Genomic DNA, 53,856 nt, shown 5'->3' on the forward strand with positions numbered 1-53,856 from the left:
TTGTACATTTGAACATATTTGGTAAATTGTAAACAGCTGTAAAAAGGTGCGGTGTGTTACCAAATACACCTGTCAGCTAACTTGCCAATCAGAAAGGAGGAAGACATGTTTGCAATGGGGAAATCCGGCTGTCCCCACCTTAACCCAGTTATCCAACTTAGCATCATTAACCCTGGGACAATTAAGTTTTTGTGAGGTCCCCGTGTGCTTCAGCGTGAAGTCTGCAACATCACTTAATCAAGCTTTTTGCCAAAACCATTCAAGCTGATTCCAATCAAGACTTGAGAGCTAACCTCCCCTCTACAGGGGATGGAGGAACCACTTAGACACCCTCAAAGAAACAATAGGAAACAACTCGATATCATTCAAGAATGTGAGACATTCTATAAGACAACTGGTTTTATAGAAGAAGAAACACAAAAGATCAAGCAAAATTGATGTCATAAAAAAGTGTCAGGGGCTGACTGTAATAAGCTTCAGAAAAACATAAAAGACAACCAAATGCTTGATTGGATTCAGGTTCTGGAAAATATCCAGGTTTTAGACATTATTGGGATAATTGGGGAAATTTGAAAATTGACTGGTATTTGATGATATTAAGCAGTTTTTACACTTGTTCAATGTAATATTGGTATGATGAATATGAAGGAAGACATTTTTAAATTTGAAGAAATGTTTAGGAGTGACCACTGTGAACAGTTTGACATGTATTCTACTATCTTATGGATTTTAAAAATTAATTTAAAAAATTTTATGATCGAAATATTTGACACCTATACTTATTACTTTGCTAGGGCTGCCGGAACAAAATACCACAAATGGAGTGGTTTAAAAGTGGAAATTTATTTTCTTACAGTTCAGGGGACTAGAAGTCTGAGATGAAGATATTGGCAAGGCTGGTTTCTTCTGGTCTCTTGCTGACTTTCAGATGGCTCTTTTCTCTCGGTGTCTTCACATAGTCTCTTCTCTGTGCCTGTGCTCTAATCTTCTCTTTTTATAAGGACACCAGTCCTATTGGATTAGAGCCCGCCCATGCTAATAACTTTATTTTAACTTAAGATCTCTTTAAAGGCTCATTCTCTATATGCAGTCACATTCTGAGGTTCTGGGGGCCAGGGCTTCAACATGAGTTTTGAGGGACACAATTCAACCCATAAAATCCATAGAATGCATATGATATATGAAAGTTATGAAGCATAATAGTAAAACTAATACCCATTAATCCACCATTGAACATAAGAAGTACAAAAGGACCAGTTACCTACATCTTTATGCCCATCCCATTCCCCTAAACACTCCCAAAGTAACCACTATCTGAAGTCTATTTTTTAAAAATTTATTCCCTGTCACTATGCCTTTAAAAAGGCTCAGGCTCTTCATCCTGTAGACCAGGAATAGTGTTGTGAGGGCCTTTCCTAAGTGCCCCCTTCTTTTATCTATTTCCATCTTCATACGGCAGAGTGATTTTTATTTGTAATATTTATTTATTTGTTTACTTTTAAAGTCCTCACCTGAGGATATGTTTTTATTGGTGTTAGAGAGAGAGGAAAGGAGAGAAAGAAGCATCGATGTTGGAGAGAAACACCAGTAAGTTACCTCCTAGAGGCTCCTGGATGGGGGACTGAACCCACCTTTAGGTAAGTGCCCTGGCCTGGAATTGATCCCACAACCTTTTGGTGCATGTACAGGACAGTGCTCCAACCAACTGAGCCACCTGGGTGGGTGAGTGATTTTTAAAAGCATATGTCAGTCTGGCTGCTGTGGCTCAGTGGATTGAGTGCTGGCCTACAAACCAAAAAGGTTGCCCACTTGTTCGATTCCCAGTGAGGACACATGCCTGGGTTGTGGGCCAGGTCCCCAGCTGAGGGCGTGTGAGAGGCAACCTGTCGATGTATCTCTTGCACATCAATGTTTCTCTCCCTCTCTTTCTTCCTCCCTCCCCTCTCTGAAAATAAATAAATAAAATCTTTAAAAAAATAAAAGCATAAATCAGATCATTATCTTGTTTTGTACTTTTTCCTTAAAAACCCTGGAAAGGCTTCCCATTCCATGAGAATACATCTCTACAAGAGCTGGTGTGGTTACCCTGTTTCACTTCCTTCGCTCCAGCAACACTGACCCGCCATGGTCCCTTCAACTTCTCTCTTGTTCTCACCTCCGGGTCTTGGCCATCTTCTTCATTTTGCTTGGGATGCTGTTCTGAGACCTTTGCATGGCTGTCCTCTTCTCATCATTCATGCGCCTGCTGAAATGTCACATGCTCCTCAAGGCCTTTCCTGACCATTCTGTCTGAAGTACATATCTCCCCATTCCTTCAATTCCATTATCCTCTTCTCTTCTCAGAGCTTATCACTGTAAGTACCCCCTCAGTGTGTAAGCTGCACCAGAGCACGGCCTTCGTCTTTGTCGCCCCTGTACATGGAGTAACGCTGGACACCAGTGCTTGCCTTATGTTATTAAACTGTTCCTGACCTAGGGGGTATTGTGATAAAACAAAAACAGTGTATTTTGAAGTGGGCCTCACACACACAGGCTAATTTATTAAGTTCTGTCCTCTGATAACCCTTTTAAGCTCAGCTTCTTCATAGCCCAACTATTTCACGAACAGGTATCTGTTTGATGTCTACTAGGTGTCCTCTCTGTGCTGGGTGTTGGGGTAGAGCTGTGAGCAAGACAGTTCCTGCATTTGCGGAGCTCACATATTAATGCGGTGAATAAATGAATGAACCAATCACCTGTGACTGAATACATCTAATATAAAAATGGATTTCAAAATATTGGAATAGAGAAGGGTGAAAACAAGGAGTCATGTCTCCTCCTTTTCAAGAATGCTCAACCCTTTATGTATTGTAATTGCCCCCTTTTTGGACATTACTGGGAGGCAACTCTTCGTCTACTGGAAATGAAGGCATTGAAGTCTGATCGGAAGGGGTTGCTGGGGGAGGAGGGCAAAGGGGGAAAAACTGGGACAACTGTAATAGCATAAACAATAAACAAATTTTAAACAAGAAGTCCGATCAGAAGAGTTTGCTAAGCCGGGGAGCTTGGAGAGCCCCACTGAATAAAACTAGAACCTTAAACAGTTCTAGTTTTTCTGCTGTTCCTATATGAAGCATGGGCCCAGGGGCAGGGGCCTGGCCCTCTTGTAGCCAGGACACTAGACTTGGAGCTTAACATTCACGGCGTCAGTCCCAGTTTTAGCCCTTACTATAAGCTGGATGAACAATGATGACTGAGAACTGAATCTTGTTAATAAGGCAGCCGTTAAATTATGACACAATGGCACACAGTGGGACATTATACAAACATTTTAACAAACAGGGTAGCTCTCCATACAGTGACATAGAAAGATATCCACATTGTATTATGAGGCAAAAGTAAAAATATCTCTTAACTGCATATGCATATACATACAGAAATCAGCAGGTAGGAGGGGGCGTGCTGGGCAGAAGGGAATAAAGGGGTGAAAATGGGACAACTGTAATAGCATAATCAATAAAATATATTAAAAAATAAAAAAGAAATCACTTGGAGGACAATAAACTAAACTTAGCAGTGGGCTTCCCGGGTGTGGAACTTGAGACACTTTCCCTTTGCAAGTTATCTGCGGATTTCTCTCTGGTTCTTTAGATTGGTGCAAGATCTAAGCAATTGAAGATATGCTATTCACAACTGGCAAAACACATACATCACTCATTACCCGGCTCCCTTATAGATGTTTCCCAGCGTTCAAGCCTGGTTTAGGTTAGTATTGAGTTGTAAATGAACTTGGCTAAGCCGCGGAGCTTGGAGAGCCACACTGAATAGTTAAGGAAAAGGTTCTCGGAACAGCCTTAGGTGCAACAATGAAAAGCAAACCAGAGGCTGTTAAGAGACCTGTAATCTACTCCCCATCTGCTTCAAGGAGGGAAAAGGGCAAAACGATGGTATGAAGTGATTTCTAAGATACTGATTCCTCAGATTAAAGGCTTGTTTCCTAAAAACCCACATATTAATTTCTTAAGGATCACAATATTAATATATTTAATCAGTATATTTAATATATCTAAGAAGAGAAGTATAAGGTGCCTTCAACTTCCCCACTTCATTCCCCCACAATGGATTTCACTGGCCTCCAGTGGATGATAGATGGCGTCCAGTTCTCTGTCAAATTCAGTCATATCTTGACTTCCCTAATGATTGACAGGGAACTTGAGTGAAAGCTAGCTGGCTGACACTTAGGCCAAAGTAGATCTTTCTACAGATGGAGCTGGGATCCATCTTGATCCAACAGTCAGTTTGGAAAAATGCAATTAGTGTAAATATGGAAGTCTACTGGGAGATAAAGCTTGAACTTATCAAAGTTGTTCTTTGATCTTTCAACTAATAAATCATCTTATGTGTCCAATAATGGAATGCCATCTCTCTAGATAATTGCCTTGCTTTCACATGACTTTTTCAGATCCCTAGCACATTCTTCTGTTACAGAGTCAAATGCACGGGCCCTAAATTCAAGGACAACTAGATCAGACACTTTTGCCCTGCTAAAACAATGTGGAAGAGCAGGGACAATCGCCTACACACAAACCCCCCCACAGCCCCTCCCCTTTAAGGCAACCACTGCTATTTGGTCACCCTCAACTGCATTCTTTTCCCCATTCTTTCCCCCTCACACGGATCACACCAAACACATACAGAGAACCTATTTTATGTTTAACATTATATTCTTAGTATTTTTCCCACATAACTAAGTTCTTCCAAAACAGTATTTCTTCTAAGAATATAGGCAATGCATTTTCTCTATAGGAAATTTGAAAAATGAGAAGCAAAAGGTCCCCATATTCATACCACCATACATGCATTTCCTTAAAAAGAATTCGATTCAAAGCATGTATACTTTATGGTTTTCCCTCATGTTATATTATGAACACTTTCCATGATTAAATATTCTGCCTAATTATCCATGACACCTGGCTTATCATTTACTTAACCATTTTTGTGATCTTGGACATTTAGGTTATTTCTCTTATTAATAATGCTGTGAAAAGCATCATTACTTGGGAATCTTTGCTTAGATTTCTGAAGCCAAACTACCTAGTCAAAGGCTATGAATACTTTGGGAGCTCTTCACATCGCCAGAGGACTTCCCAGAAAGGCAGACCTGTACCCCATCCGTGTAAATGGCAGTTCCAAATCCTCACAAGCATTCTTTCTTCTTTTTTTTTTCTCTTTTTTTTGGCATTTAAGCACATTTATTGTTCCAAGGGCCTGGTTTGAATGCAAAGTGAGGATGAGTGGGTTCTAAGTAACAACAGAACAGCAGTGGCATTTACACATTAACTCCCAAAGACCCTCTGTTTTAAAGCAAAGTGAGGAAGGGATGTGGTCCCAGGCTAACAAAGGGACAGTAGACCCTTTTGGCGCACTAACAGTCCCAAGTACCCTCTGTGGTAATGTGAGAGAGCTGTGTGCAGAGGATCCAGGTTGACAAGAGACACTGGGGACCACAATTTTGCACATAATCGATTTGTGATAAGGGCTTTAAGTAATCATCGCTTTCATATGTAAAGTTACTGCTTCATTCCCAATACAATGGTCACTACTAACCAATTAAAATTGTGCACATTATCTGTCCTAGTGCATTGTTCCTGAGGACTAAAGGTCCCCTGCTGGATGTCTAAGGGAGTGGCTGTGGCCAGTTCACAGACATGGACAAAAGCAATTATGGATGTGTTCAATTCAACAGAAAGGTCCTTGAATGTTGGGCCCACATTATAGCTACCAAAAGGGATACAGTGGACCTTTCAAATGAACAGTACTCTGGACAACTATAACTGTGAGTTCACTGTCCAAGAGCTAGTTTCTTGATCACTCCTTAGCAATACCCTAGCTGGTGTGACAGGGTGGGATTCCATTTTTTATTGCACAGGAGTATGAACATATGCAATTATGCATACCAACTCTTTAAGAGAAGGTACAATGTTACCGGGGTAGGCTTATCCTAGACTAATGGGTGGGGGCACTCTGAGCAATGAGGATTTTACATATTCTCAAAGTCTGTAAGTGATGAGAAGAGCATGGGTGGGTCTTACCTGTTAGGCAGGACCATGAATGATCACAAGATTTCTAAAAATTTTGTTAATTTGATAAGTTAAAAAAAACATTATATCTGATTACTACTGGGGGTGAACTTTTTTTTAAAAAAAGATTTTATTTTTAAGAGAGGGGAAAGGAGGGAGAAAGAGGAGGGAAGCATCAGTGTGTGGTTGCCTCTCAGGCACCCCTAACTGGGAACCTGGCCCACAACCCAGGCATGTGCCCAGACTGGGAATCAAACTGGCGACCCTTTGCTTCACAGGCTGGCCCTCAATCCACTGAGCCATAGCAGCCAGAGCTGGGGGTGAACTTCTTACTATTAAAATTACTTGCATTTTCATTTGTGAAAATTATTAGCCCCGAGTCTGTTACATCTTACCTGGGTCTTCTATTTCTTAAATAAGATTCTATACCTCTATGTCAGTTTTTGACTGTGACACACCATTGTACGTTATTTTAGTGTACCACCTAATTTATTTTTTGACATACATTAGCAGGGAGGCTAACACTGCTCTCATTGGTTACTTGGAATCTTAAAATGACTTTTCAAGCACTAGGACGAACAATATCTTGAATATACTACATGCTTCAAAATCATTTGGTAGTCATTGTAGCCTCCTGTTATACTTACTCATAGAAGAGAAGCACGTCCTTCCTAAACTCTGGCTTTTCCACACAAGACACGTAACACTGACAGTTTCCGGGCTCAGGCTGGTATTTCTCAGGCTGTGGGGAACTGGAACCTAGAGAGCAGCGGAGCCTACAGATTCGAGTTCCAGCCACTGGACCCGAGGCTGCCCTCTCCGTTTCAGCTCCCTGGCTCGGGGACCAGTCTCCGAGGTCTTCCTCACTTGTCACGTTCTGCACCTACACCTCTGGGAACCCATGGGCACCCCTGGGCCACCTCCTTTCTAACCAAGCAGAGCTATCTAGAGACTTTGTTCTTTCACGTAGGGGTGGAGTAAATCTACTAGAAGACACTTCTACTCCTTCACAGCAGTGAGAACATCCTGTATGAACCTCTGCCCTGCTGTGTCACCCCGGGCAAGCTGTTTAACTCAAGGAGCCTGTCCACTCACTCAGCCGGGGAAAAATAAGGTTCATGTAAGTAGAAAGCCTATGTTAAATTATCCCCCTCCCTCTTTACCATTTTGGACTTTTTTCTACTTGTTTGCTGTTACCTTTTTTTATTCACACTGAAGATCTCACGTTTATTACTGAACCAGTCAACTAGTGCAGAAACATAGCAAAGAGAAAAATGGTTTCTTCTGTAAAACACATCCACCTGTCCAGAGTGGTGGTATTGCCAGCTTGCTGTGCGAAGAGGCTAGCGCCGGTGACACAGCACAAGCGTGTGCACCATCTCACGTGTCATTCCTCACAGGTCACGGGTTCTGCTCCAGGGTGTCTCCCCTCGGAGCTGTGCCTGACTTTATTACAGTTTCCATCCAAACCCACTGGGGAGTCGGGGCGGTCCCCATTTTTTTCATGGTGAGACATCACTTGATCCTGAACGTCTGGTGGGAAGACACGGTGCATGAAAGACTCAACTGCACACACCACAATGGCAGAGCAGGGGAGAAAGAACGGGTTTTTTTTTTTTTTAAAGATTTTACTTATTTAGTTTTACAGATGGGAAGGGATGGAGAAAGAGAGAAACATCCATGTGTGGTTGCCTCTCACGTGGCCCCCACTGGGGACCTGGCCTGCAACCCAGGCATGTGCCCTAACTGGGAATTGAACCTGTGACCCTTTGGTTTGCAGCCGTGCTCAATCCACTGAGCTACGCCAGCCAGGGCAAGAGCAGAGCCTTTTATCCTGAGCGTTTTAGAGTAAAAATGATACTGAAGTCTGAAGAGTAAATTTACTATAACAAATTAGCCAATTTCCCCCACCTCCTTTGAGGATATGTACTGTGAGAGGAAATTCAGAGCTAACCATGAAGGCAGCTTAAGGTCAAACTGGGCTACATGAAGAGAATCTTCAAAGTGGCCAGAGAAAAGGAGTTACCTACAAAGGAGTTCCCATAGGACTGTCAGCTGATTTCTCAAAAGAAACCCTGCAGGCAAGAAGAGGCTGCAAAGAAGTATTCCAAGTCCTGAAAAGCAAGGACCTATATCCAAGATTGCTCTATCCAGCAAAGCTATCATTTAGAATGGAAGGACAGATAAAGTGCTTCCCAGATAAGGTCAAGTTAAAATAGTTCATCATCACCCAGCCCTTATAATTATTTCATATAATTATGAAATGTTAAAGGGACTTATCTAAGAAAAAGATAAAAAATATGAACAGTAAAATGACAACAAACTCACAACTATCAACAACCAAACCTAAAAACCAAAAACAAACTAAGCAACTAGGACAGAAACAGAATCACAGAAATGGAGATCACATGGAGGGTTATCAGCAGGGAGGAGGAGGAGAGAGAGTGGGGAAAGTTACAGAGAATAAGAAGCATACGTGGTAGGTACAAAATAGACAGGGGGAGGTTCTGAATGGTATAAGAAATGGAGAAGCCAAAGAACTTATACGTACAACCCATGGACATGAACTATGGTGGGGGAATGAGGGTGGGAGGGGGTGTGCAGGGCAGAGGGAGATAAAGGGGGTAAAATGGGACAACTGTAATAGCATAAAATATATTTTTAAAAAATCAGATGCCTATAGATAGATGAAGATGAACTATAGTGTATCTACTATAATCCATAATTGTTTTGTAGTTAAAAGGGGGGAGGGGACAAACGAAAGCACTCCAGGATTTTAAAGGAACATTACCATGTAAACGTAAGATCTTTATCTGTGTCCCTTACAACAAAATTAAACGGGTATGAACATTAGGTAAGATTCTTACCAATCTCCAACATTAAGGTTTGCCAGTTCTACCTGAGTACACTAGAAACACATTGAAATCAAGAAAGGAGAATGCCAGGCACACATTTTTTCAAGTATACAATTTGTTTTTATTTACAATACCCTATAAAAATGTAAATTTAGAAACTTTAATTTTTATTAATTAGAACCAAACAAAAAAGATAAAGCACAGAGAGGAAAAAATAATCAAGTGTTCACTTGATCGGCTGTGAAGTGGAAAGGCAGGAAAGGCGCCTAGTGAAAACAGTCAGTGGACAGTGTCGGAGGGAAGCTAGGTGACGGCACTGCGGAACAGCTGGTGGGCCTAGGGCTGCACAGGGGAAGAAACAGAGATGGAGACAAGGACGGCTGGTGCAACGGAGGCTTTTACTGTTGTACGGTACCTGTATGTGCAAAATGTGTATTCTCTTTCAACATCATCACCTGTCTCCCCCACTACACTCGGAAAGGTGAGAACAGCAAGAAGTGTATGAGGACACTCCTGTAAAACCAATTCAGACTTAACTGTCTTGAGGGCTGTAATCACTAGGGATCAAAACTCCTTATCCTGGTTGACTGCTGAGTGGGAACGGGACAAGTGAGAAGAGTCATGGCAGGCTGTTCCTGCTAGGATTCATTCCCAGGCCCCTGGGTGCCTGGGACGGGACTCGGGTGATGAACTAGCAAGAAGAGCAGTTCTGCCCACGACGTGGAGGAGAATGGAGAGCAAAGCAAGCCTGACTTAGCGTCCATGGTTTCATGGGGAAGTTTCTACCCATGACACCGAATAAACACGGGCAAGAGAGAAGGGAGAGCATGGCTTACTGAAGTCGTCTCAGGAAGACAAAAGGTACACTGTGGCAGCAGGCTCTACAGTAGAATCACCTTGGGCAATCTTCCACGCACCTGAAGGGGCAGACTCAAGTGCACTGTAGCTGTAGCAGGAAAGAGGCTTAACCGTGTGCTGTTTCCATTCAGGTGGACAGAAACAAAGGAAATTCCGGTGGGGAGGAGAAAAAGGACTTCTCAGTCTAGAGCTGGGCATCAGCCAATTAAGAGTTCTGATTTTATTAAATATGCTGCATATCCTGTATTTATATTAAAACAAGGAGAACCCACCAAGTTAATTACAAGATGGACTAGAAACAAGATAAAAAATACATTAGCTGGTTTGTGTTTAGAGGAGGGATGTGTCAACTAAATATTTCTCCATCTAAAACTCATTCTTTAAGGATCCTCTGGAGACCACATAAACGTGTGTGCAAGCATATATGTATATATATATATTAATTTCTACTTAATTGGCTCTCATATTAATATGGGGCAATGAAAAAGACTTCAATAGGATGAGGGATGGGATCCTTTGGCAGGCTACATTCTACTCTGAACTGGAGTAGTGGTGGTGGGATAAAGGGAGAGATTATATTTGTGTCTCTAGGGCAAAGAAAATGCAAAACTGGGAAGAATTGAGTAAAAGTAGGACATGCAGAATTGTAATGGAGAAGGTAAGAAGAAACCAGCAGAAGTTATCACCCAGCCAAGTGTCCCAGAGCGGGGGGACACCTGGCACTTAGAGACAGCCCCTGTGAACAGGAATCGGTCCCACAAGACGCTCTGGGCGATAAGCTACCTCCCCTCCCTCATTACAAACACTCCATTGGTGATGGCAGCAGTGCAGGCGACAGCCAAAAGGAGGTCCAGGACACACTCGCAGATCTTTTACCGTATCCCCTGAACTAGCCTACAGGTAATAGAGAAAGAAAAGAGACTTGTTTGTATAAATGAATTAAAACAGAAGGCAATGTTTTGCATTAAAATAATATCCTTGTAAAAATTCTCATAAGAAAACACCTAAGTGCCCTCTACCCTTGTCATTCAGTCAACTATGAGGTGCTGCTGCACCCAGTACAGTGTTTTACATCGAGTAGATAGTATATTTGACAGAAGTCTGTAATCTCTTCCACCAAATTCAGACTTATGCCACCCGCCCCACCCCCGCCCGACCTCCTCCCCCAACGTCTGAAGTGCCCTCGTCAGTGAAATGTGGAACTCTCCCGCTGCCAACTTACTGCAGTTTTGTCTCCAGCAGGTTCAGCTTCTGTCTGTCAACATAGCGAGAAAAGAGGGATACTAGGTTTGTGGGGATAGAGATTGGCTTGGCCAGGGCTGCTTGGGGAATCCGCAGAAGTTCTCGGGTCGCCATGAACATCACCTCCGTCCTAACGGGGAAAACCAGTAATAACAGTGTAAGAAAAGTGAGAGGATTACCAAAAAGAATGAGATGATTACCTACAAGAACTTAGAAGAAGAGATACAGCCCAGACTGACCACTGGTTGTTTTCTGCTGATCCTGTAGCAGGGTCTGAACTCTGCAGGTCTTCCCCACGGCTCAGGGCGACGAGGAGCAGTGACAGGCCAAACTGCAAGAGGAGAGAGGGAAGTAAGTCCCACACTGCATCTCACCGCCGCCGCCCCAGGGAGGGGAACCGGCACAAACCGAAGTGCCCCGCCGCTGTGCTTTCCTATGGAGCCGGGCAAAGGCCAGACGACCATGAGCAGAGATGCTGTGCCCTTCTCTACTTGCACAGCAGCAAAAACCATGACCGATGGAAATAAAAGTCTCAGTGTCCCATGGTTCTCTCTGCTCCCCTCTACCCCGCCCCCCGGGATAAAGGGGCAATTATTTCTTGCCATGGATAATGTGGGACGTAGCTTTTCTCCCATTTACAAGAGCAGAAATGATTTTAAAAGAAAAGTCAAGTGAAGACAAACTTTGACATAGAAAACTAAAGTTCATGGAAAAAATAAAAAACATTAGAATGAATTAAAAAGGTGCTAAAACCCACAGGAAAATGCACAAAGAAAAGTAACCGGAATGATCAGAATACAGAGAGAAGATTTCCTTAAAAAAGGACACACCTATCTGGAAATACAAAGGCTTAGATATGATGTTAATAAGAGTCTAAAAAATAAAAGAGGGAAAGATAAACAGATATATTCACCATATCTAGGATTATTAAAATTCAGCAGCATGCTTCAGAGACTGAAATAATAAAGGTATTTTTTATTTAGGGGTAGTAAGAGCAGAACACATACAGTCTAAAGCGGCACAGAATGAAAACACAGAAGGACCAGAAGTGCTGGGTTACTGTCTCAACCACAGTTACAATGGATCGTGACAAGAAGGTGGGGGATCTGGGGATTCCATGTCACCTTTCTGAGTCCCCCTCACAGAGGACCACCCTGCCTTTCCCCAAAAGTTCCTTTCATGTCCGAAAACAACGCTGGGCTATATAATTTCATCTGCCCTCCCAACTTCTACTGCCTTTATCAAAATTGTACCAGGAAACCCAATTACACGGAGGGCACATAGCTGATCACTCCGGAACCGCGACCTGAAGTCCCCCGAGGCACTGCCGCCCTCTGCCTTTGGAGTCACGCTTTCACAGGTTTCTGGGTGCAAGGAAGAGCCTACTTTTTCACTTCACTGTACCATCTGGCCCTTAACACGTGCCATCTATGGGCACGGCAGTGACCTGTTCACAGCTGTCTCTCATCTAAGTGACAGGGACACGCTCAGGGAGACGCCATCACCTCCACTTCACACAGCAGGAACTGGCTGAGCACAGTGAGATCATCTGCCTGGGGTCACAAACCGAGCAAGTGGCAGGCAAGGAATGAAAACTTGCTCTAAAAGCTCACGTTCTTTCACCTGTATTACGCTTCCCCTGTGAGTCTCTGATCTTTACCTTGATGGGAGTGCACTAATGAGACGGGGTGTTCTCTTCACGGTCTCAGGACCGAGACTGCTGCTACCCCACCTGATGTGCCTCCCCCCTCCCACGGCACTCTGGGTTTATTTGTGACAACAACGGTGTGAATCAAACATGTTTTCCAGGCCTCCCTGCAGTCAGGGGTGGCATGTGACTAAGACTGGCCTTTCAGATTACGTACTTGTTGGTTAAAACTCCTGGGAAGGGTCCAAATAAGGAAGGCAGACAGCTGATCCACACGTTTTAGCCCTCCACACGCACCCCTCCTCCTGATGCCAAGTGGCACCTTGAATTCTACCACCACCACGGACCCCGAGAGGTCCCGAGTACGGCGGCCACCGCTGAACTGAGGGTGGCAGAGAAGGCAAACCGAAGGAGTCGCACCCCCAATGGTGCTGTGGGGCCATCGTACCACATTCACTGACACGAGATACACACGATTCTACTTTGTTGAAACCACTGTTATTTCTAGCCTCTGTTACTAGGAGCTTAATGTAACTCCTGACTGAAGGAAACCTTTTTAATAAGTTGCCACGGCCATAGTAGCCATTACTGTACTTCAGAAGCCCTGTAAAGTTCAAGAACAAAAAAGGCAAGACCACCTTGTTCTGGAGAACAGCTGTGAGGTGAGGATTAGAGGGTGCTGGTGCGGCTGCACTTTGAGGTAGGTTCATTAGCTGTTGCAGAAGGCTGGTGACAGTCACTGACGGAAGATGGTAGAGGAGGAGAGAGAAGGGACTCAACAAGCACGGCAGCACCTACAGAAAATAAATAAAAGCATCAGCCACTAGTACCTGTTGTTTCAGCCACCCTCCACCTGAGGGCGTGGGTGGAAGGATGCTCAGCGGCCCGCGGAGAGCTAACGAAAAAGGGCTGACAAGTCTAGCAGGTGCTACTGGAGTCTCAGCAATGGAGTCTAAGGTTATCTCCTGAGTACTTTTTCAACTCGATGTGCAAGGCAACATCATGGCTTGTGTGAACCAAAGGTATAAAAATCACTTCTCAATTACACAAGATGCATGATAAAACATCAGTATTTTAGTTTATCCCACAAACATTTAAATGCCTACAATGTAGCAGGCACTTAGGCCAAAAACAAAGTTAAAAGGGCAGACAGACCCTCAGAATCTAAAATATAGGGGGAAGATGAGTAAATAGGCAATTTCAGTATCTGTTGAGAAATACTCTAAGGTAGGTAAATTATGAGTGTTACAGAATTACTGAGAAGTACTGTTCACACTTAATTCTATCATGGTTTATCTTTATAAAATCTCAAATGAGAAAATACAGAAACGATTCACCAATCGTATAGATGAGTGATCAGAAATTCAGTGTTCACTGTTACAAAGCTAGACAGAATCCAAGGGTGATGGATTCTAGCCTGCTAGCCAATCATTCCTTTTGGCCATAGGCCCAGACTGGAAAGTTAAAACACAGAACTACCAACATAACTAGGTTACAACACATGGAAAGAAATCAAAAGTGCTTCTAGCACTCGTTGTCCATGGCATAAAAAAATGATGGCTGGTTTTACTTTAAATAGTAGCCAAGGATGGAGAGTGGACTATGTTTTGTGATTTACTACTCTAAATAAACAAAGCGTTAAAAATTAAAGTGTTATTGAATATACACAAAAGTATAAACAGCATAATGAAATCCATGTACTCACCACCCAACTTCAACAACTGAATTAACATTTTGCTAATCTTATAAATCTGTTCCACCTGTCTTTCATTTCATCTATAATTACTTGAGTTTGTAACTCTAACAAAATCTCTCAAGAAATCTCACGATCATCACATCTAACAAAATGTAATTCCTCAATTATCATCTAGTATCTACTCCCAGCTCAAATTTCCCCAAATGTCTAAAAAATGTCTTTCAGCAGCTGGTTTATTCTAATCACAGTTCAAGTCAGATGCACACACTCACTGCACTTGGTTGGTTAAGGCTTTTAAAATCTGTTAACAGGTCCTTTGTCACTAGCCATCACCTTTTCCCATATCATTTATTTGTTGAAGAAACTGGGTCATCTGTGTCAGTTTGGATCTGACTAATTGCACTGCCGGGGTATCATTTCACAGATTCCTCTACTCCTTTTCCCCCCCATAAAAGCTGGTAAGTTAAATTAGAGGTTTGATTAGATTCAAGTTCAACGGGGGCTGGTGGAGGGGTGGTCGAGCTGCTGTGCTTTCTACTGCATCACTTCGATGCACATAGCATCTGGCTGTCCCCTTCTTAGCAGAGTTGATGGTGACCAGTGGGTTCAGGTGTTGTTAGCCTGCTCCAAACCCCTGTAACATTCCCCATCCACCTTTCACTTCGTGCTTTTAGCAACAATAATGATGGCTGTCTGGACTGACTGCTTTTTCCATTGGGGGTTGTAAAATGATTTCCTAATCTTATATTTTTGCATTCAGCAGCTGAAATTCTTCTATAAAACACTTTCTATTATCAACTCCGTGGTCACTACATTTGGTTGTAATGGAAAGGCAGAATGAATGCTCGTATCTTTTCCTTATCAGTTTTCAGATAATGATGGGCTAGCAACCTCTGAGGGTGATTAACATGCTTTTTGATATCATTATAAACTCATGAAATATATCTCCCAATCCACTGCTGTAATTTTTCTTTAAGATGCAAACACTTTCACCTTTAACCAAAAGGAGCCCCTTCAAGTTGGTTTGTGCATCTCTTACACAGGACCCTAGTAATCTTTTAGCTCCCTTGCTTTCTGGCATAAGATATTCCAGGATTATCTTGCACATTTTATAAGCCTCAGTCCTGAAATCAGCTATTATTTCAAGGAAATGGTATGTAGCAATGTGGTTTACTATGCATTAATGAATATACCCATCATTGTACCCATGTGTAATGTGCAGCCTTATTTCCCCCAAAAAACTTTGGGAAGAGAGTACGCATTATACATGGCAGAATGTGGTATTTAACCATGTTTTCCTCACTAGCAGGTCAGCTCCACTGAAGCAGGCATCTTTGGATTCCTAGCTCCCAGCACCTAGAACTAGATGCTCTGTTTCTAGAACCAAAAATCAGTGCCTGGTACTTAGAAGCGTTCAGTGAACATCTGCTGAATGAAAAAGCTCTCCCGAACTTGTTTCCATTGATGAGTTCCTCGGAGATGATGAGTGCCTGTCTCCTTGCCCACAACAACTTACATGCTGTAAGGCAGCTGTTACTTTTAGTTTTGTTTTCTACTTTCTAGGGTAAACCTCAGATCCTTAACCTTCAACCCATTTCCTCCGATCCATTTTTCATTCTTGAAATCTTAGCATGGATGGAACTGAAGAATATTATGCTAAGTGAAATAAAACAGGCAGTGAAAGACAAATATCATATGATCTCACCTGTAAGTGGAACCTAATCAACAAAATAAATGAGCAAAAAGAACCAGAGACATTGAAATAAAGAGCAAACGGACAGTTACCAGAGGGAAGGGATAATGGGGGAAAGAAGGGGGACATGCAGAAAGGGCCCACGGACAAGGACAATGGGGAGGGGACTGTCTTTGGGAGTGAGGGTTGAACAGGGCAGGGGAGAGCAACAGGAGGGAAAATGGGGACAACTGTAACTGAATAATTAAGAAAAAGCATAAGAAATAAAAGTAAATCATTTCCAAAGAAAAAAAGGTACTTGTTTCATCTCATCTCACTTCACTTTGCTGATGAAACCTAAACTTGGCATTCACTTCCTCTGCAGATGCTAAAATTTCAAGAAGGTATGTTTTCCACTCATTTCTGAAGAAATAATTCTCAACTCCTCAATGTTATACCACTGATAACATACGTTCCCTGGGGACTATTCCCAGACAGTTATTGCTCAACTTGTAGTCTACAGGTTCACTGTCATAAATTCTATCTGAGTCTCACAGTTAGTATACTAGTCCTTTGTGCAACCCTTACCAACCTCTCTGAACTTCTAACACTGCTCTAAATTGTCTAATCCTTCAAGTGTTAGGACAGGAATAAGCAGAGAACGATTCCCACCAAGAGTTAACTTGTAATAAGAGTTAACTTGTGAACTCAATAATCATGTTTCAATTTCCAGTCTAGTTTAGATCGTGATAAAAACCACTGAAAACACTGGTCTGACTCCTGTGGGCAGGATGCCATTCAACTCAGTCTACAGGTGAGTTAAGCTAATGGCAACAACCCAGTGAGTGATACTTTATAGCCAGCAAAGTACCAAGACTTTAAGTTTGTAAACTTCTTACAAAAAAAAGATTTACTTATTTTTAGAAAGATGGGAAGGGAGAGAGAAAGAGAGGGAAAGAAATATCAGTGTGTGGCTGCCTCTCATGTGCCCTGCACTGGGCACCTAGCCCACAACCCAGGCATGTGCCCTGACTGGGAATCAAACCAGCAACCTTTTGGTTCATAGGCCAGCACTCAATCCACTGAGCCACACTAACCAGGGTAGTTGGCAAACTTTAGTGAGCATCATATTCAGCTGGGGACCCGGTTATACAGGAGCCCTGACCTTTCCTCTATAAATTCTGATTCAGCATATTTGAGGTACAGCTAAATTATTTGCTTTCCAAGTAATTCAGATATAGATGACAGCTTTACAACTATGTTAAATGAGATAGAATCACTGCTTTCCTCAAGTTTAGAAACACAGTCTGTTGGATAAAACATAGGATTAAAAATATAAGCCTGGAGTAAAGTTTTCCTTTAAATAATCAAGTCACACTGCCAAAGATTGGATAAAACAACAGAAAAAGAATGGAGAGCAAAAGAAATCTGGGCCCTAGAAACATTATTAACTATGAAGACTCAAAGAAAAGATGTCCCTCCTGCCCGCATGTGATCACCTCATCTTGTGCATCCTTCTTGATAAGGAAAGGGAGGTTCCTGGCCGTCGTCATAAGAATGTCAGCTGCTTGCTCTGTGGAGAGGAAAGGGAGAATGCGGGCAACCATTCTCTTCCCTTTTCGGATACACATGATCTGTACAAAGTGGTCATCACTTGGCCTGCAGGGGAAAAGAATGCTAACGTAGGTCAGCAAGAACAATATAAAAAATCTTTCCACCCTCATATGTTACTAAGTGAAAATACTGCATTCATTTTCACTCTATAATTACCTGTACTACAGAACAGTGAGAATTACTTCTCCAAACCTCAACCAAACAATATAGCAATTTTTCTAGTTTCCCAAATTTAGAACATCATTTCAAAAACTATATGTCAGAAATATGTGGTCAAACTATTAACTTTTAACTATGCAAATATCATAGTTAATACAGCAAAATCTGAAAAATACCTAAGCAAAAAGAATAAAAATAAATTCATAACCTCAAAGTTAGTGTTAACATTTTGAGGAATTTTTTGTGTATTATATAAATATTTAATCTCTCATAAAAATATGGGTCCCTAGATTTCATGTGGCTTTGTTGCTTCACTTTTCCCAACAACTTCTTATGAGCACTCTTCCACGTTAATAAATACACTTCAACTATATACTTTTCAGTGGCTGCGTAACATTCCAATCTATGGACAAACCCACATTTATTCAATCAGTTCCCTGTCAGCCCACCTCCACAAAAGAAGGCACTTACACTTTTTTAATAAGATTTTATTTATTTATTTTTAGAGAGGAGAAGGGAGGAAGAATGAGAGGGACAGAAACACCAATGTGTGGTTGCCTCTCCAGTACCCCCTAACTAGGGACCTGGCCCACAACCCAGGCATGTGCCCTGACTGGGAATTGAACTAGTGACCCTGTGGTTTGCAGGCTGGCACTCAATCCACTGAGCCACACCAGCCAGGGCAAAAGGTGATTATTCTTATGTTCTGTTTTGTTTATGTCCTGTCTGAGTCTTCTTGCGTTCACTAAATAAATATCGGGCATTTACAGAACATTTACCATTAGCAAGATTCTGTTCCAGATTCTGGGTGGAAAAGAAATGACAGAGATACAAAAAAAAAAAAAAAAAAAAAAAAAAAGGAGCTTAGTCTCCACTGAAAGACTGACTGGTTTCTACGGTGTATGAGTATTCTATGGAAAGCCCAAGAAAGTTTAAATGTTTTTATTTTTCAGCTTAGTGGAAAAGAAAACACATAAAGATTACAGGGTTGATTTGAAAGGAGGAAGTAAAACTGTCATTGTTTGCAGATGCCACGATAGAGAGACCACAGGGTTTTACACAGAAAACCCTATAGTCCCCACAAAAAAAATACTCAGTAAGTGAATTCAGCAAAGTAGCAGGATACAAAGTCAATATTCAGAACCTGATGGCATTCTTGTACACCAACAATGCATTATAAGAAAAAGAAACTAAGAAAAAAAACCCATTTACAAATAATTGAGAGCATATACTGTGTTCACAGATTAGAAGAATTAACATCATTAAAATGTCTATACTACCCAAAACAATCTATAGATTTAATGTAATTCCTATTAAAATATGAATGGCATATTTCACAGATATTAAACAAATACTCCAAAAATTTATATGGAATCCAGAAAGACCCCAAACAGCCTCAGCAATCCTGAGAAAGAAGAACAAAGTAGGAGGGATCACAATATCTGGCACTATGGCTATACTATAAGGCCACTGTATTTAAGACAGTCTGGTACTAGCATAAGAACTGACATATAGATCAATGAAACAGAATAGAGAACACAGAAAAAAACCCATGTCTCTATGGTCAATTAATATTTGAAAAAGGGGCACGAGCATACAATGAAGTAAAAACAGTCTCTTCAACGAATGGTGTTAGAAGCACTGGACTGGTGGTACATATGGAAAAAAAAAAAAAAAAAGAAACTAGACCAACTTACACCATACACCAGAATAAACTCAAAATGGATAAAGGACTTATAAGTCATGGTATCATTAAAGTCCTAGTGGAAAACAGTAAAATTTCAGACATCCCACGTAGCAATATTTTTGCTGATATATTTCCTAGGGAAAGGGAAATAAAGGAAAAAAATAGACAAACAAATGGGACTATACCAAATTAAAAAACTTCTGCATGGCTAAAGAAACCATAAAAGGAATCAACTGTATGGAGGACATATTTGCTAATGACACATTGGGCAAGGGTTTGATCTTCAAAATATATGAAGAACTCATATGACTCAACACCAAGAAGACAAACAACCCAATTAAAAAATGGGCAAAGACCTGGGATGGGGGTAAAAGGCAGAAAACTGTACTTGAACAACAATTAAAATTTACTTGAACAACAATTAAAATTAAAAAACAAAACAAAACAAAAAAAAGGGCAAAGAACCCAGACACTTCTCCAAGGAGGACATACAGAGGGCCTAGAGACATATGAAAAGATGCTCAACATCAGTAGCCATCAGAGAGATGCAAAATTAAAACCACAATGAGATACCACCTCACACTGGTCAAAATGGCTATCATCCATAAATCAACAAACAACGAGTGTCAGCAAGGATGTGGAGAAAAGGGGACCCTAGTGCACTGATGGTGGGAATACAGACTGGTGCAGCCCCTGTGGAAAATAGTATGGAATTTCCACAGAAGACTAAAAATGGAACTGCCTTATGACCCAGTGATTCTACTGCTGGGATTATGCCCTAAGAATCCTGAAATATCAATTTAAAAGAACTTATGCACCCCTATGTTCATAGCAGCACAATTTACAATAGCCAAATGCTGGAAATAGCCCATGTGCCATCAGTAGATGAATGGATTAAAAAACTGTGATACATTTACACAATAGCATACTTAGTACACAGCAGAAAGAAAGAAGGAGCTCCTACCTTTTGCGACAGGATGGATAGAACTGGAAACTATTATGCTAAGTGAAATAAGCCAGTTGGCAAAAGACAAATACCACATGACCTCACTTATAACTGGAATCTAAAGAACAAAATAAACTAACAAAAATAGAACAAGAGACATGGAAACATGGAACAGACTGATAGCTGTAGGAGGGATGGAGGGAGGAGGGGAATGGTGGAAGGGGAAGAGACTAGTCAAAGAAAATGTATGAATGGCGCATGGACATGGACAGTGGAGAGGGAATCTACTGTGGGCTACAGGGGTGTGGGGGGGATGTTGAAAAGGGTAAAAGGGAAAGAATTGGGACAACTGTAATTGAGTAAATAAAAAAGATTATAGGGCTAAACATACTAGTAAGTATAAATCAGGTATAATTTGTAAGCTCAAAATCAGAAACGATAATATTCCTGATTGTCTCTCTAGCACCCAGCAGTCCCTAGTAGATACTAGAGTATTTTCCTGGCTGGGAAAGATTCAAAATGTTTTATTTAAAGCAGATTTGAGTTAGGCCAAAAGGACAGACTTGGAGCTTACTGAGATGGTAGGGAGGGAAATCTAAAGGTAGAAATGTATAAAGTTCAGTTTAGCAGAGTAAGGAGTCCGGCTAGTCTCATGTTTTCCTCAAAGTGTATAATTCTTACCTCTCTTGTCCAGGTAATTTCCCCCTTAAGTTGTCATACATGCTACAAATTTTGTGCTTTCTTTCTTCTGTCAGGGCAGGTCGCTCTTCTTCCAGACTTAGGAGGTAACGCCGTTCATAATCCTCCACATCAAGGAGTAAGCTGTAGGTCTAAGTCAGGACCAGAGTGTTAGATAAACCATCCCACAGTTCAGGACTATCTGATAAAGACCTAGGAATAAAACCTCAATGTAATAACATTGAGAGAACAAAGGTACTCTTTTAAATCCAGAAAAACACAGTGAGATAACTAAAAAAAAAAAAAAAAAAAAAATCAAAAACTGATCTTCATCCCTCCTTGACCTCTAATCCAGAATGTAATGATACTGAAATGATTACTTTTCTAAATGATCACTTTCTAAAATTTCCAGCAGCAACAACAGCACTGTAATAAAAACTGTCTGTAGCACTGCTCCAAGTTATGTCTTACATGAATAAAAATGGTAATAATTTTACTACTGGGTGACAGGCACTGTTCTAAGAACTTCGCATGTATGTACTCGTTCACCACAGCCCAGTGAAAAACAGACTGTGATCATCTCCATTTTTACAGATAAACTGAGGACAGCACAGAAATTTTAACATTTCCTCAAATTTTAACAACTTTCCTCAAGTCACAGATTCAGAAGTAAAAAAGGCCTGATTTGCAACCTGTTTCTACAGTCTGTGCTCTTAACCACTATGCTCTGTGGCCTTGCAACACGGTATTTACACTTCACCAACTAAGTGCTGGTAACTACCTTGTTTTCCTTAGCAGCCAGCACAGTGCCTCCCACCCAGGGAGTATCCAATAAATATATGCGAACTGATGAACTCATTAAAATAATTAATACATGGACAATGTCATTTTTATCCCCTTTACCTTAGAAAGGTGACCTACCCCTAGCACTCAGCGGTGACCTGAACAAGTCTGGACAAAACCCCAGTACTTCTGGGGCCTTCGCGGCAGAGCTCCTCCCACGAGGCCACAGTGAGGTACACTCCATTCCTTTTTAGTGTGCTTTGTACACAACAGGCGCTCAACAAGAATATATCCACTAATTAAAGTTATGGAACACTAACTCCTAACTTTCCCACTTGTGTATACATTTGACAGTTCTTTAATTGAAACTAACTATAGCCAATAAATTCTAACACTTACTTTCTCAATTATGACAAGGGTTTTTCGTCTCTTGTCCCGAACCTGTTTTTCTTTTGTTTCCTAAAAAAAGACAAGACTATTCAATGTGGACTCTTTAAGACTATTGAAAGTAAATTTCTAAGTATGCACATGTAAGTTCCACTTGTGAAAATACTTTGAGATGACAATCTTGGTTTTTTGAAAGTTAGTAATCTAAAAACAACACTGATGTGAACAAAGGTCACAAGTTGACTGAATCAATCTACATACAAACCATTAAACTTAGATAGGATTCACAGATAGAACTGATCCTTAGAATTCATAGACAGGCAAAGGTAATTTTAGAATGCAGCAGATACGAAGGTATCATAGAAAAATCAAAAACACACAGAAAATGACAACTTAAAAACTGGAGAAAACAGCTGGTGTTGGTCGTAGCCAGTTGCCCAGCGGAAAGATTCCTGCTCCCTTGGATGCTGCCTGGCTGCCTTAGAGACGTGTCAGAATCTGAAGAAAACCAGAATGCCACGACAGGCCTAGCCAGAAGCTCCAGGTTCAGTTAGACTGTGAACAACTCCACCGTGCCTGATTCCATTCCACCACAATGACCCCAAAAGAACTGATGACCCGGAATTTCTCAAACACAGAATTCTGCTGACACTTACATCATCCTCACTCCGAGATGTCACAACAGCATCAATCATTTTCCGGGGATTATTCACACTAGAGACGGTAAGCTTTCCCAAAGAGCCCTCAAACTGCACTGCAAGGACAAAACATTCCAACAAGTAAGAACTCAGCAATGCAGGCAGGCGCTTTCCAAGATCTTTGTATTCTCTATTCTTTACTCATAATCTAATTTACTACAAAAATCCATTTATCATCTAAAGCAATCTCTTATAAAATCTATCCTTTCCCCTTTTTTGTTGCAATAATAATCAAATTAAAATCTGAAGTGTTCCTCCTGTATCTATTTTAGGGACATTAGAAATTAAAACAGATACTAAAAAGTTATAAACTCTCAAGCAGAAAAGAATCTAAGAGGTCATCTACCAAACCATTTATTCCACACTTGAATAAAGGCTGATATCTGTATTTATTAAGGACAATGGTACTTTATAAATCAGTTCTAAACATCTGTATCCAATCGCCTGTATAATTATTTATATTTTAACACAGCAGCAGCTGCCTAATGTCTCTTATTATGGGCCTACGGATAAGGGCCTCACCTGGCTTGTAAGCGTGCTCCAGTTTGGCCACCTGAGGGGTAATGAGCTTGGTGCGCTCCTTTTTAGGGCCATCGCCTTGCAATTCTTCAGCAGCTGACAATTTCTCCAGTTTTTCAAAGTAATTCTGCCATGTGAGAAGATAATTTCAGTTGCAACACAGGCACAGAATATGGCAGCTCTTTACCGATAAATAATTACACTAGTGGCTGTAGTAACTTGCTGTCTGTAAATGTACTACTAATCCCTAATTTTCATTAGAGCTACTATAAATTTCCTTTATCAAAAAAGTCCCAGCCTTCAAAAGCTAATTATCAATGGGAATATCTTTAAAGTTATACCACCAATATTCTTAATTGAAAGAACCAGATTATTGATGCCAAAGGGATTTGGAAACATTGGTCTGAAGGCCTCTGTGTGAAGGATAAAAAGCATGGATGCAAACCGTTTAGTGAACAGTGTGAGAGGCTGTCCAGCTGGGAAAGTGGACAGAATCTGCTTAGTCACTTTTACCCACTTGAAGACTACTACTTCAAAAGAAAATACTATCAATATTCAACTCCACCAGCGTTTACATGAGTGCCCTCACCAGAGGAAGGGACTAAACTGTTATCCGCAGAACTAGCACAGAGTGTTTACCTGGTAATAAAAATCATCCAGGTAGGGATCAGTGCTTTGCAGCTGCATCATCTGGATTTTAGAGACCCAATCCTTTTCTCGCTGCAGCATGAGATTGGCGTAGGGATCCTTCCGGAGATGATCCTGGTGGCTGTTCCGGTGACTCCCTCGGTCTCCTGCACCATTGAGATTCCGATGCTGACTGAAACACAAACAGGGGCCACATCTCCTTCAAGTGGGTACATTAACTATGCCTTACAATTACACAGGAGTAAACCAGGCCAATTAAAAAAAGATGCCTCTTTGCTTTTGTTAAAATTAGAGAAGTAAAAAAGAGCTGAATCTTGACAGAATTTGAGAGGAAAGAGTTATGCAACACACAATTAAGGAAATAAAACTAAGATGTGACTTTCTTCCTTACCACATGCTAAGTCCTCTCACCTACGGATTTCGTGCACGCCCTACAGTAACCTATGAGCTGCTAGGGTTATTCTCTCTGCTTAACACAACCAACCAAGGCCAACAGGCATCAAGTAATTTGCTCAATTACCTGAACCTGGTCAGAGTTAGGGCTCTGAACGCAGGCCAATTTGATTCCTAGTCTACATACTTTTAAACAACTTGTTGAAAATCATGAAACACTTCAAATGTAGAGAAAAGCCCAGCAAATACTATAATTAATTCATTAACCTTGCACCTCGACATAATGAAAAAATCTGTTTTGTCAAACTGGCCTCAGATCTTTATGAGTAATGTAAAGTGTCACATTTGAGGCTGAGGGCCCTCTTGTACTTCTCTGGACAGATCCTGGTTTTCAGCTTCCTTTTCTTCCTGGATGACTGACTTTGGTATGAATCCTCCATGAAGTGTTTTTATACGTTGATTACTTGTATGTCCATCTTTAAATTTTATCCAATATTATTCTGTGTGTCTTTCAATTTTACTGAAATGGTCTCCTCGTTTCTTACCCAGTTATGTACTAGGAAGTGAAACTGTTGAGATGTGGTGTATTCACATTTTCAACCTTATTATTTATTGCCAAATTCTCTCTTAAGAGGCTGTACATTCCACTCTTGCCAACAGCGACAGTGATGAGATACTTCAAGTTTTGGCTATCTAGGGATGTAAAACAGTTATCTAATTTTCATCTCCATTTTTCTGATTACAAGTAAGCTTGAAAATCTTCATTTTTATGAGGGAATGCACATTTGTGTATGAGGTCTTTTGTTATAGAGAACAGTTATCATGAGATTTACGCTCTTAACAAAATATGAATGATTATAACATAAGCTCCACTGAAGCAGGATTGTATATGTCCTGTTCTTTCAATCCCCAAAACCTACCATAGTGCCTGGCATACAGCTGGGGGCCACATGTATAAATACGTGTTTATATTTGTTTTATGAGGATTAAATAATTGTGCTAAGATGCAAGAGTGACTGTTGGCTTTACAGAAGACCCAAATGTAAGGCTAGCCAAGATTACTCAAGATTACTGAAAAGCTGAGACAGCAGACAAAAGGTAATTAAGAGTATGGTAAGAACTTGGTAAGCAGTGAATATAAAATGTTGGGGGGGAAAAGATCTGAACTGCATTTCTGATGTACAATCAACAGAATTATAGTAACTTGGAAATTAGCTGACAAAATCTTGTCATTTACATCCTATGTATCAAAATCATAAAACGACAGCTTATATGTTCTGACTTTACCAGTAAAATTATTATTAATTAAACTTACTAAAAAAGTAAATGAAATTAGTAGCACTTGTTACACTGTCAAAATGGAAAGCTGAAGCAAGAGACTGCAAAGGGGGGAGGTGAGCACTCACTTTCTGGTCTGCTGCTGTCTCTGGTGCAGAAGTCGGCGGTGCTGTGGATGAAGGTGAGTGGTGTCCGGTCTAAACATCGGGGCCTGAGGTCTAGGAACAAAGGGACAAGGTTTTTAATTCTGCTGTCCTGAAGATCTGAAATTTTTCAGAGTGTTGTCAGCACAAGATAACTTCACGTGGGTTCACTCAAGGGAATGCAAACGTCCACTCTAAGGAGGCCTTCTAGAGGGAAAAGACAGCCATGTGTTCTGACATCTTCCACAAAGGCCGGTTCTCAGCTCCTGAGCAGACGATCACAAATCTGACCAAACTGACAGTAAAGCGGTATATTTTTTGTCTTTTTGCTACTGTTAAACAGAAGTCCCTAAGTAGATTTAATGTACTTAGTTACAACCATTTGGGAATGACTCTGCAAGTGTGTGTGACGGTGCATTTCATGTGCCAACCTGGCTGGGCCGTGGGGCCCTGCTGCTCGGTCACACATCAGTCTAGATGTTGCTGTGAAGGTGTTTTGCAGAGGGGACTGTTAACCTTCCCAACTGGCTGACTTTAAGAAAAGGGATATAATGTGGGTGGGCCTCACTCAACTCTGAGAGAAAAAACCAATTTTGCCTCTACACTGAAACATGCAAGTCCTGCCCGGGGTTTCCCGCCTGCCAGCCCACCACATCAACTTCAGACTCAGGACTCAAATTTCAACATATAAATTAGTAGCACCTTGTTACACTGTCAAAATTAAAAACTGAATTAAACCACAAAGGAAGATGAGTACTTACTCATCTATATGATATCATCATGTACACATGTTCATTTATATGTAATAGATGATTTAATATATAATTTAGTTACAGATACATATAGAAGACATGCACAATAGAAGGTAAGTATGTACAGGGTGTGGCAAAAGTAGGTTTACAGTTGTGAATATGTGAAACAGCTTATTCTTGTATTACTACTATTAGTTATTGTACTATTTTCCATATGAACAACTGTAAGCCTACCTTTGCCCAACCCTGCATACGCACATATGGCACCTATTGGTTCTGTTTCTCTGGGGAACCCTTAGCATATGGTGAGTCCTGTTAGGTAATACACATTGTGTGTGTGTGTGTGTGTGTGTGTGTGTGTGTGCGCGAGCGCGTATTCGGAAAAATGAACATAAAGTAAAGCAAGTGACTTGGGGAAAATGTGATTCATGAGAAAGCCTGCAGACTGTCAAATATTTCTGTGTCTGGCAACCTGAGGATCCAGTAACATCTTAAAATTTATCACCTGCACAAATCAAGACACTTCCATATTGTAACATTAAACATCGACAAGAGACAGCCAACAATGAATAAACAAACAGCAGCGTTTGTCATGTATACCGTAAGTTTTGCAGGTGAGGTCCTGGGCCAGGCGGATGCTGCTGTGGAGGAGGAGGTGTGGCGGGGGGTGGAGCACTAAAGAAGGCACGGAAGCCTGGTGCTGGGGGGAGCATCTGCCCAACTCGCCCTTGCAGCAGCTTGGGATTCATGGCAGCAAGTGGACTACCAACAAATCCAGGCACCCGTGCAAACTGGCTGGGAGACATCCGTCCAGGCTGTAGCTACAGAGGGACAAAATCTTAGGTTTAGTTAATCAGCAAGCTCCCTTGCTTTTATCCACAGAAAAGTCAAAATATTATTTCCATTGGTAACTTTGTTTGAAAAGGTAATATTAACAAAAAGAGGCAGTAGTGATTGATTAAAGAGTAAAAAAGGTATCATCCCGCACACTTTAGGAAAGTAAGACAGTTCTTGATGGGTTGGGCTATTCAAGGCTTACCTGTGCTCCTCCAAGCAGCTGTGCTCTCTGGAGGGGGCTGAGAACAGGAGGAACAGCAGGAGGGAAAGGGTGACCCAGTAGGGAAGAGTTCTAGGGGAAAAAAAAAAAGAAAAAAGAAAAAAGATTATACTATGAAATAAATCAGTATAATAAGATAACTCAATAGAAATGCAGAACAAAGTTGGATATAAAAACTCTTAAATTGTACAGTCAAGTTGTCCATTGAAGAAATATAAAAGAATTATGAAATTATGAAGAAATTACAAAGTACTATGATAATGTAACAAGAAAAAGAAAGCAGTAGAATGAGGGACAGAGATAGCAGGAAGCCAGATGATCATGCAACTTTAGATTTTTAAAGATAAGAAAAAAACTGAGATGAGAAACAACTGAACATAATGAAACATGTCTTCTGATCTAGGGACCAAAAGATACAGAAATTCAAGGAGAGAGATAGGAAAAAATATGTACAACTCAGGAGAAATCTATACACTTGTATAGTGATTATACAAGTAGTGATCAGGATGCATTTTCATTTGGTTGCAAAGTGACCTACCGGGACATTGCAGAGCTGGTTTGGAGACATCCTCTCACCATAGGGAGCAGGATACCGCGGTGGCATCGGGGGTCGAACATGGACAGGCTTCGGACACAGAATCTATCGGGACAAACATATAAACAACTACACTCAATGAAGTCAGTTTTTCCTCCACCTACACTCCCTCCCCTCTAGTACTGGTAGACACACAGAACTCAATGCAAAGCCCTACTTCTAGGCAAATTGCTATGGCTATGGGTTCACATATAGAACCTTCGGTCACTTCCTCTCACAAGTATCAAGCAACAGTGCCACTTTTAACTGAGGGAGATTTAGCTAATTCTCCAGTTATCCCCACCCTTCCATGCTATCTGAGGGAGGTACCAGCAGATATTTGAACTTGCAAATTCTCTCCAAGAGGATGTATTTTGGTAGCAGTGAGGGAGAAGGAATGATAAGAAAGCTGGAGGATTAACTAAGTCCTATTCTGAAGCCCCTGTGATATGGCCGCCATGCTCAGCTCTTTTGTGATACATTGTGACTCCACCATTTCATAGGATCCTGAGCCTAACTAGGCCATACCAACACCACCCTCCCCCCATACCTTCCAAATTGGCCTTCCTTTTCAGCTGCTCGTTTCAGGTGGAGGAAAGTCTATGGAACAGGACTGCACAGGCTCTAGGGAAAGCAGGGATATCTTAAAGGTAAAAAGGGATGTGGACAATGCTGCGTTGTTCCCACTCCCCCCAGCTTTCAGTTACCTCTCTGCTAATGTTTTGGGCAGCCAGCAAAACCCTTTAAGAAGGATATATACACTAAATGTGGTTAACTACCCTTTTACTCCCCCATTTATAAAGCAGGAGCAACAGGAGCAGCACCAGCAAAGGGCATTAGGGAATGTGTCTCTTATTGGTACTAACTTCTCCTCCAACTGGCTATTTTTCTTTCTAATCTAATGCCTACCCAACACTTCCACCCTCCTCCCAGTACAACCAATTTCCCAAATAATTTTGCCCAGATTCCCAATATCCTGGGCTGAGTGCCTGTTAATGAAAGGTACCTGTTGGTTGAAGCCGGTTACAGCCATCTGCTTAGGTGGGGTGCCTATGGGGACGGCTCTAACAGGAGGGCTCCCAATGATAGGTGAAGTTGACCGCCTTGGTAATGCCCGCTCGGAAAGGTCCCGATCATCTTCTGGGCCCTGTGGGGGCCTCTGAGGCAAGGCATATTCTAATACAGACACTGTAGGCATTTCCTAATTAAGGAAGCAGTAAAAAATATTAGCTAACTTGAAATGTTTTAAAAATCTCTACACATGCCAAAAATATCTTGAGAAATCATTTTAAAAATTTTAATTTAACTTTATTTCATATCCAGTAAAATTCACCCTCTTTGGTGTCCGGTTGCCTGAGCTTTAATAAATGCAGTCATGAATCTACCAGCACAATCAAGACACAGAACAGTTTTATCACTCCTCAGGCTTCCTGTGTACTGTGACTTTGTAGTCAACCCCTCCCACCACTCCCAAACACTGGCAAACACGGGTCTGTTCTCCAGCCTTACAGATCTGCCTAGAAATAACTTTTTAAGTAACATAAATTGTAAGCTGACAAATGTGAGTAACACGGGCTCCACTCAAAGTAAAGCGCAGTCAGGTGAGCACCGCCCCAGAGGCTGAGGCAGGGCGCAATCCAGTGGTGCGACTGGGAGTGCGGGGTGAGGTAATTAACATAAAACTGGCCAACCATATCCAACTGCCTATGTCTCTGCACGGAAAGGATGACAACAGAAGCCCAACTTGCAGTTTTCACGTATTAGGAATTTTATATAAGGAGAAAATGTTTAATACCTGAGCAAGCAGTGGCCCTCGAATTCGCCTCAGAACTTCAGATCCATCCCAGATGCTGGAATTGAGACTTCCTGGTTGGGGCTAACAAAAAAGGAAAACACGCTAAGTCTGGAATACGAGGGGCTCTCTGTGTGACACACCTGCTTTTGGTGAACACGGCTCCCGAGGAGCCTCAACTGCTTGAGAACAAGAAGTGATGGTGTTCCAGAGTATAAACTATTCCCCACCTTCATTGCTAGAATTGATATCAGGAATTATATTAACAATTTACTACAGCACATGTAATTTTCTCATTACAGTAGATGAAATAAAATGGCAAAGCCAGTATTTCACTTAATCTGCTACAGTGCTCAAACCAGAGGAACGGACTCACTTGCAAAGCGGGCCTGGTCTGCACTGCCCTCATGATGGCTGGGTCTTCTAGTTCATTTTCAATCACCATCTTGCTGAGCCTCTCAGCCAGGTTCTCCTCATGGTCACCCAACAAGTCCATCTCATCCCTCTCTCCATTTCCTGTTTGTTCATTGACCGCTACCGGAAGCTTCTCTTCCAATTCGGCCAGTCGCTCATGTGCTTCCTGCCAATCATCATCTATAAGGAAATCACAAAAAAAGAAATTCAGTTCATACTCGAACTAGAAAGTTTTATAAAACCCTTCCCTTAACCAAGTGAATAATCCCAACTCCAGAAGATAGGTGGAAAGTTAAATTTCTACTTGGACACATGAAATAAGACTTAAACTAAGGGGCATAATAAAGTGGGCTTCTCATTTTTTTTTTTAAAACTGGACTAGTTATGTACTATTCTTTTTTTTTTAAAGATTTTATTTATTTATTTTTTTAGGGAGGGAAGGGAGGGGGAGAGAGAGAGAGAGAGAGAGAGAGAGAGAGAGAGAGAGAGAGAAACATCAATGTGCGGTTGCTGGGGGTTATGGCCTGCAACCCAGGAATGTACCCTTGCTGGGAATCGAACCTGGGACACTTTGGTTCCCAGCCCGCACTCAATCCACTGAGCTACGCCAGCCAGGGCTAGAGGCTTCTCATTTTTAAGAATAACATCATACTAGGAATAAAATTCAAGCATTTAGAGTAATAGCTTAGTACATTATCAGTGGTATCTAAAGTATATTCTGAAATCAATTTTGAAACCGTCGATCTTGAGTTACTCTGACTTTTCAGGCAAAAAATTTAAAAGAAAGCTAAAACTCATTACACTAACATACAACTTCCTCTTAGATTGTAACTGTCATCTTTACAAGTTTTTTAATCTATTCATTTCACTCAATATTTGTTGGGCATCTATTGTGTGACAAGCCCTGTTTTTAATGCATGGGATACACGAGTGCAGAACATGGACAAGGACCCCTGCCCTCCTAGAGTTTTCTTTTAAGCAGGGAAGAAACAGATAATAGACAATAAACACAATAAATAGGTAAATTAGATACCACATTATAAGATACAATACTACGGGAATATGGAGGAAGAAGGCGGACCGAAAACTTTAAACAGGATGATCAGAGGTACGTTTCACTGAGAGGGTAACACTCCAGGGAAGGATACAGGAGTAAGCTAGCTAGCCATGTTGCTGTCTGGGAGTGTTCCATGGTGAGGGAGTCAGTATAAAGGCCACAGGATGAGACTGACAATTTTGAGAATCAGAAAGAACCATGTTTGGACTGGAATGATCAAGGAAGGAGATAAAAGAAAATGAGGTCATAAAGGTAGAGAGTAGAAGAGAGTGGCTTTAGGGCCTCTTGGGCCACTCTGATTGAAATGAGGGGCTACTGAAGGTTCTGATGTGGCCTGACTTTTTGAGAATCCCTCTGCCTGCTGTGCTGAAAGCCGACTAGGGGCAGCAACACTGGGAGCATGGAGGACTGCTAGGTGGCTCCTGCAGTATGCCAGGGCAAAGGTGGTGGTGACCTGGACCCGGGTCAGTTCCTCCCTGTTTTCGTTAGGCCTGCGATTCCTGTGCACTACTATCCAGTCTGTAGCACTGGCACCAGGCTGCTGTCTTGTTTCTTTTCATGCTGACACAGGATTGTTTTTGAGTCCTGCTACAGCACAGGAGAGTGTCTTCAGAACCCTCAGTCAGCTTCTCTAAAGCTGCACCTTACTCCCATCACTTCTCTCATCCCAGAGCTCCTCAATCTCATCCCCTAATTCTGCTTCCATCATAAAAACCTTACTATGTTGCTCCCCTAAGCATTCAAATTCAGCCACCTTTCTCTCTTCATTGAAGCTTTCCCTAAATGACCTTTTCACTTTAATTCTACCTTCACCTCATTTAAACATGCACTACTTTCTAGTCCACAAAACACCCATGTATTCTTTTATGTTAGATATTTCATTCTGATTTTAATTTTGTTTTGTATGTTCAATGAAATTCAACAAAGAACTAACAAGGGAATTCCCTTTTTGACTAACACAGAAACAAAGAATTCTCAAAAACCGTCCTTAATAACAATTCTCTCCATATAATTTTCCCATATGCCTCATTAGAAGAAAGGAGAAAAAAGAAAAACAATGCCTGATATATAGGGTGCAATAGATGGGGCTCATGTGCAACTTGTTAAAATTATCTTTATTCTTTTTTCTGCTTACAAAGAACATACATGGTTACATCACATAAAATGTAATTTAGAAAGTCTCCCACAGTTCCATAGGCATGTTGAGTTTTTTATATCGCAAACTATAAAGTTTAAACTTGTTTATTTTTTACTTAAGCAATATAGCTTGGATATCTTTTCATGCATGCACACACAGGTAACGACTGATAATATTAATTCATTCTTTTTCATTTCTATATAAGATTCTATTCTGTTGACAAACTCATTTAGCTTTTCCCTACTGATGGCAATTTAGATCACTTGCAAATTCTCAATATAATGATTAATACTGTAATGAATATTATACATATCTTAATATCCAAAGCAAATATTTAAGTAGGTTAAGTCCCTTTCAGGGTTAGATTATAAACATTTAGAATCTGCTATTTTTACTGCATAACAATGTATCATGTAACACTAGCCCAAAAAGTGAGGGAAGTGGGACTTCCAAATTTATAATTTGGTATGATCAGAGCCATACTGCCTCGTCTTTGGGTACCGCAGAAGACATAAATGTACTGCTTGTGGTAAAGGGAAAAATCCATGTTACATGAAAACTAAGTATTAGTTTAAATAATCAGTTATCAGCAAAAAAATTCCTGAAAAAATTGTGTAATTAAAAATCAGTTGTGCTCTGGCTGGTGTGGTTCAGTGGATTGAGTGCCAGCCTGTGAACCAAAGGGTCGCCAGTTCATTCCCAGTCAGGGCACATGCCTAGGTTGCAGGCCAGGTCCCCACTAGGGGGTGTATGGGAGGCAACCACATATTGATGTTTCTCTCTCTTACCTCCCTCCCTCCCCCTCTCTAAAAATAAATACATAAAATCTTTTAAAAAATCAATTATGACATTAATACTTATGACATCTGTGCTAAGGAAGAGTAAACTGAGAAAATTTTTAAAAGACAAACTGTTTTTTTAAATAATTTTACTAACTCAGGAAATGCCCCCAAAATTGGGAGTTTATAATCCTGAAAAAGGATTTTATATTTATTTTCCAAATTTAGTAAGTTAATTTGCTAATGGATTGATTCCAATGCAGTAGAGTTCTAATTTGCATTGTTTTCATTCACTGCTTACATACTTACCTTTACTAACTTTACCAGATCCTAACCAAAAAGAAGTCTATTTGTCCTTAATGATTACATTTTAAAAACACTGGTTAAACAGCCATATTCTGTGAGAATGGCTGTTGTGAATTGTTACTTTTTCAAACATGTAAGCAAAGGAATCTATGCCGGGAATACCATCATCATTATTTTAGGTTTTACCTGCTCTTGTGAAAAATCATCTGAAGCAATGTCAGAAAGGCAGATCTTTTAAAGAGGATACTTTGCCGTGTGTGTTTTCAGATGACCTGAACATCTAGTTATGCAGATATGCCAATACTGGACCTCAGTCCACATTGGTCAAAGCGAACCAATAAACAGAAGGCAAAAACAGAAAGCGATAAACAGAAGGCAAGAGAATGCCAGAGCAACGAAGGGGAAGAGGTACCTGTTTTCCTTCAACTCATTAACCTATACTCTGAGGTGGGTTAGTGAATTCCTGATTGTTCCCATAAACTTGTGCTTGTAATGATTCCCCTGAAATCTGTCTCAGGGATACTAATTTTTTTATATGTTTACTGATTTTAGAGAGGAAGGGAGAGAGAGAAATAAACACCAGTGTGAGAGAGACATTGACCAGTTGCCTCCTGTATGGGACACGACAGGGGATTGAATCCGCACCTTTTGGTGTAGGGACTATGCTCTAGCCGAGCCACACTGGCTAGGGCTCAGAGATACTTTTAAATAAAAATAAAATGATTAGGAAGTACAGGTGATTTAACTTTAAGGCATTCTCAGTCCCTAATGATTACAGCAGCTACCAATAAAAGTAGGCAGAATACGGAGTCCTTCCATGTGGAGGTGGGAGGTGCCCAAAGATTCCCCAAAGACTGCTTTAACTGGTGGTTTGCACTGATTCCACTTATAGTTACTTAATCTCTCTGTCACTTTCCTTCCTCATTTCCCCCCTTCCTCATTTGTTAAAATGAGGATAATAGCAGTGCCTACTTCACAAGGTTGCTGTGAGGGTTATATATAAAACATTTAGAATGGTGTCTAGCACGTAATAAGCATCTTGTAAGTGCAAGCATTTATTTTTAGGGAATGAATTGAGATTACTGTGGCCCATTTATTGTTCTACAAGGGAGCAAACATTTTCCCATGCAGATGACAGGGACTAGTTTCTTAAGGGAAGGTGACATCAGAGTAGCCAGCAACTTAAAATAACTACTGCATTAACAGGTTTCATTCAAGACACTCACTCCTTGAATTAGAAATCATCAAACCAAAACATGTGACAAAGGTCTGACATTTTTATCTCCTGGTTTAAACTCTCTGCACTAGCTGTGTATCTACTTGCAGAGGTGTATTAAGCAAGACATAGGAAGACTTAGCAATTTCCCTTTTATAAACCCTTATAGTATTTAGATCAAGAAGTTATGAAGAAAAAAAGAGATGATATGAGGCATTAAGATTTTAATTTTACAATTCAAGTATATTATACTCAATGGAAAGGGCTCGCACCTGCAACTTTTTTTCATTATGAACTCCGTTAACCAAGAAATCCTTCTTAATCACCTTATGCCTGAGGGCACAAAGTGGGCTGACCATGTGCTATCTCACTGCCTCTGCTTCTCACTGCCTGTTCTTTTCTGTGTAACCCCAGGGGCTCTTTCATTGTGTGTGTACTTTTCTTTCTATCACATAAAATACAGCTCTGTAAACTCGAGCATCCTTCTCAGGCAATATTTCCTCCATCTTGTGAGGAATACAGAAAGTCAGAAAAAAAGACTGTCCAGAGCACTCTGGAAGTCCACGAGAAGGCAGGACTACTCCTTCTCTGCCCAGGTTCAAAACTGAGGGACATACTACTATGCTGAGTTCATCGATTTCATCAACCTCATTCTAATACTGAGGAATCTGCTGAAAAATGGTAAGATTCAGGCCCTGGCCAGATGGCTCAGTTGGTTGGAGCGTCGTCCCATACACCAAAAGGCTGAGGATTTGATTCATGGTTGAGGGGGGTTCCATCCCTGGTTGGGGGCACATATAGGAGGCAACTGATCGGTGTTTCTCACATTTGATGTTTCTCTACCCCTCTCTCAAATCAATGAACATATCTTTGGGTAAGGATTAAAAAAAAAGTAAAATTCAGTATAATATTTTAAGAGAAAAAGAATTCTAGAAAGAAACGCACAATGTATGTAGCTTCCATTGTATTCTATGGGGTATTAGTAAATGAACTCTAAATATAATTTACCATGCACGCCAATTACCCACTTTTGTAATTCTACTCTATTGCTTTTGCCCGTGATCTCCATGGAGAGAGAACAGCGTCTTAGATCATGTCATTGTCCTTGGACGATCTCATCTCCTAAACTATGGCTATAATCCAAAAGGTCTTTGGTTCCCTTCTGTAATGAGTCTATCCTTCTACCTTAAACACTTCTCTTGCTGCTCCAAAAAGCGGCAGTTTTGAGCCCTCTACAGAATTTTGCAAACCCTGATTGATAAAAGTAAACTCTCATTTTTGCCAGTTCATTCAACTCAGTCTAAGCTTTAATAAATTTAAGCTGTTTAGGTCACTGCAAAACCAGTAACTATTATATCATCGTTAGGACTTCTTTTTGGCCCTGACTGGTATGGCTCAGTGGGTTGGGTGTTGTCCCACAAACCAAGGGGTCACTAGTTCAATTCCTGGTCAGGGGACATGTCTGGGTTGTGGGCCAGGTCTCCAGATGTTGGTGTGCAAGAGGCATCTGATCACGATGTTTCTCTCCCTCTCTTTCTCCCTCCCTTCCCCACTCTCTAAAAACAAAACAAAACAAAAAAGAAACACCTCTTTTTGATATTCAACATCTTGTGACTATACACTACTGTTAAATTTCTCCTTATTACTTAACTTTGAATATTTGCTGCAAAGAAATCAACATATTCTACACATCCTAGCAAAAAAGTTGTTGCTGTTTTCAATATCAACAAAGCAAAAATATTTGCACTTAATCTTAACCTATTCATTTTCTAAATATACGGTTTAATTTAAAATTTTTACACAGTTTAATTTTAACTTATTAGTGTACTTGTCCTAGGATCTATAATTCTCAAACTTTACCATGTAAGCTAGCTCTCTAAATTTCCCATTTCAGTAATCATAATTTTGTGACCTCTAAGAATAGGTTGGCTCTTTTACTTTTTATAAACTTTCCAACTCCTAGAATTTTTACTATATTCACAGATGGGAAAATTTCATCTTATTCTCACTTAGGAAAATTTTCTATCATCAAAATTCTTGGAACGAAAGGATTTTTATTTTATGGAACATACTAAAAGACAATAGCAGGACCATGTAATATATACTACTGACCAACTGAATTTTAAAACATACATACCAGAATCTGAGTTTCCTTCTAGCTCACTAGTTTTCCTTAAGTTTTATGTTCCACAAATAAAAATTTCCCTCTTCTAGGACAATTTTAAATGTTTGTCAAACGTCTACTTCTCTAACCATTTGAATTCCTTATGGTGTCAACCTAGAGCAATACATCACATAGCTGGCAGAGACCGGACTTGAAGAACACCTGGTTTCATAAGTGAGGCAAAAGAGGCCCAGAGGAGAAGGGTAGATGCTTCCAGTCAACACCTGACTATCCTAAGACCAGGAGTGGAGTATTTTGCTAAATCAGTGACTGAGATTATACTAAAACAAAACACTTAGAAAGGAGAGCATTTGAAAACAGCAAGAAATCAGTATGATATATAAGATGTCACTTACCAACTGCACCTGACCCAAACGTGTCGTCATTGAATTGATCAATCTCTTCATCTTCCTCTCCCAGGCCCTGAAATGCATCCTCATCTTCATCCAGAGGACAATCCTCCAAAGACTAAAAAAAGAAAAGCTATTCGTGAAGTTCACAACCTCACTGGAAAATGTTCTGAAGATGTTCATCTTGTCTTCCCAACCAACATAACAGCTTCATTATGACTTTCTGTAAAGATGGCATTTTTTCAATCCTCCAATTTCCCCAAACATTAGAAAATGTCAGCATCTTTTTTTCTTTCAGTTTCTCTTTCCTACTTATTTCATTTAACCTTCCCCCTAAACATTCTGTTTCTCTATCAGGAATCTAATAACATTTCCTCATGGTATGCCAGCTTCCTTTGATCACTGGTTAACAGTAATAACAGATGAAAATGAATTGTTTACTATTTTCCCTCAGTGTTAGTGTATTTTTCAACAAAATTTTCATCTTCCCCATATTCATGTCATGTTGTTAACTATTTTATTTTTCCCTTGTAAAGCTTTCTCTTCATTTTCCATCTTTTCCCCCTCCTGTTTCCTACAGGCCCAAACTCTGGTCATCAAACTAAAGCTGAACTTTTCAAACACAATTAAGCAAACTCTCCTGGTGTGAACTTGGGCGAGTAAGTTATTTGCAGCGATCAATTCATTAAATACCTCGTGAGCACCTATTGTGCCTCAGGCTTTGCTAGGCTCTAGTCTCTGAAGTGGTAATACAGGTACATCACCTTCCCCAGTTATGAGGATCAAATGAGGCACAGATTTAGACTGTGGATTGCTGAACAAAGCCAGATATTACCATAACAACCTGGGTGGGTTCTATTTTACAGCTCTGCCTTCCACTTCAGTTTTTAACGGATTTCTCAAGTTTTGTTTTCTTTTGGCAGCTCCTTACCGCGTCTCATCACCTCTCCACGTTTAAGTGAAGTTAGTTTGGTCTTAAACCATTTCCTATCACGTATCAAGTTAGGCGTCCATAATTTTCAAAGACTTGCAATCCGAAGGCAGGGTTATGATACACCTCGCCTGGCCACCTCTTAGCTAGGCTGTTCCCACACAAAGGTGAGGCAAAAGGGCCATTTCGCCCACCTCAAGACCTCCTAAACGCACACAAAGCAAGAATGCAACATCCAGCAGCATTCCTTCCCCAGTCGCAAAGATCTACGTAATCAAATCACTGGATTTTTAAATTGGAAAGACGCTCAGGGATTATCGAGAGCAGCTCTTTTATTCTACAAACCGAGACTCTATGTCCAGAGATTACGAGTCCCTCAAGGTCACACAGTGAATCAGTGACATGTTCAGGACTCTCGATTATTGCTACATTACCGGGAACGACACCAAAAACCCACGTCTCCCCCCACTCGGCCTGAAGAAACTTCTGTTGGACACGCCTCCTCCCAACTCCGAGGCCTCTTTAGTAAAGTCTACGGACCCAATCTAAGGACGAGCCCCAGGTCCCACTGACCCGACGGTTGCCTGTGTGTATGGATGCGTGTAACTGGAGGGAATGTGGCTCCGGATCCAGGGCGGGAAACCTATCTCTGGGCTTTCCCCAATGACTCTTCTTCAGGAAGAGTCACCAGGTGGGTGCAAGGCCGCCTCTTCTCGGCTCCTCCCAGGGTGGGGCTGGCGGGTGGTCTGGGTAAGGCACTTAACGGGCCCTCCCCATCTCAAAACAGAGGCCAACACCCCCCAGCGACAACTAATAGGAGAGTGCCGCCCCCTGAAGCCAGCTCACAGCTCTCAGATAAGCCCACGACTCCAGGCCTGACGCGTTCCTCTGGGTCCCGCGGGTCACACCACTCGTCCCCTCCCCCCCAGGAGCCCGGGACAGAAGCACAGGGGATAAGTAAAGAAAAGGGGCTCCAGAGGGAGGGAGGGGTCATTTCCGGTCGCAACTGCTCACCTCGTAGCGGAACATTCTTGGGGAGGGGGGGGAGGGAGCGGGGAGGGGAGTGGGGAAGGGAGGGAAGAAGAGTTGACTCGCCCGGCTCCTCCGCGCGCGGGTCCTCCACCGGCTCGCGACCCCTGGCCGCCGCCGTACGCCGGAGCGTGCGTGGGAACGTGCGCAGGCGCGCCTCAGGGAGGGCGGCCACCCGGCTCAGAGCCGCAGGCGGCGTCTGCGCGGGGACTGATTTGGCGTCCGGCTTCCTAGTCTCAGCGGCGGGAAGTAGGTCCCGTGTTGTAAGACTGCGCACGCGCCGCTTGTCCTGGGCTTCTTAGCGTTCCGATCTGCAACTCCGCCCCTGCTTTCTCTGAGTCTGCCCAGCTCTCGGGTCAGAGTCACGAGTTTTCCGTCACCAACGGGGCGGAGCGAACCCTTGTGATTGTCACAGGGTATGGCTTTGAAGAGTTCCAAGCTGTCGGACCCGGGAGAAATGGAGATGCCTTGGCTGTTTGTCCAGCGTTCAATACGGTCTTCAGGTTGCTCGGCAGACCTCACGATATATGACATGTACCTAGTGGAGGGAAAAAAATTGAGAAATTCAGGTCATCCAAAGGGGCTGAATTCGTCGCTACTATCAGTGGCACGTCACCCGCTGAATCAACAGCATGTCAGGGCTGTGATTTATGTGTCTCAAAGTGGCGATGGCGCTCTCCTTTTTAAAGTCCAAAGGCACGTTCCGAGAGGTTCAACCAGGGTGATAATATGTAGGCGCCAAGCCCCCCAGGCACGTGGAGGGGGGCGGGGAGCCAAAAGGGCAGCGCAGCCGTGGGCAGCAAGGTCATTTGAGGCCGAGAAGCGCCATCCTGGGTGCGCCGCTGGTTGACACCACCTCCTTAGAATCGGATCAAAGCAGGAAAAGAGTGTGTCCAGGTTAAAACCTCCACGTACTGGTTCCAGAAATCTGGGTGGTTTGAGACATCCTTTACTATCTCCCGTGCCCTTTCAGTCTTAGAGCTCCGGGAATTACACCTTTCCTCCCAAGGATTAGCACCGCCAAGAATGAATTCTTGTGCTTTCGCAACTCCTTTCTCTGCATATCTTAAAGTGCAGCCTTGCCTTGGAGCAGCCTACTGTAAATCCTTTCCATTTTAGTGGGATTGGATTAATCAGAGCCGGAGTGCTGGAAACCTTGGATTTGGAAATAAAAGTTCTGGGTGTGAATCAGTGCTTTGTGTTACTATCAGTTTTAGGCAAGCTATCTAAATATGTCTGAGCCTTAATTTCTTTGTAAAATGGGTTTAATGATACTTGCCTCACAGAGGAGTGCTTCAATGGCAAGATAATGCCAATACTGATGATGATTGAAGTCTCCCTGCCACTCTGCTAGGTCCTTTATAATAGTTTGATAATACGGATTATCAAATCGAATCTTTCCTAATGCCAACCCCATGAGGTAGGTACTATTATTTTTTTACTTTATAGATGAAGAACCTGAGGGTTAGAGACATTGAATAATTTGTCTCAAACCACCTGATAGCGAATGTTAAAGCTGGCAGCTGAGGGCTGTCTGATACCAAACACCCAATCTCTCAAACCTGTGACAATTTCACAAAAGTAAATGTTTACATGGGCCAGGCCTGCACTTGAAAGAGGTGGAGCAGGCCAAGGATAAGATAATTGTCAAGCATGCATGGAGCATTACAAAACTTCTTGTGCTAGGTAACAGCAGGTCTTAACAATGACCAAAGAATTGGTGCCTTGTGAACCAAAGCAAACTATGGCCCTTGGCCAAATCTGTCCAGCTGCCTGTTTTTGTAAGTAAAGTTTTGTTGGACTACAGCCATGCTCATTTAGTTACATATTGTTTTCGGTTGCTTTAGGGAAACAAAGGTAGAGTTGAATGGAGAGCATTTGGCCAGCAAAACCTAAGATCTTTACTATATCTGGCCCTTTACAGAAAGGGTTAGCTGATCCTTGATGCTGCAGGTTATGTTTTCCGATCATTATGTTAGAAATCAGAAATTTTTACTTCTGCTCAAGATAGCAGCACAGGTAAACATGGCTCACCTCATTGCATACCGCATCAAAATTACATCTAAATGACAGAACAGCTGTCACTCAGAACCATCAGAAATCGAGTTAAATGGAAGTCTGACAACTATACAATTAAGAGACCACATCTATCCAGACTGGTAGGAGCAGAGATGTGGAATGCGCTGGCCCCACATCCATGTGTGGTGGACAAAAATTCGGGAAGCGTATCTTGGGCATGGGGAGTCCCAGACCCACACCAGTTCCCCCAGCCCAGGGTTCCAGTGCCAGGAAGATGTGTCCCCATAACTTTTGGCTGCAAAAACCAGCAGGGATTGAGTTGGGGGAAGAAACTCCCGGAGTCCCCAGTAATTCCTCTGAAAGAACCCACACATGGACTTACTCAGGCTCACTCCCTCTGAGCTCCAGCACCCAGGTAGCAGTTTGAAAGGCACCAGTGGCACGCAGGGAGGAACAGACATGTCTGGCATCAAGGTGGGAGCTGGGGGAGAGCTTTCTCCCAGACAGAAAGGCAGGCAGAGGCCAATGTCCCTTTTGTGAACTCTACCCCAGCAGAGCCATAGAACTGTAAGGTGTGTGCCATATTTGAGATTCCATCAACCTGGCTAACACTGTTTGCCCTGCCCTGGAGCTACCCTGAGGCTTCCTGCCACCCAACTTACAGCTGTTACCAGTGGCTCTTCCATATGATAGTCTGATCTTGGCTCGTGCTTCACAACTTCCTAAATCCTTTTGAAACCGGAAAAGACCAGTGTCCGTGCTGCCTGTCACAAACCAGACCCAATAAGCAGAGACAGATTGAATCTGTGTGGGCACTTTATTCAGGTAGCCTGCAATCTGACAAGATGGAGGGTTCACCACCCTAACAGACTGTCTTAAGTTTCATTCTAAAATGGACCATTTTACAAGGAGAACAAAGTGTAGGTAAGGGGTTTGGAATTTAGAGAAAAGTTAATTGGATTAAAAACTGCAGTATTCTCACTCTGGGTGGTGGTCTTTAGCTATGTCCTGGGCCATGTATCTCACCCTGGAGCACAAAGGCTCAGATACCATCTTCATGGCTTGCAGTCCTCCTGAGGCACAAAGGTGGGACTGCTGATGGTCTCCCGCAGTCAGGGTGAGTCCTACCTTCAGTCCCTGGAACAATAGCTTTAACATATGCATTACTTAGTGAGCTTATAACCATTTACCTTAAAATTCACAACTCTTGAGTCCCCTATCATTGCCCCACTGTTAGTTTTAAAATATCTTATTTTCTGAAGATCAGTTAGGTTGAAACAACAGAGTCCTTCCACATATTAGAAACCATCGTGTGGGCAATTTAACGTGAGCAAAAGCATAAGATACATCAGTGGCGGTGGTGCAATTCATCTTCACACCTGTCGAGAGCACAAAACAGTTTTTGGTACAGTTGACAAAAGTGGCACACTCTAGCTGGGGTACAGTAGCAATCTTTAAGGAAAACATTTCTCTGTCCTTTAGAATTACCACCAGTCCCCAATTATAAATATCAGAGTAGATCATTTTCTTTTTGATATGCTCAAACACAGTATAATTTCTGAGGCTTTCCAAGGGTGTACAAACACCTACAAGCCACGAAGTGAAAGTTTGTACAATATAAATTCCTCCTGCAAGACAAAAGTCAGAAATATTCAGAACATTTTGGCTAAATATACCCAAATATTTTGATCTTGTTTGAAAGGAATAAGTTGTCCATAAGAAGAGGTTAAACAAGAGGTAATGAAATTGATTTCAAAAGATGACTTTTCAGGGCTTCTTGAGGTTTGGCGGTCCATTGTTCCTCCAGTACTTTCTTTATCCTGGTGTGATGAATCCAAGGTTTTGTTCCTGCCAACTTCACCGCAGTTGGGCTGGTGAGGAGTACCTCCCAAGGTCCAGCCCACTACTCAAGTCTTGAGTAGCACCTTATCTGCAGGCTCAAAGGAATGTAGCAAGCCTTTGGGGGAGAAGTATCTAATACAGGCAAGGTCGTTTGTTACAGCTAAAGTTTGACTTAAATGTTGCACACATTTCTTTACCTTCATGTCTTGATCTATATACATACCTCCCACCTCAATCATAGCCTGAAGTGGCCACCTGAACACAATTTCACGGAGACTTAACTGAATCCCACTTCGAGGAACCACGCTTATCCTGAGCAGGGAAATAGTCAAAGCTTGATCCTGATGGAGGATGAGTTTCTTGCCCCAGCTTGGCTATATTTTTCTTCAAGATGCACTCCATCTTCTCTAGCTTCCCAGAAGCCTGAGGTCTCCACGCCATGTGGAGTTTCTGCTTGACTCCTAAAGTTTGCTAACCTTCTGTGTAATTTCTGAAACAAAAGCAGGTCTGTTATCATTCTGGATGCTGCCAGGGAGGCCAGAGTGAGGGATTATTTCCTTCAGTAAGGCTTTCACTGCCTCTAAGGATTAATCCATTTTGGTGGGACAGGCTGCCTGTCCTGAAAAGAGAATGACGTAACCTGGGTGTAAACCTTGGAGAATGACAACATGTTTTGTAGCAACTCAGAGACAGTTTGGTCTTAGCTACTGTATGCTTTTTTTGATGTATTTATGTTCCACTACCTCATTTAATTTTCTTGAAATCCTTAGCAAGTAGGAAGATAGCTCCCATTAATACCTCCGTTCTGTGGCCGAGGCCTTGGAAAGAAGGGAATTGATTCATTCCCTTGCAGTGATTTAGAGGTGGAGGAGAGGCTAGCGTTTAGATCTCCTTGTACTTAGCAATGGTCACCCACATCCTGGCTTGATCCTTGCCACAGGACTGTGAGCCGGTTGTTATCTTGTCGCTGACACTCCCAGGGAACTCAGGACAAACCAGCAAACAGCTTTTCTCAGGTCAAGGCTCTTCTAGACTTGTTAGAATGGCCCTCATGATACTAGAAGAAAAAAACAAAGAGAATTCCACCCGGAGTTTCCAGCTAATTCTCTAAATCTACAAGGTTTCTGTGGTTGGGGCAACTCTAAAAAAATTCTACTGATTCAAAGAAAAACTACATGAATGAGACTTGGCTTAGTCTATGAGGAACTCAGCTGTGGCTGCAGGTACCAAAAGCACCCATCTCTGGTTCCTGGAAACACAGCCCTACTGATTGGCTCACAGAATTTGACTACTGGAGCCGAAGAGACCTGGGACCATCACTTGGCTATTTACCAGCTATGTGGCCTTGACAGCTTTATCCCCAGGTACTCCAGTTTCTTCACCTTCCAAGTACACATAATATGAACATCTATCCCTTGAAGTTATTGTAAAGAGGTAGCGACTCTAAAGTGATTTGTACAGCGTCTGGTAGTGTTGTCCTTACCAGCTAGCTATTACCATGACTGAGCTTTCAGAAGCTGTACTGATGGCCCTGTGTGAGCCTTGCTGTAGACAGCGTGAGTTCTCATTCTGACATAATCATATGTAAAATCCTCGATGGTCTTTTTTTCCTTGTTTTCGGTTCTTTCTGTACAATAACACATCTTCCTGCATCTGATTATCTCCACAGGACGAAGCATCGGTATGTTAGCGTGGCATTATTATTCCTTCAATTCAAACCAGGGCACCCTGGTCCCAGGGCGGAATCCAGTGACCTAAAGGTGCTCGGTTCAAAGTTTCCAGTATCTCTTTCCCTTTTGAATTTTAGTTACTATAATTGATGACTTAGACTATTTGTTTTATATTTTCTCTTATTTCACATTCCCCCAAAAAGGAGGGGCTCACGGCTCTCACAGCTTGTGCACACCATTGTACACCCAACACCTATCAGCACCAGAGTACAGGAGGCAATGTACGAATGAATGAAGGAGTTCCTCCTTGTGTACACTAGGGAGAGGGAGAATACAGAGCATCATCTGGGAGATTTTGAGGTTCCTGTAAAAACCAGCTCAATGGGGGCAATTTCTCTGGAACATCCTAAATCTTGGAGACAGAGCCTCCCAAATTTTCACCTGATTTCTTAGGACCGAGCAGATTTGTGTTAAACAATGGGATGTGAGGGAGTTAGTGCATGTACCCATGCAAGGGTCATTCCCATCGTCATGACTACATGCATGGCCTCCGTTTTCTTCATTTTGAAGTTACAAGATGGAAATTGTCCAATGCACAGTCAGGCCTGTTGTGTCCCCTCTGTCTGTCTTCACTGGGACTAAATCGTGTGAATAAGTTCGCATGACTGATGGCAGGTCTCCAAGTTACTGACAATCTGGACAGAAAGTCAAAACTCAGATCAGACTTCCGTGGTGCTGCCAGTCTTCCAGGTTCTTAAAGATTTTACAAAAACTAAAGACGGAGACAGAATCCTTATTATTCCAAGGGATGATAGGATCACTTTATTATCAAAACTCTGATGGTGTGTCTCCTTTACGGTGATCAGTAGCCACTTCGTTCTAGGGCACAGAGGTAAGGAACCTGATGCCCTAAAAGGCTGCTAAGAGAGATGCAGCCACTGGCTGGGAGCTGACCTTCCTCTGAAAGGATGGACCCCCTTCTAGCCCAGTCCTCCCTGAGTCCGTATATGAATTAAAGGGTTTGAAAATGGAACTGACATTGAAGCCACAACATAAAGGGTTGTGGTGGCAAAAAAAAAAAAAAAAAATGTCCATCCTTTGAATCTAATAATCAGAGAAATTACTGGGAGTAGTGATCAGATCATAGTAACCGTGTCAGCTCCTGCGTCACGGAAGAGAGTGGGGAACAGTTGGTCAAATTTGGGGATAGCTGTGAGCGTTGATCATTTCCCAACCTGCCTGCTTTGTAAAGCAGAATCACATGGAAGGCGTGGGAGGCTCGTTAAAACTCAGACTGCTGGGCTCTGCCTTCTCCAGTTTCTGATTAAGTAGTTCTGGGGTGGGGCCTGGGAATTTGCATTTTAACAGATCCCCAGGTGATGTGGATGTTCCTGGTCCTGGAAACCGACTGCACTTTGCAGACCACTGTTGCAAAGTAGCAACTGCAGAGGAAGCCAATACCTCCAGGTACATGTTATCAATGGGAATAATCGAGAAGCCAGCCAGAATCCCCTGTGGTTCAACATTTTTGCCTAAAAGAGAAAAGCTGCTGCTTCTACTCCTCCCTTTTTTCTTCATCTCCTTCTCCTCCACCCTCTCATCCTAACTCTTCAAGTATATTGCTCCTGAAGTATTCTTTCAGCTGCTATTATCATTGGGATTATATCTTAATTTCCTTTTTGAAAAGCAACGGATATTTGTGTATGGCTTTTGTATTCTGCAACTTTGCTGAATTTTTTTACAGGTTCTAATAGTATTTTTGTGGAGTCTTTAGGTTTTTTTATGTATAAGATTGTGTCATCTGCAAATAATTCTACTTCTTTCTTTCTGAGTGGGATGCCTTTTCTTTTTTTCTTCCCTTGGGTAATTGCCCTGACTAGGACCTCTGGTATTATGTTGAATAGAAGTGACAAATAATATAGTCATTAAGAGATTCTGAAAAGTTATTTGATAAATTTCAGCAGACATTCTTTATAAAAGCTCTGAATAGCCCTGGCTGGAGTGGCTCAGTGGATTGAACACAAGCCTGTCAACCAAAGGGTTGCCAGTTCAATTCCCAGTCAGGGCACATGACCGGGTTGCAGGCCAGGCCCCCAGCAGGGGACACATAAGAGGCAACCACACATTGATGTTTCACTCCCTCTCTTTCACCCTCCCTTCCCCTCTCTCTAAAAATAAATAAATTAATTTAAAAATTTCTGAATAAAATAGTAATAGAAGTAAACCATTTAAATATATAATAGTTAATTTTTAGTAATTCTGTAAATGTTTACTGAGTACTTATTGTGCCAGGAACTGGGAGTACAATGGGGAATAAGTCAGAAAAGACTTATTAATCTTATTCTTGCATCAGTAATGCTTCTTCTGCAGTGGGCTCTCTTCTAAGGACTTCACATGTGTTATTTAACATTCACGAATACATTATGAAGGAGATACTACTAATACCCTCATGTTTCAGATTAGGAAACCGAGGACCAAGATGCTGAGTGACTTGCCCAAGGTCACATACAACTAGCAAGTAATGGCACCAGAATTCAAACGTATTTTGTCCCACTCCAAAGTGGGAATCAGCGAACTACAGCCTACAGGCCCAACCTGGAGGCTGCTGGTCTTCGTACATGATGTTTCATTGGAACACAGCCACACCTGTTCGTTTCTGTGTTGCTCGTGGCTGCTTCCACATCACAACAGCAAGGCTGAATGGTGATAGAGACTGCATGGCCCCCAAGGCCTGGAGTATATATTCTCTGGGACTTTACAGAAACATGTGCTGATCCCTGTGGACAGCTGAACCTTCAATCATGCACTGACTCTTTCTAGGAAAAAGACTGTATGACAATCTCACAGCAGGCACCACTTTAATTGGTGAAATAACCAAACCATGTTCATAAAATATTGGGTGCTGGACAGGACCCCCTTTGCCATGATTAGTCAACACTTTCTGGAGATTCCGAATCATGCAGTGAGACAGGAAGATGAAAATATTGGCCTCAGATGATAGGGTTTGAAACCCAGAGAATGTAAGGAATTTCAATGTAAAACTACTATACACATTAACAGAATTAGGATGGGCTGGGCAAGGCCTGGAATTCTGCGTGTGTACTAAGCTCCCCAGCTGATGCTGAGCCTGCTGGTCCCATGTCACACTAGCAAATATATCCTTTGTGCATACAGTGCTCTTGGAACAACTCAATAATCATAACAATGATCAGGCATGAGAATGATCAGGAGGGTTTGATTAAAAAAAAAAAGGAATGAAGAGCAGGGAAAGAGTGGCCTTGGGCTTGGCAGTTTCAGACAGGGGGTCTCATTTGATTTCTGCTGCAACTCTGAGATGCCTCTTGCACTCTTCCCACAGTTAAAATGAGAACGCTCAAGCCCATAGCTTCTCCAAGGTCACCCAGCTGGTAGACTAGGCAGTGAGGGAGGCAAGATAACACTAACCAAACTCCAAAGAAAGCAATGAGGATAAATACTCAGTGACCACAGACTGAGCCCGCTCCAAGCTCAAGGGCACGGGAGAGTCGTTTTGCCCCTGACTTTACCTGCCTGTACCTGGTCTAGTGGCAGAGGAAGGACCTTTTTGGAGGAGGGATAGGAAAGGTATGTGTCTTAGAATACGGGCTTATTGAGCAGGTGACATTGTGGTTCAGTTTTGTAGAATTCTTAGAACTTGTCTAGGTGCACAAAATTAACCCCTACTCAGATAAATTAAAACTGTATTTATTTTTTATTGCAGTTGACATACAATACTACATTAGCTTAAGGTGTATAACAGAGTGAGTATGCATTTATATAACTTATGAAGTGATTGCCCTGATAAGTCTAGTATCCGACACCGTAACTAGTTGTTATGATGTTACTATTTTCCCTAGACTGTACTTTACATCCCTGCGAGTATTTTTTTTATAACTGGCAATTTGTATTTCTTAATCCCTTCACCCTTTGCACCCACCCCCAAGTCTCCTTTTTATTTGGTGACCATCAATTTGTTCTTTGTATGAAGTTTTGTGGGGTTTTTTTAGAGTTATAGTTTTTTTTTAAGATTTTATTTATTTATTTTAGAGAGGAAGGGAGGGAGATAGAGAGAAACATCAATGTACGGTTGCTGAGGGTCATGGCCTGCAACCCAGGCATGTACCCTGGCTGGGAATCGAACCTGTGACACTTTGGTTCGCAGCCCGCACTCAATCCACTGAGCTACGCCAGCCAGGGTAAGTTTTTGTTTGTTTGTTTTTTTAATTTTATAAAACTGTATGTCTTGATAAGCTCCCTAAAAGTTGGAGTGTAAAAATTTTAGCAACAGTTAATATAGCTGAGTCTAGTAGCAATTTAACTGGTTTAGAATATCACATCCTCAAACAATTCCTATTTGTGTTCAAACATTGAACTACAGGGGATGGTCAAGTTAAGGTCAAGTTAACCTCATAGGGCCCTATTGAATCAAAGTAGGCAGAGCATTGTTCAGAAATGAGATGAGAAGGAGCGAGAGTTCAGGGGGAACCCAGAAGTCTGTCTCTGCAAGTCCCCAAGTCTTGTGCTCTGCCCTTGAGAAGCAGCAGCAGGGAGGGGCTCAAGGTACCTAGGGCTGTGCTTCTTGTGCTGGTGTGCTTCTCAGATATTCAGTGTCTGTGGTTCCCAAGATCTCAATGGGTTAGACCAATGAGCTAATTTTTATTTTGTGGCACCAGCCAGTAGAATTTTGTGATCTTCTTTAGTTATGGTCAGCCTGGAACAGAGATGTTGGCTGCTACAGATGTTGGATATGATCCTTGGTCAAGAAGGCAAGGGTAGTAATGGTACTGGCAAAGACTGATGCAAGAGATGGACCACAAATCTTGGTCAGATGGGGAAGGAAGTGAAGCCCCAAGCGTGCTCATCTGGGGGAACTGGAGGCATCGAGGAGGTGGTCTTGAAAAGGTGGAAGAGTAGTGTTAACGATTACTGCTAACATATACGGAGGACAGAAACATGTACTTCTTACAGCAATCTTAGAGTTATCTTTACAGATAAGGAAATTGAAGCAAAAAGCTTCAATAACTTGCTCAAGGTCGTACTGTTGGTCAATGGCAGATCTTAGACTAGACCCTAGATGGTCTCACCCCCAGGGGCTGTGTTCCTGACAACCAGGCAAGGGATTATGAGAAGAGAGGGATTGTGGTCTGGGAATGGTATCCTGTGCTTTAGGGTTTCAGTGCCGACTCGAACAGATATTTATACACCAGTGTACACAATAGCCAGAAGGAAGAAACAAGCCAAGTTTCCCTAAAGAAATGAAGGGGTAAACAAAAGTGTGGTCTATACACACAATGGAATGCTACTCAGCCACAGAAAGGAATGCAAAAATGTTGGTGTGTATCGCCACATGGATGACCCTTGAAAACACGATGTTTAATGAAGTGAGCCAGACGCAGAAGGAGAAATATTGTATTTATCCTCACTTGCATGAGGTACCTGGAACAGGCAAGTCTGTAGACACAAAGCAGAATACAGGTTAGTAGGGTCTGGAAGGAGGAGATAGTGGGGAGCTGTTCTTTCATGGGCACAACGTTTTGGGTGGGATAATGAAGCTTTGGGTATAAATAGTGGTGATGGTTACACAAGGTTGAGAATGTGTTTAACGGCACTGAATTGTGTACTTACACATGGCTAAAATTGTAAGTATTATGCAATGTATATCTTACCGCAAAATTGAAAAAATGTTTCAGTGGTGAACTAGTTCTGAGTGATTACCACAACAAAAAATCTGTTGGAGAAGTGAGCTGCGGAATGTAGGCCAGAAGTCACGATGGTCGGGGTGGAGAAGATCAAGGAAGGGCAAGGCCAGGAGTTGAATGGGTCATCCAGGAGGAGCTCTGTGTCCTGACATTTATTTATCTTGGGGGCAGCACCTGTGCTATCATCAGACCCTGTGCACTGAATACAAGGAGGATGCAAACCAAGCTGGGATGATTTGCTTCCACTTCAGCCCCTTCTCCAAACTCGCTGAGGTGTAGATGCTGATTTTCGTGACCTTCCGGATTGTGTACCTGAGCAGCAGCAGCAGCAGCAGCAGCAGCCATGCCTTCATTTCTCTGATCGTCTGAGCCAACCGTTCTCTCCACACCACTGTGCGCTTTTTCCTGGCCAGCGTGGCAGCAACTGGGGATCTGCCACTCCTCCACCACTGCCCCTCGGACTGTGGTCAGCAGCCTGTCCACAGAGAGAACCCTCATCTCCCTGTCTGGCCGTGGCACCCAGATGTTCTTCGCCTCCCTGGGCAGCACAGACTGCATTCTGCTGGCCCTCATGGCCTATGTGAGTGACCTTAGAAACAGATCCCTTCCCAGGCAAGCATGAAATAGCACTGTAGCCCAGCCAGATGCCTTCATTGCAGTTTTGTGAGATATCTTGACACAGAGACAACGCAGCTAAGCCACACCTGGATTCCCGAATCGCAGAAGTGATAGGATAATAAATGCTTGTTCCTTCAAGCTGCTAGGTTTTAGGACACTTGTTATGCAGCCATAGATAACTAATACAAACTGTGAGGGGGCAAAAACTACAAGTCAGAAATTTTCTTCTCCATCCTGGTTATTCTCTGTCCTTCCTGCCATGGGGAACAATTGCTGTGGAGGACAGACAGAATCTTCCCTTCAATTCTCTAGCTCCCCTTATCTTTTTCTACTGAACACCACATGCCGGAGACCCTGCCTCAAGGTACACCAGCCAGAAAGTGGTTTTACCTGTTTCACAGCAGGCTCTGGAGGTCCCTTTGGGGTAAGGCTCAGTTCTCTTCTCCACTGAGAGAGGAAGAGGCTTAGAGCGAGGAGCGAGGAGAAAGCCCCAAGTCCCAGGAGTCTGTCTTTGGTTTGTTCGTGAAGATGAAATTATTGGCTGATTTATTTATAACCCAAATGCAAACACTTGAATGAATCCTGACTCCGTGTAATGGGGAAACAGCTGTACTAAAACCCGGTGGGTGGGAAAGACCAGGTATATGTGGGGCAGACTAAAGAAAACACATCTAAAGCCCTGGCTGGTGTAGCTCAGTGGATTGAGTGCGGGCTGTGAACCAAAGCATTGCAGGTTCGATTCTCAGTCCAGAACATTCCTGGGTTGCAGGCCACAGCCCCCAGCAACTGCACATTGATGTTTTTTTTTTTTCTCTCTCTCCCTTCCCTCTCTAAAAGTAAATAAATAAAATCTTAAAAAAAAAAAAAAAAGGAAACACATCTGAGAGAATACTGAGTCTGGGACCAGAAGTCACTGTCCACCTACGTGGAGACCCTGGAGTCCACGTGGGCTCAATACCGTGTTTTCCTCACCAGCCCAGGGAGGCCTCCAGCTCAGGTCCCATGTGCCGCAGGTACTTCACTTCCTTCAGGTTTTTTTGCACACAACTAGAAGGTAGAATCCCACTTCTGCCTGTCAGGAAAGAACAAATATTAACGTTAAGATAAAATGAACAAAATAGGGTTCATCCCCACTAGGAGGTTCCGAGGAGGCTTGAAGTCTGTAATAACTACCCTCAGATGGAATGCCGTCACCGGAGAAGTCTGCTGATGCTCCCCTTCCTGCACTCCTGGACTCCGGTTGCAGGTCCAAGGGCTCTTTACACTGCTTTCAGGATTTTAAAAAATAAGGGGAATCATAGTTATTTCTGTATGGCCATGCAGGCTAACCAAAAGGTCATTTTTTTCCTTCGTGGAAACATCCTCTCATTGGAAACCAAATCCCACCACCCTCAATTTTATGGAGATGTAATTGACATATCACATTGCATTAGTTTAAGGCATGTAACAGTGACTTACATGCTTTAAGTATGTGAGTATGTACATACAGTATTGCAAAATGATTACCGTAAGTTAACATCCATCACCTCACAGTTACAGTTTTTCTTATGGTGAGAACTCTTAAGATCTATTCTCTTACCATATTTCAAATATATTGCACATTATTGTTAACTGTAACCACATGCTGTACATTACATCCCCAGAACTTATTTCTCTAATAACTGAAAGTTTGTACCCTCACCCATTTTGCTCCTCCCCCCCAAGGACCAGTCTGTGCTCTCTATGTATGAATTCGAGGAAACCAAATTTCTTCTTACATAGTAAGTGTATTTTGTTAGGGATATGGAGTCTTTCAAAACAAAAGATCCACAAATGAAAAAAAAAATAGAATGCATGGTATTTTTGATCTTGAAGACTGGTAATCGTTAGTTGTGATCCGCTCCTTTACTTGAAAGATGAGGAAATAGATTGTATGATGTCAAGTGACCACTGTTCTGTGGCAAAACTCTGTGACTAGATTCAGGAGACCCTCATTTCCCGAAGAGCAGGGACCCAGCTATCCCATAAAGATTTCTTAAGAAGAGGTGGGACAGGGTTCTGATTTACTTTTTTCCGTGTACGACCACCAGAGGTTCCTGGCCAGGGATTAATCTGGACTCAGCAGATCCAAAGTTCAGCTAGTGAGAAATCAGCAGGAACCCACTCCTGAGATAGAGGCTGGGTGCAGGCAGCACACACTCCCGGCCCGCCTGTCTTGGTCACTGAAGACGCCGACTGCCGAGAAAGCCCACCGGAGGGGCAGTGCCAGAAATGAGTCCAGTCTTGTGACACTGGCCCCAGGAGGGGTGGGCCCCCAGTGGGGTGCTGCTCCCAGCAGGTCAGTTGGAGGAACTCACATTTACTGTGGTGGGTGATTATCATGGATTATCTCATTTCACCCTTTCAGGGACCCTAGGGGAAAGGTAGGATGACCACTTTATATGTTATGCCTTTATTTTAGAGAGGAGGGGGAACGGGAGGACAGAAAC

At 42.1% G+C, this 53,856-nt stretch overlaps 1 protein-coding gene and 1 long non-coding RNA gene across 2 annotated transcripts; both read right to left on the minus strand.

Annotated features, from left to right (window-relative positions):
- Positions 1-9,963: 9,963 nt before the first annotated feature.
- On the minus strand, positions 9,964-39,754 carry PATL1 (PAT1 homolog 1, processing body mRNA decay factor). Its single transcript, XM_028515546.2, has 19 exons — positions 39,508-39,754; positions 37,569-37,680; positions 30,515-30,732; positions 30,142-30,222; positions 29,353-29,547; positions 28,311-28,412; positions 27,755-27,844; positions 27,316-27,536; positions 25,949-26,038; positions 24,141-24,321; positions 23,505-23,628; positions 22,941-23,038; positions 22,297-22,356; positions 21,118-21,266; positions 17,530-17,689; positions 13,301-13,456; positions 11,254-11,345; positions 10,995-11,144; positions 9,964-10,666 (listed from the first exon to the last, which is right to left on the minus strand). The coding sequence occupies exons 1-19, from the start codon at positions 39,520-39,522 to the stop codon at positions 10,645-10,647; spliced, it is 2,316 nt and encodes a 771-aa protein (XP_028371347.1). The 5' UTR covers positions 39,523-39,754; the 3' UTR covers positions 9,964-10,644.
- Positions 39,755-49,279: 9,525 nt separating this feature from the next.
- LOC118501364 lies at positions 49,280-52,054 on the minus strand. Its single transcript, XR_004904004.1, has 2 exons — positions 51,779-52,054; positions 49,280-51,245 (listed from the first exon to the last, which is right to left on the minus strand). It is a non-coding gene; the product is annotated as an uncharacterized LOC118501364 (long non-coding RNA).
- Positions 52,055-53,856: the final 1,802 nt, after the last annotated feature.

The sequence above is a fragment of the Phyllostomus discolor genome, chromosome 6 (genome assembly GCF_004126475.2).
Source record: "Phyllostomus discolor isolate MPI-MPIP mPhyDis1 chromosome 6, mPhyDis1.pri.v3, whole genome shotgun sequence".
Classification (NCBI taxonomy): Eukaryota; Metazoa; Chordata; class Mammalia; order Chiroptera; family Phyllostomidae; genus Phyllostomus; species Phyllostomus discolor.

What these genes read in the sequence shown, in the direction of transcription:
- PATL1 (XM_028515546.2), bottom strand. An exon ending in GAGGGCCACTGCTTGCTCAG is followed by an intron (nt 29,548 to 30,141) that starts GTATTAAACATT and finishes TTCCTTAATTAG; the next exon opens with GAAATGCCTACAGTGTCTGT. An exon ending in AAATTACCTGGACAAGAGAG is followed by an intron (nt 17,690 to 21,117) that starts GTAAGAATTATA and finishes TTTCCCCTGCAG; the next exon opens with GCCAAGTGATGACCACTTTG.